This window comes from Hemitrygon akajei, chromosome 7 (assembly GCF_048418815.1).
Source record: "Hemitrygon akajei chromosome 7, sHemAka1.3, whole genome shotgun sequence".
NCBI lineage: Eukaryota > Metazoa > Chordata > Chondrichthyes > Myliobatiformes > Dasyatidae > Hemitrygon > Hemitrygon akajei.
Window position 1 is genome coordinate 84,053,894 of NC_133130.1, and position 72,089 is coordinate 84,125,982.

At 40.3% G+C, this 72,089-nt stretch overlaps 1 protein-coding gene and 1 long non-coding RNA gene across 2 annotated transcripts; one reads left to right on the forward strand and one right to left on the reverse strand.

Moving 5' to 3' along the window:
* The first annotated feature begins 21,325 nt into the window (after positions 1-21,325).
* LOC140730134 (uncharacterized) lies at positions 21,326-26,304 on the forward strand. Its single transcript, XM_073050267.1, has 3 exons — positions 21,326-22,394; positions 22,454-24,304; positions 26,260-26,304. The coding sequence occupies exons 1-3, from the start codon at positions 21,354-21,356 to the stop codon at positions 26,302-26,304; spliced, it is 2,937 nt and encodes a 978-aa protein (XP_072906368.1). The 5' UTR covers positions 21,326-21,353.
* A 17,069-nt stretch (positions 26,305-43,373) lies between these two features.
* LOC140730013 (uncharacterized) lies at positions 43,374-52,454 on the reverse strand. Its single transcript, XR_012099478.1, has 3 exons — positions 52,417-52,454; positions 46,781-46,856; positions 43,374-43,630 (listed from the first exon to the last, which is right to left on the reverse strand). It is a non-coding gene; the product is annotated as an uncharacterized lncRNA (long non-coding RNA).
* Positions 52,455-72,089: the final 19,635 nt, after the last annotated feature.

The following is a 72,089-nucleotide window of genomic DNA, read 5'->3' on the forward strand; positions in this document are numbered from 1 at the left end:
TCAAGTGGCTGTGACCTCTACACCACATTATGGAATGTTCTCAGATTTGAGTTTGATTTTCTTCAGCAAGTCTGAAAAAGGGTGATGTAACAGAGAGATCTAGGGGTACAAGGTAATGGTTCCTTGGTTCCTTGTGTTCCTTTGCCACACAGTCTATCATAGGTAGACTGTGTGGCAAAGAAGGTTTTAGGCACACTGGCTTTCATTCAGTACAGAAGCTGGAAAGTTATGTTGCAATTGCACAGGATATTGTTTGAGGCTATGTATGGAATATTGTATTCAGCTTTGTTCAGACTGCTGTAGGAAAAATTCCATTAGACTGAAAGAATGCAGAGAATACTTACAAGATGTTGCTGGGACTTGAAGGACTAAATTATGGAATGACCTTGAGTAGTTGGGACCTCTTTTGCTGAAGAGAAAGAAAATGAGGGGTGACACTAAAGAGGTGTATAACATTTTGAGAGGCATAGATAAAGTGTATGTGCACTGTTGTTTCCTTAGGGCTGGGGAATAAAAGGAACTGGTTGCCATGGCTTTTGGGTGAGAGGGGAAAGATTTAATAGGAACCTGAAAGGCATCGTTTTCAGCAAGAAGATAGTCCATAAATTGAATTAGCTGCTAGAAGAAATGGTTGAGGCAGTGACATTAGGATAATCTAAAAGGCACTTGGACATGTATATGAATAGGAAAGATATGGGATATGGATCAAATGCAGACAAATGAGACTGGCTTAGATGGGAATCTTGGTTGGCATGGATCAGTTGGACCAAAGGGCCTGTTTCCATGGTGTACAACTGAGGCTTTGACACTGTCACGGTATATGAAGTGAAGGTAATAAATGCACTGTATTACAAAACAGCTGTGATGTAATAGAATGGAAAAAAATGGACTTGAGCTGATTGACTTTCTGCTTTTCTTAGGGCATGTACTTTTAATGTCAGGGAGTGGTTAGGTTAATAAGTATATTTCTTAAAGCTCTTTCAAAGGCTGTATGCTGCATTGTACTGAATCCAACCTACCAGGAAAGCTCCATGGTCCTCTGCTCAGACCTTATTACAGCTCGAGCTGACAGGATTAAATGAGAGAGGCAAATTGGAGAGATTTCTTACTTTAGCTCTTTGTATGATAATTCCTGCTGGAGGTACTCTGGTTTAGATGTCAGATAAAGAAAACAATAGCAAGACATGTTGAAAAATGTCCAGATGCCAACAAGGATGAGTGACTATCTGCAGTCACACTGGGGAGCTATCTGTTGCCTGCAAATGCTAAACCACACATGAATCACCTCATCACCTCCTTCAGCAAAGAAACAGAGAAAACTCAACTTCTAAAAGCCATTACAAAGTACAAAAAGAACAATACTTATGTTTTAAGTTGAGCTTAAACATCACTCCATTGTATGTTTTTATTTTTAAACTTAGTAACAAGAGTGGAAGAAGGAAACTGTGGTAGAAGTAATTTCAATTTAGTATTTTTATTGAGTATTCAAAGTTCCAAGAATAACAGTGTAATTGCCTTATTATAATTATTAATTTGTCATTACTCTTATTCCCTTGGAACTGCTCCACAATGTAATTCAATGTAACAAATTCCCAGTGTCTTGTAAAGTATACACAATGTAACTTGTCATTTCATCGGTGATCCTTTCCTCATTCCGAACCTCTGGCATCTCTCCCTCTCTCTCTCTTTTACAACCTTTCTTGTACCTCATTGTTTCTGTAATGTTATAGCAAATCTCCCCTTTCATTTTCCTCTTGGGTCTCGGGTACACCACCTTCAATGATTTCCTCTTCTGTACATTCTCATTGCATTAAAGTCATGAATTACCTAACTGTTGTCTTAGTGTGTCAGAGATTCTTGTCGTGCCAAGTCCTTTCTTTCGTGTTGTAGGGCAGAACTATGTACCAGAGTCCTGGCTCAGCAGTGCATAGATGTTGGTAGGAAAAGGACACCTACCAGCTTCCCAGCCTAACAGTTTTGCCAGTATTGGATATCTCTGCACAAATGTCAAAGTCAAGTCAATTTATTCTCAAAATTCATTTATGTTACCATGCACAACTTGGAGATTCATTTTCTTGCAGGCATTCACTGTAGAGCAAGGAATTTATGCAAAATTAATGAAAAATGTACACAAAAAGACGGACAAGCAAACGATGTTCAAAAGAAGACAATCGGTGTAAATATAATAATAAAAAAGAATGAATAAATAAACAAACAAATAAATAAATAAATGGATGAATATATAATACTGAGAAGTGAGTAGATACCCACATTGGCTTAGGAGCCTGATAGTTGAAGGGTAATAATTTTATGGATTGTATATATTGCAATATGCACCCCTTTTAATGAAGATTCCATCAGCATCATAAACACTACATGATACATCATGCATATGCATTCAGTGACTACATGATGGAATCCTTGATATAATTGGGTGCCAATTTCACAAAACACCTCTGTTCCATCCACATGGCTAACTCTTGATTAGTGGTTGCCTGCCACTTTAAGTTTCACCCTATTCCCACTCTGACCTCTCTACATCCAGCCTCCTACAATGAAGCCTAGTATAAACGAGGAACAGCATCGCATCCGGTAAGGTGGTGGCACGCTTGGACACAGCGGTTTCTACAGGGTTAACCAAAGGTGTTATTTTTTTCTTTTTAAACATACATTTTATGATTGCAAGATCTGCTGGGCATTAGGAACATAAAACACTCCAGGCCCACCCCATCAGAGAGTTGCTTGTTGGCAGAGAAGCTGAAGAAGCTGAACGGTGCGGAGCGTGCTGTTGCCTGTGTCAGAGAGGTTTGGATCTGTGAAGGAGGTGTGCAGTCTAACAGCAAGTGATTTTCTTAGTCGCTTTTCTTGTGATTTCAAGACCCTGTTGGACATTGGTCGTGTGGAATGCTGCAAGTCCAATTCATTTGTTTATTGGTGAACGGTGTGGGTGTAAGGCAGAGGAGCTGCATGATTTCAGTCGTAGCGAGAACTAGGTTTCAAATCAAGGTGTCGCCTGTTTGCAGATGTCTGGGGTAGGCATCAGAGTCAGGCACACCACCAGAGTTCTGGAGGTGTTGAGGCGTGGTGTCCATGCTGGAGTCAGTGCTGCCCCCTAGCGTTCACTCGGCAGAAGATAGGTTGTATTGTGTTTGAATGCAGACTGCTACAAAATACATGGACTCAGGGACTTGGACTATTTTTTTTGTGTGACTATGTTTACTGCTATCTTATATGTGCTATATATGCCTTGTGCTGTGTATGAGTATTGGTACTGTGTTTTGCACTTTTGCCCCAGAGTAACGTGGTTTCCTTTGACTGTATTTGTGGGTATTCATGTATGGTTGAATGACAATTAAACTTGAACTTCATTTTCTAGGAACATTACAGGCTTCAGGACATAGAAGTAAATTTTACCATTTCAGGTAATCAGCTATTCTAGTCATGGATTATTTTTATAGTCTCCTCTTTACACCACTTTCCAGACAGTTCTTTTGTTATTCATTAGTATTTACTACCCTTGTTCCGCCAGCATCACTACCACTTGTGTTATTCAATTTCTCCTGGTCTTTGTTTTTTCATTAACCTTTCACTCTTTATTCCTCCAACTGTAACTTTTAGATTCTTTGTTCTGACAATTCCCATTTCTGATGAAAGGTTTTCTTAAATGCATCTTAAAGAAGAATTTAAACAGATACAAGAACAGGCAGGCAATGGAAGGACATAGATTGTGTCCTGGCATTTGGGATCAATTTAAATTAACGTAATAGCTGACTCAGACATCATGGGCTGAGGGGCCTTCCTTGCACTGTACAGCTCTATGTTCCTGAAACATTAACTCTGTTTCTATCTTCATTGATGCTGCCTGACCTGCAGAGTGTTTCCAAAATCCTATTTTAATTTTGTACTTCAAGAAAATGCAGTGTTTTGCTTTTGGATATAAGTGATTCAGTCTGTTGTGTCATTAAAATATAATCCAGTCATTAACATAGTATTAACTCATCATTAATCTCAACTTTCTTAGATACTTTTGGACCCTACTAATCTTCTGCAACATAAATCATGAACTATTTAAGAAATAAAGTATTTAAATGCATTTAATTGCTGTTGATGTGATCAACACTAATTTTAAATTATGTTTAAATTAAAATGCACTAGTGACAACTTTCTAGGAATATTACTATTGGATTTTATAATGCAGAGGTACATTATTGCAGAGTAAACTAATGCATGTTAAATGGATATACAGTACAATTGCACCATGGATGTGTGTACATCAACACACATCAAATTAAAGCAATACTGTTTTTGCTGATCACTATCCATTTTCCAAATGATCCTTAGAGAAAGGTTTTGTTGAGTTCAGCATTATTCTTCATTACAACGGGCAAATGATAGAAATAGTCCAATAAAAATTGTTGTAAATTTGTTCAGGATAAGCAAGTAAATTTAGCTTATGAAAATTTGTACGTTCAGTTCTTGCTCTGTGATAAGTTGGTTAATTTTGCACAGTATATTAGCAGGGCAAACAATATTTGAAAACAACACAGACCTCTATTCCTAGTCTTAATTTCTCAGTCTGCTATTATCAGAACACATTAAAACTGCTTCGTTGTCTCTAAAGTGGCTTTGGTTCAGCTGAGATTCTGAAAGGTACTATATAAATACGAATTATACTTTCTTTAATTATTAATTCCTAACCTCATTTGAAAGTGCACATGCATGGATATTGATGAGAAGAACTGGGAGTAATTCTGACTTGCATAAAGAGAGCAATTTAAGATCATCCATTTGTCTAATTTCATTCCTGATTCTAAACTTTTCTTCTGATTCTTCCATTTGGAGACTTGGGTAACAGATGGTTGAAACATTTCATTATTACTGTCCTCATTGGCTGAAGTCACTCTCCAATGAGCCATCTTCTTACAATGTCTTCCACGGGAATTATCCCACATATAGTTTATATTTCATTTGTCACTGAATCAAAAGAATACTTTGCAAATTTTCAGTATGATTTCTTCATGCTCTTCTTTTCCATTTCAAGCATTGTTGCAAATACAATTTGTGTTCCACTAATTTTCTTCAGGAGGTTACATGTAATTGTGAATATCTTTAACAGAATTAAAGATTGGCATGTACTTCAATGTTGTATGAAATAACTGAGTTTGATTTTTTAACAAGTTTCTCTATGAGATGTATAATTCTATTATGATTACAGGTCAAATAGGATGATTATATAGGCTTTATTCAGTTGAGTGAAGGTCACTGCTTCACTCCATTGGAGTGTAAAATAATCCCCGGCTTGATGTAAAAGTAATTTTAAAAAGGACTTTAAATTAAATTTAGCTTCAGTTGCTTAGTACTGCAGAAGGGAAATATTGAAAGACAATTGGTAGAGTTCTTAGCCTAATTTAATTAGTGAACTTCAGTCATTATCTACTGAAGCTGCACAGTTTAACGTTGTGGGTTGTCTGCCGAACCTTCTGTGTCTCTGTTCTTGACCATATGTCCTATGTATATTGCATTGCCAGGCCACCAGAAGAGTAAATCTTATTGAAAGCAAAGACCATTGTAATATTATATCCTCTCTGTTTCCTGTCCCTGCATTGTAATGTAATGCTTCTTTTACTGAAATACACAGGAGTGAGTTCAGAATATGCTTCCTGCTGCTCAAACATGCTTGGAATTCATCCTACATGTTCTAAGGTTTATAATAATGAATATAAGTTATTATTTACATGTTCATAAAAGAGTGGAATTAATATGAAATGCATATCACTGTTAGAATAATAGCCACTAGAGTTTTTTTTAAAACAGTATGAGAGAGGACATTGAAAAAGAGGCACAATAAATTGATAAGATTAGTGCTTTTAAACTTTACTGTCATTCAGAGTTTATATGTTAGTGTCTCTGGCAAGACCATCGTTTATTGCCTGTTACTAAGTGCCTGTAAGAAGGTGTTTCCATCGCCTTTTTGAGCCATCTTGAACCACCATCGTTCTCCCTGCAAATGCATCCCCACAATATTGTTGGATATGGAGATTTAGATCCAGTGAACCTATAGTGAAGCAGATTGAGTAGCTAGTATATTTTGTGATTTAAAAGTGCTGACCTCAGTTCAAAGTGAGTTGATATTAATGAAGGAGGCATGCTGGTGCCTCTCAGGTTAGTGCTGCTGCCTTTTAGCTCCAGAAATATGGGCTCAACCCTGCCCTTAGTTGCAGTCTGTATAGAGTTTGCTCATTCTGCCTGAGGCAAGCAGTATGGTTTTCCGCCAGGTGCTCCGGTTTCCTCCAAAATCCCGTAGACCCATTAATTGTATAAATTACAGCTAATGCATGCTTTTGGTAGCAGAATTAGGGTGCCCTGGATGTGTGTGTGTGAGAAAATTGATTAATGGGAAATAGGTGGGGAATAGGATTGATAGGATTGTTCTGAGAGCTTGCATAGAAATAATGGGCCGAATGGTCTCCTATGTATAAGAAAACATGAAAAATGAGAAGACTGGAGATGCTGGGCATCTAAAGTAGAAGCATAAGTAGCTGCAAATGCCAGCAGGTCACATGGCATCTGAGGAAAAGGTTAACATTTGAGGTTGAATGCACTTTATTCGAACTGAGAAAGGGAGAAAACACATTACTGTAGTTTTTAAGATGCAAATAAGGTGGAGAAGTGTTGGAAGGATAAAGGGTATATCTCAGGCAGGGTGTGGCCAGAGTTTCTTTGGAGAAACTCTCATGAATGCTCCTTGACCTTGAATGCTAACTCTGTATCTGTTTCCACAGAAGTTGCCTAATTGCTGAGTGTTTCCTGTATTTGCTGTTCTCAGTGTACATTTCATCCCCAAAAGAAGCCCGGACTCAGCCTATAAAACTTACACCCTTTCTTCTATGTCACCCCTCTAGTTTCTCTGAAATTTATATTCTCCCTTCCCTGGTTCCAATGAAGGATCTTCGATCTGAAACATTCCCTGCTTTTCTTTAATCAGATGCCTGATCCAATGCCGGACGCTTTCATCATTTTCTATTTATGCTTCCAACTTAGAGATGTAATTTCTTTCAGGGCCACTCTCTCCCCACTCTCAACACTAAGTATGTAAACACGAGGAAATCTGCAGATTCTGGAATTACAAGCAACACACACAAAATGCTGGTGGAATGGAGCAAGTCCAGGCAGCATCTATAGGAAAAAGTACAGTCGACGTTTCGGGCCGAGACCCTTTGTCAGGACTAAGTATGTACAGAGGTTTCATCTGGTACACCTCCTCTCTTAATATTTCTGCTTTCATGCTCTAGTCTCCTCCTCCACTCCAGCATTCCCTCCTGACCCTCTTGTAATGGCCAATGTTCCGAAGCATTGAGTTGTTACAGTGAAAGTTAAAATGGATGACAACTTGATCCATATTCCCTGATTGCTTCTTCTTATCCAATTCATCCAAAAGGTTCTGAATCAAGGTCTCTGAGTCAACTGTTTATCAGCAGCCTTTCCATCGGCTCAACATTTTCAGACAGCTTTCGCAACACCAGCACTGAATGAGCAGAACTTTCCTCTGGGTGCGTATGAGGCACTGATTCCATCTATCTGGCTGCCAACATCCTGTTCGGTACCTTGGCACTATATTTGACCCTGCCACTCAATCCCAACCAATTATCTGTGCCGACATCAATAATGCCTACTTTCACCACCATGATGTCACGTGACCCCATCCTTACTTGCTGAAGATCTTTTCCTTTGTTTTATTGTTCCAACCCCACTTTAGGTAAACATTCCATCTTTCACTTCACATAACCTGGAACCCAATCGGAAGTCAATTAACATGCACAAAATGCTGAAGGAACTCAGCAGGCCAGGCAGCATCTCAGGAAAAGAGTACAGTTGACATTTCAGACCGAAAGCCTTAAGCAGGACTGGAGAAAAAGCTGAGGCATAGATTTAAAAGGAGGGGGGAGGGGAGAGAGAGAAACCCCCATCTTTTAATTCTACACTTCAGCTTTTTTCTCCAATCCTGCCAGGGTTTCAGCCCGAAACGTCGACTGTACTCTTTTCCTGGATGCTGCCTGGCCTGCTGAGTTCCTCCAGCATTTTCTGTGTGTTGCTCGGATTTCCAGCATCTGCAGATTTTTTCTTGTTTGCGAAAGTCAATCAAACTCATTTCCAAATGCCCAATGGCATATGCAGGTTCTCAGTTCAGTAATAGTTCCATTTTAATAATTTTATCATTACTTTGAAATTCCTTCATAGTGATATTCTGTCCTAACCTTTTTACCTCAGAGTCACAAGAGTCCACAGATGCAGGAATCTGGAGCAACACCCAATAAGCTGGAGGAACTCAATAGGTCGGGCAGCATCTATGGAGGGAAATAGACAGTTGATACTTTAGGCTGAGGCTCTTCATCTGGATGCAAAGAAAGAGGGAGATAACTCATATACAAAGATGGAGAGAAGGGGAGGAGCAAGAAGCGGCAGGTGATTTGTGGATCCAGGTGAGGGAGGGTGATGGGCCCTTGTGGGGGGGGGGGGGCAGGGAATGGAAATGTTGTCAGAAGCTGGGACCTGATAAGTGGAAACAACAAAGGGCTGAAGATGATCATAGGAGAGCATGGTGAAGCATGGAATAATGTGAGGGAGGTGTGGAGGGAAACTGGTGGAACAAGCTCATCTAGTTTTTTAATGCTCTAAGCTTGCAATTCCAGTTTCAATCACTTCACCATTTAAGTTCATTCTTTTTTACCCTTCAGACACTTAAGTCTATAAATACCCACCTTAAGACTCTCTGTTTCTCCTTTCTCCTTCCTCTCTTCTGATGTTTTTGAATCCTAATAATTTGACCAAAATTTGGTCTTCTGTCCTCATGTGCTCGAAGAATTTTTGTATAATAAAAGTCTGGCATAGTGCCTTGAAACATTGAATAATATTATTGGAACTGTACAAAGGATAGTTGTTTCTATACTGGAAAGGGACGGATACATTAGACAATTTATGCACAATGGTTCAACAGCAATTGAACCCCACTTAGAACCAGTGAGAATAAATCAGCTTGATATCATATATTACAACAGCATTGTATTTCCTTATGTATTTAAGACCAATGGAATTATAATGTGGAATTCTTTATGAGGGATATTTCAGTTATAGTAATTGAATAGAAGTACCAATTATTTTTGAGTTTATGGATTTTGAAAATATATTTATATATGACTGATCTATAAATGCTGAAGACCATTTAAAATAATATTAGAGACATGATTTTGTTCAATAGAATACATTTGAACATTAGAGTCACAGAGAAGTACAGCACAGAGTAGGTCCTTCAGTCCATCTAGTCCATGCCAAAACCATTTAAATTGCCTACTCCCAACGACTCGATCCGGGACCATAGTCCTCCATATCTACCCATGTACCTATCCAAACTTCTCTTAAACGTTGAAATCGAGCTTGCATGGAGCACTTGTGCTGGCAGTTCATTCCATACTCTCATGACCCTCTGAGTGAAGAAATTTCCACTTATGTTCGGCTTAAACTTCTCACTTTTCGCCCTTAAGCCATGACCTCTGGTTGTAGCACCACCCAACCTCAGTGGAAAAAGCCTGCTTGCATTTTCCCTAGCTATACCTCTCATAATCTTGTATACCTCTTTCAAATCCCTTCTCAATCTTCTACATTCTAAAGAATACAGTCATAACTTATTCAATTTTTCCTCAAAACTCAGATCTTTCAGACCCAGAAACATCCTTGTAAGTGTTCTCTGCACACGTTCAACCTTGTTTACATCTTTCCTGTAGGTAGGTGACCAAAACTGCACACAATACTCCAAATTAGGCCTCACCAATGTCTTAAACAACTTCAACATAACATCCCATCTTCTTTACTCAATACATTGATTTATGAAGGCCAATGTGCCAACGACTTTTTTATAACCCTATCCACCTATGACGCCACTTTCAAAGAATTATGTACCTGTATTCCCAGATCCCTTTGTTCTACCACACTCCTCAGCACCCTACTGTTCACTGTGTAAGGCCTATTCCGGATGGTCCTACCAAAGTGCAAAAGCTTGCACTTGTCTACATTAAATTCCATCTGCTATTTTTCCAGCTGATGTTGATCCCTCTCATGATAGCCTTCCTCACCATCCACTACATCTCCAAACTTGGCGTCAACTGCAAACTTGCTAATCCAGCTCACCACGTTATCATTCAGATCATTGATATAGATGATAAGCAACAAAGCCCCCAGTACCGATCTCTGTGTCACATCACTAGTCACAGGCCTCTAGTCAGAGGGGAACCCTCTATGACTACAGTCTGGCTTTTCCCACAGAGCCAATGTCTAATCCAATTTACTACCTCATCCTGAATGCCGAGCGACTGAACCTTCTTGAACAGCCTCTCATGGGGGACCTTGTCCATGTAGACAACATCCACTGTCTTGCCTTCATCCACTTTCCTGGTAACTTCCTCAAAAAACTTTATAATATTTGTTAGACAAAACCATGTTGACTATCCTTGATCAGTACATATCTATCCAAATATTGATATATCTGGTCCCTAAGAATACCTTTCAATAACTCTCCCACAAATGATATCAGACTCACCAGCCTATAATTTTCTGGTTTCTGTTTAGAGCCTATTTTAAACAGCGGAACAACATTGGCTATCCTCTAATCCTCTGGTGTCTCTGCTAGGCCCCAGCAATTTCTGCACTCTCCTCTCAAAGGGTCTAAGGGAACACTTTGTCAGGCCTTGAGGAATTATCCACCCTGGTTTATCTCAAGGTAGCTAACACCTCCTCCTCTGTATAGGGTCCATGAAGTTGATGCTGCTTTCCCTCAACTCTAAAGACTCCCGAGTAAAGCCAGATGCAACAAATGCATTTAAGATCTCCCCCATCTGTTTTGGCTTCACACATGGATTACCATTCTGATCTTCCAGTGGACCAATTTTGTCCCTTGCAATCCTTTTGCTCTTCGCATCCCTGTAGAATCCCTTAGGATTCTCTTTCATCTCGGCTGCTAGAGCAACTTCATGCCTTCCTTTAGTCTTCCTGATTTCTTTCTTTAGTGTTGTCTTGCATTTCTTGTACTCCATAAGTTCCTAATTTGTTCCTACTTGCCTATACCTGCTGTACACCTTTTTTTCTTCTCTTAACCTCAATATCTCTTGAGAACCAAGGTTCCTTACATTCTTCATTTTATCAGAAATCTTAGCAGTTTTTGAATCAACTGCTCAGGCACATTGACTCAAAGGTGAAGTAGATACTTTTAGTATGAGAATGTTTACAAGTTAGAATTGTACATCACCATTTAACTCAACATGATTTCACTTTGTAGAGCTCACATTTACCATGTGTCAGAACTGTGGTTTGAGGATAGCGTGTATGATTGGAAATATGTCAACTAACATATTGAACTCAGCAATCTGGGTGTTGTTGAGATGCAGCAAAAGGAAAAAAAATTAACTTCACTTTAAACTATGGAACTTACAGGGTATAAAATGATTGGCTTAGAACCTAGTACGTACATATCAGAGTGGAACATGCATAAAAAACTGAATAAGTTTGGTATAGCAGTGTTCAGAGGCAAGATTTTCTCTTCCAATTTGAGATACAAAGTTATAAGTGTCTTAATGAATCTTCTACATTTACTTGTTCAAGGGTCAGTATTTAATGCCCATCTCTAATTTACCCATGAATTAGAAGGCTCGCTAAGCAATTCTGAAGGCTGTAGGAGTTAACCATATTACTGTGGGTCTGGTCACAATGGGTTAATTGGCACATTCCCTTCCTGAAAGAACTTTAGTGAACCATTTGGTTCTGTGCAATAATCCAGTGGTTTCATGATCACCACTGTAATTTCCATACTTTCCAAACGTGAGTTGGCTGTGTCTATGTATCATAAGTACAGCTTCTGGACTGAATCACTATACTGTCCCATCCCAGAGCTGATGGATGCAGGGGGAGATCTTTCTCAAAACATGCCAAGAAAGCATGTAAATGAGTCATTAAAACAGTACTGTTGAATATTCAAGAAAATTTAAATTATTAATATTGTATTAACAATATTCTGTTCTGGAAAATGAGAATAAAAGCATGCAGCTTTAGTTGATTTCTTTCCTTATTTCTTTTAATATAAAAAAAACTGAGGTGGTCCTAGTTGTTCTTCTTGAGTGCCATCGAGTCACTGTCGACTCATGGCAGCCCTATGGATAGTGCAAGTTGTCCACAGGGTTTTCATGGCAAGATACGGAAGCAGATTGCCAGGTTTTCTTTCACACAGATACTGCTGCTGCCCAGGTTTGGACCCGGCTGGATTTGAACTCAGGACTATCTACCTCGAAGTCCAGTGCTGATGCCACTACCCCACCTCTACACTAGCCTTTCTTTACTTCATGTTCTTCCTTCTCCTCAAATGATTCTTGCAGTTAATGAAGCAAGTTGTTACTTTGATTTTTTTCTTGTTGCTCATATATTTTTTTTCAATTCTTTCCACTTTCTTCTCTTATTGACCTTTATTCTGTCAGTGCTGTTACCAGCTGCATTAAATTAGCTTGTGAGTTTGAGAGCTGACTCTGTGTCACATGACAGAGCTGTAAAAGCCTCCCTAGTTTTATGGGCTGTGACTAAGATCAGACAGTACATAAGCATTTAAGTTACTGAGCTGACAAGTTAATGCTCATAGATAGAAACACGGCATGGAAATAAATGATGAAGGAATTTAAAAAAAACAGCAAAATATGTTGAACAAAAACATTGTAAAACACGTGGATATCTGCACTTTGGAACATTAAAGACATTTAACACTCTACATAAATGGGATTGTAGCCTGGGTTTTCATCCCATTAGGATTGCAGTACCAGTACTTACAATAAACTTTATTCTGGTGATGATAGGCAACAGATTTCTTTCCTGGATCCACCTCCCAATACCCTTTAATAATGGTTCTCCAGTTTATCTCCAGGAAACAGGAGTTTTCCCAATTGTATTCCTCATAGGAAGTGGTTATATCTTTTGAGTGAGTCAATAGCTGCCTGCCATGTTGATCTTTCCGCCATCTCTGTCGCCAAAGTAGAATCCTGCACATGGCTGAACATTCATTCCAAACCTGTTTACCAATGGCAAATAACGTCTCAAACTGAAACATGGACTTTTGATTTCCCTCCATAGATGCCGCCTGACCAGCTGAGTCCTTCCAGCCCCTTTGTACAGTACAACGGTACGGTAGGGTAGTGGTTAGTAACACTGTTACAGCACTAGATCGGTTTAGGAAGTCCAACAGCCAGTTGCAGAATGGAGTATTTAGGAGTAGAAGCTTGCTCAGCAATGTCTGTGGGACAATAGTGTTGAATGCTGAACTGAAATCCAGAAACAACATTCTGAGATAGGTGTCCTTGTTTTCTAGGCGTGTCAGGGCCAGATGCATGATGATACTATGGCATCTGTCATAGAGCGGTTCTGTTGGTAAGCATATTGGTGAGTGTCCAATGAAGCAGGAACTGAGTTTTTGATAAGTGCCATTACCAGCCATTCAAAGCACTTCATGATGATTGGTGTCAGTGCCACCAGATGGTAGTCGTTTAGTTCTAAAGGTATAGAGTTCTTTTGTACAGGGATGATGGTGGCTGATTTAAAACATGTGGGGACAGCAGCCTGGATGAGTGATGTTTTGGAAGTGTCCATGAAGACTTCACTGGGCTGGTGTGTACACTCCCTTATAATCAGTCTGGGATGCTATCTGGGCCAGCCACCTTACAGGGACTAACTCTCTACAGAGTCCCTCTCACACCTGCTGCTGTTACAGTATCTGCTCACCTGAGAGGAGGGTAGCTTTCATGGCCTGCGTTGTGTTGCATGCCTTGAAGCATGCACAAAGGTTTTAGAGTGTCAAGGAGGAAGGAATCACAGGTACAATTGACACTGTTTTTCCTTACGTAGTCAGTAATGCCCTTGATGCCGAGCTACAAACGCCAGGGATTGTTATCAGACAGGTGTTCCTGAATGTTTTTATGAAGAGGCAGGCCTTTGCCTAAGTTGAGGTATCTCTTGGTTTAGAGAGATTCTCTTACAAATCATTGTAAAGTAGTGGTCCCAAGAAGACCTTTAGTGAGAATGGAATGGAGGTTGGCTTCTATGTCTAATAACATGCTAGCGTTCATTACTGACCTTCACAAAAGAAAGTGATAAAAAAGTTATTATAAAACCATTCAAGTGAACAAAAATCAGCAATTTAAGAAGGATGATAAGGAGGATAATGAAAAATGAATATTAAATAAACTTTAATATTGTTTTATATAGAATAATCTATTTTAGAGACAAATACTACCATACTGGTAATACTAAGTTTTGACTGCTTTAGGATACGTCAAATGATCTGTAGTTTAGTTTGCTGGATACTATGAACAACACACTCAAAATTAGTGCCATTATTTCTAATAGAAACAGGAGTGAGCCACTGATCCCCTCGGGCTTGTTCCGTCACTCAATTAAATCATGAATAATTTGTACCTCAACACCATTTACCTGCTTTTGCTTTAGATCCCTTGATACCTAACCCTAACACAAACCAATCTTGGAAAATTTCAATCGGTCTCATATTTGCAGTCTTTTGTGAAGTCAATCCAGCTCTCTACCACCTTTGTATGAAAAGCTGCTGCCCGATGGTGATAGTTTTAACCAAATAATTCTTGGTACTTCACTGTAAAAAACGATTTAAAATCTGGTGTTTAAAGGCTGCAAGTTAACATAAAATGGCCTAATTTATTAGTGATAGGTTCCATGGAAGCCTGATGGGGTCCAGAAGGAACTGTCCAAATTGAATTAAAAGTCATGTGGATATATTGTAAATCAAAACCTAGTTACTCAAGGATTGAGTGTTCCATCCACTGGGAAAGCAAAAGTGATTTTGTCTATTTTCTGTTAGTCAAAATAATCTTTCATCGGCAAAAATCACAGCTATTAAAATAAATGTTTGAGTGTCGGGAAGTGATGTTTGATTTAGTTGAAGGTTAGAGGTGTCTCCTAACAAGCACAGAGATATCGAGCTGGGAATAGAAATCTGAGATGTGGAGGATATATGAAGGGGAAGAAACATGTGGTACTTGAAGTGAGGTGTCAAAGTTTATGCAATCTGGAGCCTGAAGGAATAGTAGTAACGTTTGGAAGAAATATTGTTACTGAAGCAAGGCCAAGGATATTAGAGTTCCTGTCATATAATTAAACTTTGGAACATAAGCAGTTTGTGTACTGCCATTGTTTTATAGCATTTGAGCGAATACACTTGACTTATTGCATAATGCCTATTACTATTAATCTTTCCTTTGTCAAATTAGTTTTGCAATTTTTGCATGGAAACTATATAGTTTACTTGTATGAATAGTTCAAAGCCTTTATTCAGTTTATTGGCATGAGATCTGGTGTTAAAAATGTTGTAGATTATCTGCTGAATTCTACTTTGAAAGTCATTCAAAAGAACAAATTACTAATTCATTACCAAAATATTGCAACTGCGTAAGTACACAGATGCTTATCTAAAGGAACCATTATATTGTGGGATAAAATTTTTTACAGAAAACTATTTTTCTTGCTGCTGGAAGTTATAAACACCCACAGGCACAGAGATAAATTAACACATACAAACATGTACCCAACAATTACAAATTAACATGTAAACATATAAATGATCATATGAGCTCCTACTCCCATTCACACACAGAAACATATATATATATAGATACATACAAACAGAAAAGAAGAAGTGGACATACAAACACAGAAACACAAAGAGGTTGATGGATTCTTGATTGGTCAGGGCATGAAGGGATACGGGGAGAAGACAGGAGATTGGGGCTGAGGAAAAATGGATCAGCCATGATGAAATGGCAGAGCAGACTCGATGGGCCAAATGGCCTAATTCTGCTCCTATATCATATGGTCTAAAAGCACATCTATTGGGTAAAAGTATTTTGAAATACAGGTGAAATGTACTGTAAATTTGTAACAAGAATCTCCTTAGGCTTTGTGATCAAATGTTGGTCCTGGAAAAGAAGATGTTTCTGCATTTTGATGATATATCAGTTGTGAAAATACCTGCTGGCTTACTACTTACTGCTTGTTATGCTGCTGGTGTTTAGAGCAGCAAAGGGAGTCCTCCATCTCTGACTTCTTTCATCATGTCAGTAGCTTCCTCTCGGTTTTCACTGCTGTCAGTCATGTAAGTCCCAAGTGGGAGATTCAGGAATACAGATTCACTCAGATGTAGAAGGATTCTTCATTGCTGTTTCTGTAACAATTTTGGTTTACCATTCAGGGTTGTTATCCCTGAGCTGAACCCCCAAACCTGGAGGACTGGTGGACCTCCCTTAGTCTGTCCACTACCCATTGACCTGTTTGGCATGGGTGACACTACAAAGAGCCAAAGCATAAAGCCCTGACTCCAGCCAACTCTCGGTCTTTGAGGCATGCAAGCCTCGAAAACACAGCAAGGTTAAGGTCCTCTTGGAGATACTGGCTAACTGTGCCTCCATTAACAGAGCTTGGTGGCTGAAAGAATTTGCTGCACAGTTTGCTTTCCAGGACAGTTCATGGTTCACAGCACCAGAAAATGGCCAAAAGCATATTCCAGTGAGCTCAGAGAGAACCAAAACACTCTGGCTGCAGAGTGATACAGCTAGTGGGGTTGTTCCCTCTCAGATCCAGTGACATGATTTCAATTTTGCTGTCTGTGTGGTGTTTGCATGTTCTCCCTGTGCCTGTGTAGGTTTCTTCCGGGTGCCAGACAACACATCATCAATCAGTCTCACAGGATCTTGCCAGCAAGTTCTTCTTTTATGATGGCCATAACACGTGGGACAATGGGCATCTGGGGGATGACTGCATGCTGTATGCTCCACTGATCAAAATCTGGAAAGTACATGCATCGGACAAGTGAAGAGAATGTCTGCTGGTTCTCCTGAACTTCTCTGCTCAAACAATGCAACCTCTTTTCTTTTTATCTTTTTGAAAGACTATAGTCTCTTGTTCTGGTGGTAAAGAAGATCATGTGGCTGAATTGAAGATTATTATATTATAATCTTTGGTAAGAAAGCTGCACAAGTTTTCTGAAATTCCAAGATTCAGTAATAGTTGAATTTACACTATCCTACTATATCAGGAAATGGGTTAAAATCCAGTTTGGTTTGCCGATGAGTGTAGTGCTCCTTGTGTGAAGCAAGTTTGTCTTAATTCAGCTTCCAACAGGTGTCACGCAGCAGACTAAAGACATTGAAGGGTCCCAGACTTGAAATGTTAACTGTTTCACTCTCCACAGATGCTTCCCACTTCAATGAGCTTTTCAAGTATTGTCTGCTTTAAGTTATGCATTTTTGTGATTTAAATGTAATATAATTCATATTACTTGTGCCCTTATGAATTTTGTATTTGTATTCATGCAATTTATATAATATTAATAAAAATATTGAAAGAGAAGTTATGCATTTTCTTTGGTTTGATTTTCATTCATCAGATTTACACTGGCAGGAATTCTGTGCAAGGTCCAGGAAATTGGTTGATTTTCAAAAATGGAGGTAAAAGGCAGTCTTCTGATTGGTACCATGGGCCAGCACACTAGAACCCTGGGTTTGGTTCTTTCCCTTGTCTGTCGGCATATGAATTCGAAATAGAGCAAGTTATTTTCCGACTAAGTAATTGCAGAACTGAGACACAAGAGCCTAAAGAAGTTTAAATTTGGTTGGGTAAGGCTATTTTACAAGATGGCCTTGGGAAAATATGGTTAAGATCTTAATATGATTATAGTGAGACTGGTAAGAACTAGGTCTGGAGAAAATTTAAATCAACAAATGGCAATAGTAAATCAAATGGTATGTCATTTTTGACAGGCAAGATTTAGTCATTCAGTAACTATAGAACATGTAGAGGGAATTACTTTGCCTGTGCTGACTAGTTGAATAAACACAAGAGATTCTACAGATGCTGGAAATCCAGAATAACACACACAAAATGCTGGAGCAATATTAGCATGCAACGAATATGTCTCTTATTTTGACATAAAATAGGGCTAATGATAAACTGTCTTATAAGAAATCTGTATGCTTTACCTAAAGTCAAGGACATTTCTTGAAATTCTAATGAAGTAGAAGAGTACGTTTTTAGAGGTGCAGATGATTGTACAGTTCTAGTTCCTTTATTTAAGAAAGAATATGTGTGTGTGTGTGAGAGAGAGAGAGAGAGAGAAAAGGAGAGGCAGAGGAAGAGAGGGGGTAAGGTGGAAATAGATAGAGAGAGGGAAAGAGAGAGAGAGGGGAGAGAGAGAGAGTGAGAGAGAAGGAGGGATCTAACTTAAAGGTTTTATAAGAGTTATCACAAAAAGGATTTTTTTTAAAGCATAATATCTCCACTGTGGAACACATTGAGTGAAGTATATTCTGCCTTCACTTCCCAAAATACTTTAATATTACTTCAAACTTTTGATGGACTTCTTGTATAAGGTCTGGGATGCACAAAGTACTTCTACCAGTGATTATATGGACAAGCATTTATAACATACTGGACATTGGTCTCTCTTACGGATATCAAAGTTGTCCATCTCAAGCTTGCCTTTTCTTCTTTTCAACGTTATTCCAATCCCTCACAGATAATTTCTCAGACGCTCCCAGAGAATGTGTGTGCCAGGATAGAAAGCTTAGTAGCCTGGAGAACACCACTGCAGAACCTAATCATCTGACCACAACAAATTATGGAGGAGTCAATGAATGGTTATAGAGAGCAAACAAAAATAGTATTCCCTGTTCTTATGCACAGTTTTATGGACAAAAGTCATGTTCACTGGCTGGAATGAACTGGCTTTTGACATATATTCACTGTTTTAGATTACCACATTGTTTGCCCTTACCATTTAGGAGAATTCAAGATTGTTGAATCATAGAAATGTACATCATAAACAAAGGCCATTCAGTCCAGCGCACTGTACACATGAAATGTGCACGGTATTCCCCACTTTATCAACTGAGAAACCAAAAGTGGAAAGAAGCTTGATAATATACTTTGACCTAACAAAGGACCACAGAAACAATTGATATAATTTCCCATTATGCGCCAAAAAATATCCAGCCAGTGCAAATCTTTCTAAACAAGATCAACATGGATCTGAGATGCATCTCAGGTAAATTCAACTCTCAATCAAGAGAGTTATTGTCAACAATTTAAAACTTAATTAATGCCATATTTAGAATATCATGTGCAATTTTTTGTTATTCATGCTTCTGCGAACTCTTAAATTGAAGGTGGTTCAGCATATGATGACACAAAATGATTTAATCCGATTGGATATTGCAACCAAAACCTACACTTCTCACTTCTTCTGATCTCCTGGCATCCTACAGTGTATCATATTAAGTATTTAGAACATAGAGGTGATGCACTGTCAATAACTCCAAAAGACTGGAAGTAGAGTAATTACTGAAAGGCTTTTATTAGCAGTAAAACAGAATATGTCCATGCTGGATGACTGTGGGAGGAGCAGTGACACAATCACCTTTATCCAGGGGTCTGTGGGAGGAGCCACATGAGCAGTCAGCAGAGGGGCGTGTCCAGACAGGTATACATGGTTTACCACAAGAGGCACTTTGTTGCTGCATCTAGGAGGGAGATTTGAACCTGCAATTTTTCCTAGTGGACAGAGTGCCACTAGTCAGCTAAAAGGCATACTGAGTAGTCTATTTAAACATATGGTACTGCAGGAATTAGTAAACTTTATGTAAGTATAGAAATGGAAAATGTGTTGTTATTTTTAACTGTGTTGTCACATGTACTTAAAAAAGAACTGGGCACCACAGTAGCATTGCAGTTGGTGCAACACTGTTACAGCTCGAGGTGTCAGAGTTCAGAATTCAACTCTATTGTCCTCTGAAAGGAGTTTGTCCCTCCTCCCTGTGAAATGTGTGGTTTCCTCCACAATACAAAAACACAGCGATTAGTAGGTTCCTTGATAGATTCCCTGTTCCTAAGATATAGGAGCAGAGTTAGGCCAATTGGCTCATCCAATCTGCTCCAGCATTCCATTGTGGCTGATTTATTATTCCTCTCAACCCTATTTTCCTGTCTTCTGCCCATGACTTCTGGTTCCCTGACTGATCGAAAACCACCTCTTTAAATACACTCAGTGATTTGGCCTCCACAGCTATCCATAGCAATAAATTCTATAGATTCACCACCCTCCGGCTGAACAAAATCCTCCTCATCTCAGTTCTAAATGTGTGGCCCTCTATTCTGAGGCTGTGACCTCTGGTCCTAGATTCCCCTACTATAGGAAACATCCACTCTGTTGTGCATTTAATACACAACAGATGGAGATGGAAGGAGAATCTAATTTTTTTCTCACCATATTTACTCACAAAGGGCTGTACCATTATAATAGGCTTATTTCCTGGGGTGTTATAAGGCTGCCCAGGCACTCAGTATTACCTGGATGACATTATTGTTACCAGTAAGAATGACAAGGAGCATCTCCGAAATCTCAGGGCAGTGTTAAAAAGATTATAAGATTATGGGCTCAGAACACAATGCAACAAGTGTGAATTCTTCAAACCAAGCATTCCTTACACCTTCGACACACAAGGATTACACATTTGCCCATTGCTACCTCTTCAACGTCATTTTTCACAGTCCAATATCCACTCTTGCATCTCATTTACACATTATATATCTAAAAAGAACTTTTGATATCCTTTTTTATATTACTGGTTAGTTTACCTTCATACTTCAGCTTTTCTCTCCTATGGTTTTTTAGTTACCTTCTGTTGGTTTCTAAAAGCTTCTCAATCCTCCCAACTTCCCACTAATGTTTGCTATATGTCCTTTCTTTTGCTTTTATGCTGTCTTGGATTCTCTTGTCAGCCATAGGTGCCTCATTGTCCTTTGGAATATTTCTTCACCTTTGGGATTCATCTATCCTCACGCTGGGGCTATACGGCGTTGAAGCGTGTCCCCTGGGTGGTGGATGGGGGATCCCTCGTGCGAGGGGTGCACCGGATAATATGGAAGAAGGTGCTGCGAACCAACATAGCCTAGAAGAAGGAACTCCAATTCCAAACCCGGGTAGATAGGACTCGTTAGCCTTGGATGGCAGCCTATCTAGGAGAGGGTAAACTCTGATTTCAAACCTGGGCAGGTGGAGCTTGTTAGCATGGAAATGCCATCGCCTAGGGGAAGGTGACCCCGACAGAAAACCCCTGGTCCTCCAGGTTGGGGGTTGTGCAATGGGCTAACAACCCGTTCATGTAAAACAAGCAATTGTTACAGAAACCGTCAACAGATTGTCAACCACTAACCCAGATCTCGGGAAAAGCAGGGCCCCATTCAGGAGGCTGATGACGCGCTGCAACCAAACCCATCAGGAAGCTGCAGGGCTGACAACCCTCCTTCACCCGAGGAAAACCATAATGGAGGTTCCAAAGCTGCTCTCACAGAAGAAATCTATCCTAATTGGAACATGGAATGTGAGATCGCTTTGGGAGACAGGTAGGTGTGCACAGGTAGTGAAGGAAATGAACCGATACCACCTCACACTCCTGGGCATGTGTGAAGCAAGGTGGAATACTTTTGGTGAGACCAAACTGCAGACGGGAGAAACTCTGCTCTATTCTGGCAAAGAAAAAGAGGAAGACCCGCATGAGGCTGGTGTGGCCCTGATGTTGTCCAAAGAAGCAGCCAGAAGTTTGATAGAATGGGAACCAGTGTCCGACCGTATCATCACAGCCAGGTTCAAGTCCAGATTCCAGAAGGTATCCATTATCCTGTGCTATACCCCAACTAACAACACAGAGGAAGAAGAAAAAGATCTCTTCTACACCCAGCTTCAAGCAGTAGTTGGAAAGGTACCTAAGCAAGATATGTTGATCGTCATGGGAGATCTGAATGCCAAAGTAGGCAGCGATAACACTGGCAGGGAGAGAGAGATGGGCCAGAATAGTTTGGGGAATATGAATGAAAATGGAGAACTCCTTACCGACTTCTGTGCCTTCAACAAACTGACCATTGGAGGTACCCTCTTTCCCCACCGACGCTGCCACAAGATAACCTGGGTATCGCCTGACCATCAATCAGAGAACCAGATTGATCATGTCATAGTCCGCCAGTACTGGAGAAGTTCATTGCAAGATGTGAGAGCCAAAAGAGGAGCAGATATTGGATCTGACCACCATTTGGTTGTTGCAAAGCTGAAGATGAAGCTGTCGGCCAAGAAGAAGCAACAGAATACGCAAATAAAGTTTGATGTTAGAAAACTACAGACGGAAGAGAACAAGAAAGATTTCCACATCGCCTTGCAAAACCGCTTTGGGGCTCTTCAAATAGAGGAACAAGATGAGAGGACAGCAGAACACGCCTGGATTACCTTCAAGCAGGCCACTGTAGGAGCATGCGAAGAAGTACTGGGAAGACCACCAGTCAACAGTAAACCTTGGATCAGGGACAAGACATGGCAGAAGGTGGAGGAGAGGAAAAGCTCAAACAGGAGTTGAATCAGGCCAGAACCTGGCAACAGAAACAAGTCACTGCCAACAGGTACAGCGTGATGGCCAAGGAGGTGAAGAAACAGCTCAGAAAGGACAAGAGGTCATACTTCAATGAAATGGCAGAGCAAGCAGAAACAGCGGCCAGTAAAGGGGACCTCAAGGCACTCTACATGACAACTAAACTTTTGAGAGGGAAGAAAAGCAATTTCAACAGACCTGTTAGAGACAAGACAGGCCATCTGCTCACTTCGGTTGAAGGTCAGCTGGCGAGATGGAAGGAACACTTCCAGGAAGTATTGAATAGACCACCACCACAGAACCCACCTGACCTGGAGCCTGGAGACCCACTCAACATCAATATAGGTGAAATCACCAAGCAAGAAATTCGAAAAGCCCTGAAAAACCTGAAGAACGGCAAGGCTGCTGGAGAAGACAACATTCCTGCAGAAGCATTGAAAGAGGGTGGAGAGGTTATGGTGGACCATTTGCATATACTGTTGAATTTGATATGGAGAACAGGAGAGATCCCATCAGATTGGAAGAAGGACCTCCTTGTGAAGCTGCCAAAATCTGGAGATCTTTCGCTGTGTGGCAAGTGGAGGGGGATCACCTTGTTGTCCATTCCTAGCAAAGTTCTCACCAGGGTCATCTTGGAGCGGATGAAAGATGCCATTGACCAGAGACTTAGAGATGAGCAGGCGGGGTTCAGGAAAGAGAGATCATGCATTGTCCAGATAGCTACACTTAGAGTCATTGTGGAGCAGACAACAGAATGGCAAACTCCACTATATGTGTGTTTTATTGATTTTGAGAAGGCATTTGACAGCCTGGACAGAAAGTCAATGTGGAGCATCTTACGACACTATGGTGTACCGGAAGAGATGGTGAATATCATCAAGCAGCTTTATGATGGCTTCTCATGCAGGGTCATCCACGATGGGAGACTGTCCGAAGAGTTCTTGGTCACTACTGGAGTCAGACAGGGATGCCTGCTGTCGCCTCTACTTTTTCTTGTGGTACTCGACTGGGTTACAAGAACAGCCTATGCTGGCTCAGAGAGAGGCATCCAGTGGACGTTAACAGGGAAATTGGAAGACCTGGCATTTGCAGATGATCCCGCTCTTCTCTCACACCGGCTTCAAGATATGCAGAAGAAAGTAGATTCCTTGGGAGAGACCTCACAGCGAGTAGGCCTTAAGATCAGTCAGGAGAAGACCAAAGTGCTACGCATTAATAACAAACAAGAGGAGCCATTACGGATTGAAGGACAAATACTTGAAGATGTAGACAAATTCACCTACCTCGGAAGCAAAATCAGTAAATCAGGAGGTACAGATGAGGACATCAGAGCAAGGATCGGAAAAGCCCAACATGCCTTCACAACCCTGCGACCTGTTTGGAGATCTACGGCCATCTCTGTCAAAACTAAGCTCCGTATATTCAGCTCCAATGTGAAAGCCATCCTGCTATATGGATCCGAAACATGGAGAATCACTAACACCAGCTGCAACAAGATCCAGACCTTTCTCAACAAATGCCTCTGGCAGATCCTCTTCCTCAAGTGGTACGACAGAGTGTCAAACCTAGACCTATGGAAGAGAGCAAACCAAGAGCCCATTGTATTCCAGATAAGGAGGAGGAAGTGGAGATGGGTCGGCCACACCTTGAGGAAGAGCCAGTCGAATGTCACTCGACAATCACTCGAATGGAATCCACAAGGGAAGAGAAGAAGAGGTCGCCCAAAGCAAACCTGGAGGCATAGGCTTTTGGATGAACTGATAGCCGCCGGCCAAACTTGGGAGACGGCAAAAACATCTTCTAGAGATCGCAGGAAGTGGAGGACTTTTGTTGAGGCCCTATGCTCCATAAGGAGCGAAAAGGATTAAAGAAGGGATTCATCTATCCCGTGTCTTCCGAATTGCCCCCAGAAACTCCAGCTATTGTGGTTCTACCATCATCCCATAAACCGATCATTGGCTACTGTAAAACACGATACACTGGCCAAACAAATTCCTGTTGATAACCCGTTCAGCCTTGCTAATAATGGTCCAACGTCTGCATTTTGGACATGGAAATGCTCAGCTACCCCCTCTGTTCAGTTCAATGTCTTCCTGGTCAGCAACCCATTGTCTGTCAACTCTAGACATCAGCTCATTACAAACTGCTTCCTGTCCCGACCATCAAGTCCTTTGTTGACACTGGCTTATTTTGATGTAGGAGGGAGCCAAGCGCCAATGACTCACATTTAAAATTCTTCTGATAAAGTTGGTGCATTCACCCTTCTCAATCATTACTTTTACCTTCAAGCCATACTAAAATGTACCCACTCAACTTCAAACAGACAAAGATTCTGCAGATGTTGGAAATCTAGAGCAAAGTACTGTATACTAAGCAGGGAGGAACCCAACAGGTCAGGCAGCATTCTTGGAAGAAAATAAACAGACGACATTTCGGATCAAAACCCTTCATCAGAACTGGAAAGGAAGGGGGCTAAAGCCAGAATAAAATGGTGGGGGAGGGGTAGGAGCAAGAGATGGCAGGTAATGGGTGAATCCAAGTGAGAAAGGGAAGGAAGAAGAGGGCAATACTTCACTGTGACAGTATATTACTGGACTTCCTTCAGCAAATCCAAGTTTCCTTCACAGATAAAGGCTGCAGTCTGTTCGTCAGAATGCAGAAGACCAAGCACTGATCTCTAATGGTTCTGAGCATAATATCTTCACCTGAGGTACTGTGCTGTCTTCAAGAGACCATACAGTAGCTTCATGTATAAGTCCTGACACTAGCTACAGTTTTAGTCCAGTGCAGCATTAATATCTCTGTCTCAAATTGCTAATCCCAAAGACTTATTTCTCGATCAACCAAAAAAAATTATCTGGAGACACAAGAGGCTACTGATGCTGGAACCTGAAGCCAAAAGAAACAAGCTTCTGTTATACTATGATTAGGAATGCCTACCGTTCCATCCCCGGTCCACATTTCGGGAAACCTGATCAGCTGCCTGTCGTCCTCTACCTGCAGACAGGCAGAGGCTAGAAAGCAGGGTTCCAGGAATAAGAACAACAAAGAGGTGGTTGTGGGTAGCAGAGGGGTGACTACAGGATTGCTTCAAGTCAGTGGGCTGGGCCGTGTTCAAGGATCCATCAGTTGATCTGAACGAATATACCACGGTTGTCACGGTCTTTATAAAAACATGCGTACAACAAAAAATCAGAGGAATTAATTTTGGACTTCTATTCCATGATTTTATATTTAATTTCCTTAGGGACGGAGCAGGAATTTCACAGAGTGTTCTGTTCTTGAAGTTATGTGCTTACATAAGAAATGAAACATGTTAGCGTACAATATAAGACAGCAAAAATTGGAATCATTTGATTGAAAAGGCAAACAAATTAGACCATTTAGTCTTTCTTTAAAAAATCCTCAAATTCCTCACTATGTAAGAATATTTTTCACTACTGGCACACATAGCAACATTTTAGATCTTAGTCCAACTTAAAGCCTTCACTGGCAGTTAGAGGAAACTTCATCATCAAATTAACAGTTCTGTTAATAGCAAGTCTCTCAAGAGTTGTAAAAGAACGAAGAATCCTATTGCACATACTTAAACATTTTGCTTCCTATTTTCTTGACTTCCTGATTTCTAAACCTCCACTCCTTGGCCCTGCTTACCAAATGTTTAGAAGAAAATCACTGAACAGTGCAATAATGCCAAAAAGATTAATTGGAATCATTTGATAAAATTTCTTTCTTTCTTCAGAGAAAAATCGAGAAAATATTCCCAGTTCTGTTGAAGGGTCTTTGACTTGAAAATTTTAATCCTGTTTCCCTCTTCATTCAATGGCATCTGTGCTGCTGAGTGCTTCGGGCATATTTTTTGGTTTTATTTGTTTACTTCCATTTCTGCTGTTGTTGTCTTTCATTGTTGATGATGACAAAATGTATGGATAGATCTCTGGCCGTAGCCACCAGTTCCATAACAGTTATCAAAGGAAAAAAAACAACATGAATAAGTACACAATATTAAAACATTAAAGAAATAAATGGAAGGTCAGAAGATTAGACTGATGTAATGCAAGATAAAGATTTAGAGTTACTGACACATTAGCTGTGGAAGAAAAAAGAAAGGAAAAATATGTCCTAATTAACAAGTATTTCCAATTTTTCCACTTAAGGATTGTAAAAGTTAATGCAATCCATGGTAAAAAAAAAATAGTAGATTTGCAGTCAGCATTAGCTTAAGAATAATAAAGATGCCAGCTTGTGATTAAATAATATTCTACTTAAGACTCTATACATGGTGCTAGCAAGTTCTCTGAGTTCATTTTAGCCACATACAGATTTTTTGTCTTTAACAGCAGAATTTGACTTATTGACTATGAAGGCAATTTAGCCAGATAACAGAGTTGGTCTGGTTAAAATGTTGCATCAGTTTTTCATGTGGCATGGTAGGATTGAAAATTAGAATGTTGATCAGTTAGCTTTTTACGTCTAACAGCTGGGTGTAAAGTCTGACCCAGACTAATGTATAAAATGATATGGTTACCGGCCACTTGAAAAGAGTCTGGCATTTCTCAGTCCAATTCCAAGTGACCAGGATCCAGGGCTAAGCCTAGTTCACAGTTAACCGATAATCTCACATAAGAGAGCTCATTGAAGATGATGAATAAACTATCAAAACACAGCAAAAGTGGATGCTTATTGAGATCAAACCATGGAAGAATGAAGATTTTTTGAGACTAACTTTATTTTTCACATGTACATCAAAACATCAAAATATACAGTGAAGTAAGTCATCTTTGCATTAACAGCCAATGCGGTCTAAGGATTGCGCTGAGGGCAGCCTGCAAGCCACACTTCTGGCACAAACATGGCGCACCTGCAACTCACTAACCCTAACTGTATGTCTCTGGTACGTGGGAGGAAGCCCACATGGTCACATGGAAAACGTACAAATCTTTACAGACAATGGTAGGAATCAAAGCCGATAGGTGAACACAGGCACTGTAAAGTGACTGTGCTAGCCTGAAAAGATAAAATTTAATCAGCAACTAGGTGTTTTCAATGGGAGAGCATAGTAGTGTAAAAACCATATTTTTAACGCTGTTACTTTGTTGGAAACAGTATATATTATAGGCCTCTTCCCTGAACAAAACCTCTGGAAAATTTATTTGCTTCTCCAGAGGCAAGCTATACCAATGTAGTGGTGGTCCTGGCCACTTATATCGATAAGCTTAATGGCAGATACTTGGATTGTCTTACCACATATCAACAGCAATTGGACAATGCTCTCATCATCATGACCAGACACTAATTGTATGGTTTTCCAAGATTCATCATAGTGTATATGTATACCAAACATCTGGAAAACCCATACTCTGGATCTCTCAGGTGAGTGCTAGAAATATGAGTTTAGCAGATGCTTGTAATATATAGACAGGCATCAAAAGGTTGATCTCCGGGGGAGATTGAAAAATTTCTCTCTGGTGTGGCATGTAGTATTACAATAAATTGGACTGATACAAAGTTCTGTATATATTTCCTGAACAATCAGGTGAGTTACAGAAAAAAGTTGTGGTCCATGTTATAATTCTATTGAATATAATGCAGAAGTTTGACCAAGTGTGGTACTGGGCCCTATCATGGGAGCTTGGTCTTCCAGGTAGTACCAGCATTTGTCACCTATCATTAAAAAAAAACTTGAGAAAACACTGGTGAATTACCTTGTTGAAATTTGGGAGATCATGTTTTTGGATACTTCATATAATTTACTAGGCTACTTCAGAAGGGCAAGTAAATGTCAACCACATGGCTAGAGGTCCAGAACATATAAAAATAGAGCTGTCCTAAAGGACATGTAAACCACATGTGTTTTCATGAGAGACCAATGGTTTCCTGGCTATCATTACCTACTCTGGTTTTTAATTCCGGATATATTTAATTATTTAATTGCCCAGTTGCTATGTTGAATTTTGAACTCATGACTCCAGGTCTGGGCATTTGGATTACTTGTCCAGTAACATTACTGTTATTTTACAAATTAACAAATTGCCATAGGCATTTATGTACATTCCTTCTTTATTTTCAAGGCATCTATTCTGACATCTATTGTCCCATGCACAGAATAATCCCAGGGATTATTCCCAAACTCATTATGCTCTTCTTCATCAACTGTTCCCACTTTATCCAGCACTTTTAATGAATTGGGAGCCATTCAGCCACTAGGTTTGCCTCTGCCATTCAACAAAATTAAAGCTGATTTAATGGTACTTTCTACATTCCTCCTATGCCTCTTGCTTACCATGAGTCCCTTTATCTTAAAAATATTCAATAGTTCAACTTCAATTCCCCTTTGATGAGGAAAGATGAAATATTTACAACTCTCTGAGTTAGAACAAAAGTCATTTTAGCTCTGTTCTAAATTGGCAAACCCCTTATTATAAGCAGTGACCCCTAGTTCTGGATTCTCTCTCAAAAGGAAACATCCTCAACACCCCTTGGAATCTTATATGTTAAAGTCCATTCTCACTCTTCTAAACATTAGCAGATACAAGCCTAGCACGTTTAACCATTCCTTGTAAGATAACCCACCCATTCCAGACATCAGTCAAGCAAACCTTTTGGAGTTACATTCAATGCTTTTACATCCCTCCTGTACACCAGATGTGATTTCATCAATGCCCTGTGTTTACTGAAACATAACCTCCCTGCTTTCAACCTCCCTAGAAATAAACAATAACACTAAGTGAGCTTTCCTAATTACTTGCTGATTGGCCATTTGCGAATCATGCAGGAGGACGCTTCCATGTGCATCCCAGATCTCTGCAGTCTCTCACTGTTCAGATAATACATTCCACTTCATTTTTCATACCAAAATGGATTATTTAATATTTCTTATCAGATCTTTTCCCATTCACTTAGTCTGTTGATATCGCCTTGTAGACAACTTACATTCTAACTGCAACTTACTTTCCTACCTGTCTTTCTGTTCTCCGCAAACTTTCCAATCATAACTTCATCCAAATAATTTGTAATTCCCCAGTCCTGATCTATTTGGCACTCTACCTATTACAAACATGTACGTATCCATTTCTGCCTACTCTCTCTCTCTCTCTCTCTCTGTTAGCTATGCATTCTTCTATCTGATTCAATATGCTACCTTCTACAGTCTGAATGATTACCTTCCGCAGTGATCTTTAATTTGACACCTTACCTTACGCCTTCTGGTGCAGATTCCTTCTCCTGACCCCCTTGGTTGTCTCCATCATTGATTAAATGCATAGGATGAAGCTAATGCTAAGTACCTCAGTACTTGAACAGAAGTGTTTTGCTGCATTCCATCAGGCATACTCAAATTGAGTTTTTAGCTTTCCATTCTTGCTCTGTACCTCTACTTCCATCAGCTATCTTAAACCCAACATACTGGAATTTAATAGGCAGATTTAATAGTTTAATAGGCAGATTTCTGTGAAAGCATGCCCTGAATGGATCTGTGCTAAATATGAAGGTAGCTAAGCTCCAGGAAGCCCTTTGCAACAGTTCCCGCTAGGCAGCAGTGGTTAATGGAAAGGAAAATTGGCTTGTGTGTTAAATGGGCAGCTAATCTAATGCTCCAATTTTGCAGTTGGCAAGTAATGTTAAAGCTGGCCTCTAGAATGCCTCTAGAATGCAGCTGAGGTTAACTGCACTGGTTTGGATCTAAATATGCCATTGCATGAATCTGTAATTGATTATCTTTAATAAGGACTTTGCCAAGTTAAGCAGCCTCCTTTTGGTTTTTATTTCTCTAGCCTTTTGAATACTTTGCAGAGGGGTGCTTTATAAGGGTAAAACATGCTCCATTGTTAATTTTCAACGTTCTTCAGAGCCGGTATGTTATTTCGTGAATTCTACTAAAATATAATGATAATCAGTTTAATGTTAAAAAAAACAAATAAAAATAAATGAAACAGAATTGAAATTGCACTAGAATGTCAAAAGCTATTGTTTTGCCATTCTTCACCTACTAATGGATTCAGTTAAAGTCCTCCCATTTGTGCTTTATGTTCCTGGTGCTTTTTGTATATCCAGCAAAAGCAAACAGTAGGGTACATATCAAGACACACAGCATGATTGCCCCTTACACTGCTACTGATCTCCTTGTGCTAATTCTGAATTTCTGCAGACCTTGAACTCAGAGGGATTGTTTTTTCTATGTTGGCCTTGGTTAATCTGTGAAAGTTTGCCCTGCAAACTTAAAACAATACAATGTAAGATTTGAAGATGTCTGAAGGCTCCAGTGTGAATGGGAGTCTTAAAATTTCTTTGGAAGAGATAGTTGTGAAGACATCTGGAGGTTACGTACATTATGTAATAAAATGTAATTTTAACATTTTACGTACTCAGTGCAGCATTTTGCCCGCCTTTGATGTCTAACAATAAAGATACAAATAATCACCTGTATTGTGTGTAACTTACCTTGAATGTTCTTCAGAAAAATTATAAAATAGGAGGATGCTGAAATTAGAAATTAATGAGACACAAAGGGGAAAGCATATTATAAGCATAAAATGGGGCTCTGCTAAAGTGGGTACTTTTGAATCATCTTAAATTCTGGACAATAGTTATTTATTAACAGGTGTCATGCTAGCAGTCAAGTGGCTCAAGGTGCAAACAATACTGCTTCTGATCGCTCTCCTCACAATATACTGGAAGTCTCTCTTATTGGATACTGTAAGTCTGTCTGTTTTAGATCTGTGGGAGAGGGAGATAAGTGACACTGATATGTTAAACAGTTTTCTCTCTAAATCACTGCCAATTTGCTGCAAGTATGACATTAAACATAGTTTGAAGAACATATTAATACAGTGCACAGAAGAATGTCTACAGATGTCATTTATGAGGAATTACAGAAGACATGTGATAAAGTCTCCCTTAAGATCATGGAGCTGAGAGCAAATTGGTGACCTAGTTAGGAAATTGGATGAACAGCAGGATAGAGGAAGTAGTGATGGTGGGCTGGAAATCTCATTGGCAGGATGTGACTAGTGGTGTCTCATAGGAATCTCTTCTAGAGGTCCAATTAATCACTGTATTTATCAAGGACTTTGATGATGGAATAGAAAACCACTACCAAAGTCTGCAAATGTCACAAAATTATGTGATCATCACATGCTGTCTTAATAGAAGCATTAAATAATAAATATGCCATTGGATGTGTTATGGAAAACTGAAAACAAATGGATTGCATTAGAGGCAAATGTGAGGTCATTCCCTTAGGCCCTGAAAAAGATATATCAAGATAGTTTTAAATTGTGAAAAACTAGAAGCTATGGAAATCCATAGAGACTAGACATGCACATAGATCACGAAAATGTCATGGGCAGGTACAAGATCTAATTTAAAAGAGGCTAATGATATGGTAGCCTTTATATCCATGCACCAGAATGCAAGAGGTTAGAAATTATACTGTAGTTTCATAAGGCCATAGTTGTATTGCAACTAGTACGGTGCATGTGGTTCTGGGACATCACACCTCAAGAAAAGTATATAGCCTATTGAAAGGAATGCAGTGTCAAATTACAAAAAAAATGATACCAGTACTGCAAGAGTTAAATTATGAGGCACCATATGCAAACTGGAGTTTCATTTGACAGTAATTAGTAGATTAGGAGTGGTTTTATCAAAAAAAAAATTAAAGGAAAGTTAGCTAATAATAAGTCAGTTATCAGTTGGGACATTTAGACTAAGGGAGTATACTGTATACTTAGTGGCCACTTTATTATGTACAAGAGGTATGTAATAAAGTGGCCACTGAGTGTATTACTATATGTTCATGGTCTTCTGCGGCTATTGCCCAACCAATTCATGGTTCAATGTGTTGTTCATTCACAAGTGCTCTTCCGCACACCACTGTTGTAATGTGTTGTTATTTGAGTTACGGTCGCCTACCTGTCACTTTGAGCCAGTCTGGCCATTCTCCTCTGACCTCTCTCATTGACAAGGAATAAGAAACCAGATTTGAGAGTTTTCCAAAAACTGTACCATTGGCTTTGATCTGTGTCTGCTTCAGATAATTGGTAAATTAATAGGATCTTTTTCTGGGTCAATTAAAACGGGTATTAGATCTTTTAATGATGAGGTGGATATTTTGTGGATATTTCATTGCTTGCTCTAAATGACGAAATGTGAAATGATTTCATGGCCAAATGATCAGTAGAAAAGGCCAGGGATCTATGAAGTTTGGTTCTAGAACTAGGGGAAACATGAGAAAAACATGTTATTACATAGACCAGTGTTACAATATAGAAATCTGCAAAGGTAGTAGAAGCACCTTCAGCGATAATTTGTAACTAATTATTTCATATTCTTATAGCATTTATAATAGTGGCCACTTTATTAGGTATATCTGTACACCTGCTCATTAATGCAAATATCTCATTAGCCAATCATGTGGCAGCAACTCAATGCATAAAAGCATGCAGAGTGGTCAAGAGGTTCAGCTGTTGTTCAGACCAGACTTCAGGATGGGAAGAAATGTGATCTGAGTGACATTGACTGTGGAATGATTGTTGAAGTTGCTCCAAAACCTCTGACCTAGGAAAAATATCCAGTGAACAGTAGTTCTATGGGTGAAAATGGCTTATTAATAAGAGAGGTTAGAGGAGAATGGCCAGACAGGTACAGGATGACAGGAAGGCGACATAAACTCAAATAACTGTGGAGTGCTGAAAGCACAACACATCGAACCTTGAAGTGGATGGGCTACAGCAGTAGAAGACCATGAACATACACAGAGTGACCACTTTATTAGGTATAGGTCATACCTAATAAAGTGGCCATTGAATGTTCTTTCATATCAGCAGATAACATACTTGATGGTCGCTCAGCACGTCTGTCATTTCAGGACCATAATAGTAAACTGTAAAGATTACTATTACTGAGAAATATTTGCTCTAGACTCTCACATATTTCTTGATTACCTTATTTTCCCCAATACCAATGTATTCTCAGTTGTTTCAAGGCAATTTTTGAAGGGGAAGAATAAGTAAGATTATTTATTTTCCGTACTCAGATATGCATAATTTCCCACAGTTTATATAAGAATGAAAAAAACCCTCCAAATTATAATTATTTTTGATTGTTTGAGGAGGACGTAATTATCTGATTACAAAGGAGCTCTACAGATAACATGTAAAAGGCTTTGTATAATTTATATAACTGTGATCTAACTATTATTGTGTAGCTTATTTAAACTATGATGAATAATGCAAATACTATTATTTATTCAAACTTATTTTTGATTTCATTTTACTGAGCACTACCTCATGGAAATTTGATCGTTTCAAAAATCTCATCACTGTCTTTAACTCCTATTTATAAATATCTATGAGGTAAAGATAAGATATCTTTAGCAAAAGAGTTAATGAAGTGTACTTCAAACTACATCAATTTGACAGGTGATTACTCTGTCCTCTACATATTGACCTCATGTTTACATACTCTACATTCTTATCAAAATTCAAAAATATTTTACTCTAATTATCAAAAATCTGCTATAAGAAATGCAGCCGCAGAGTTACTAATTATTCGATGTTTGGTCTACATTAGCTTAATTTGAGTACTGTTTACAGGATTTCTGGTTAAGTGGCCAGTAGTCTATTTTGGCTTAGGGATGGGAACCGATCTGATTGTGCTGTAACTAGCTTACATTTATTCTGATTGTTTTCCCATACTTTGCTATCACGTACAAATAAAGATAACATAGAAACAAAAATGCGTATTGTTCTACAATAGCTATATCAGTGTGCATGGGTATATGCAATTGGGCTAAGCCTTTTATCTACTATTGTACACATGAGCAACATGTATCAGAAATCCCCCTGCTGCTTGAAGGCAAGAATGGAAGTGCAACTGAACTCTAGAAATGTAGTCAGAGCTAAATCCTTTAGTGGTAAACTAAGGACTGGCAGTATTTCATCAAGTACTTTAGAATAAATGTTGCTGCTACAGCAGTTCACTCCCAATGATTTTGTTCTATTGTTAAGGTTTGGCATGTCCTATCAAATATACAACACATTGGAAGTATCACATGATTAATATAAAGAAGAAAATCACAATAAAATATCACAGAAGGGTCACAGACACCAAAGCACATAAAGAGCTACTATGATAAGTGACTGGATTGTTGGTTGCAATAAACAATTTGATGGCGGAACTCAGCTGGTTGAGCGGCATCTCTAACCCAATTGTAACAAGACCTAAGTCACTAAAGCTCCAAAATGTGTTCTGGCTATGGGAAAGGAAAGTGGTTGGGTTGTAGAATAGTGACCTAGCACACACAGCAGCAGGTGTTTGTTGGGACAGTCCTAAATGTCCACCTTCCAGTGAAAGAGTGGCACTCCTCATCTCGGTCCTCACCTTCTACGGACACCAAACTGCTGTATCGTTATTTACTGTGACTACCAAAGACAGGGAAAAAGAGGGATAGGAGAAGGTTCATCAGTTTTGCATCCTTGAACCCACTGATCAAGTGCCTTTGGACCTCAAGAAGAATACGGGTAAGGTCTAGTTAGTCCCAATCCCAATCCCAATCTCAAACAATAATGAGGTGGCCTACAGGGAAGAAGTAATCTCTCTGACACAGTGGTGTCAAGAGAACAACCTTTCCCTCAATGTTGCAAAAACAAAGGAGCTGATTGTGGATTACAGGAAGAATGGAGACGGGCTAACCCACATTGACATCAATGAATCTAGGGTTGAGAGGGTAAACAACTTTAAATTCCTTGGCATCCACATCACCGAGGACCTCACATGGTCTGTACACACCAGCTGTGTGGTGAAAAAAGCACAACAGCTCCTCTTTCACCTCAGATGGTTGAGGAAGTTTGGAATGGGCCCCCAAATCCTAAGAAATATCTACAGAGGTACAATTGAGAGCATCACTGCCTGGTATGGGAACTGCACCTTCCTTAATCGCGGGACTCTGCAGAGAGTGATGCGGACAGCCCAGCGCATCTGTAGATGTGAACTTCTCATGATTCAGGACATTTACAAAGACAGCTGTGTAAAAAGGGCCCGTAGGATCATTGGGGACCCATTAAGGAGTCGCTCCAACTACAATCTATTCCAGCTGCTACCATCCGGGAAACGGTACCGCTGCATAAAAGCCAGGACCAATAGGCTCCAGGACAGCTTCTTCCACCAGGCCATCAGACTGATTAACTCACACTAATCTGAGTGTACTCTATGTTACATTGACTGCTCTATTTATTATAAATTATTATAAATTACTATGATTGCACACTGCACATTTAGATGGAAACGTAATGTAAAGATTTTTACTCCTCATGTATGTGAAGGATGTAAGAAATAAAGTCAATTCAATTCAATCAATTTCTTGTTCACGCATGACAAAGGAGGTAGTGGAATCAATTACTACATTAAGGATGCATTTCCACAAACTCGTAAATAGACAAGGCACAGAAGGATACGGTCCTAATATCGATGAGTAGGATTAGCATAGATAATCAAAGAGGTTGACATAGATATGATATGCTGAAGGGCACATTTCTGTGTGGTATAACTCCACGACTCTCTGATTCCTTGTATACATAACTCTTTTCCTGTCCTGAATTAAGGCACCACATTGCCTTAATTCTCCACTTCCTTTGTTTGTCTCCTTCATTTTCTGCAGATCATTTGCAGCAGATAAATGTTAGAGCCAGAGAGATGGTGATATGACAGGACAAGAGGCAACAGGTAATAGACAAATTGTCACCTTTGGCAACAATAATGATAGCAAGGAGAACGGGGGCAAAGGAAGGAAGTAACCACAATCTGTCGTCCAACCATTGATTTCTTTCAGCTTAATATTCTTCTGGCCCAGTGATGGAAAGGGTACATACAGCTTAGAGTGAGGCTATTAAGCCCTTCAATTCCATGCTGACTCAATGCAAGAGCGATACACCTGGCCCTAGTTCCCTGACTACTCAGTGTTTTTTCTCTTTCCAGTACTTTAAAGTTTACTTTTCAATGCCATGATAAAATCTCAGGTAATGTCAAGTCAGAACAACAACTTACTTTTATACTACTTTTTATGTTGTAGAACAAAACTGGGCAAGATTAAGGAGCAAAAGTTTAACTAAAGGTAGGCTTTAAGTAGTCTCTTAAAGGAGAAGAGAAATGTAGAAAGGCACAGAGGTTGGATGAGAAAATTTTAAATCTTTGGGACTTTGTGAATGGGGGAACAAACAAGAGTTATCCTTTATATTTATTTTGTTCTGGTGAAGTTTATTCTATTATACGCTAAGCTTTGGGATTTGTGCGCAAATGCTGTGGGGCATGGGGTGATACGTTGTGCAATATTTGCATGTGCCCCCTGACTCATGCTGTACGAATTTAAACAAACACTTCTAGGTGCTGAAACAGTTCTACACTTTATGCATTATTTAAATCAGTAAGGAAAGGAGAAGTATAATATAAAATAATTACAAACATTCTTCAGCCCTTTCTTTACCTCTTCCGCTTAACACCTCCCAGCTCCTCACCTCATCACCCCTTCCCCCACACATCCACCTCCCCCCTTGACTCACCTAGCACCTGGCAGCTTGTACTCTTCCCCTTCCCCACACCATCATATTCTGGCTTCTGACTGCTTCTGATGAAGGGTCTCGGCCAAAAATGTCAACTATTTTTTTTTCCCCTTCGTAGTTCCTCTCTGACCTGCTGAGTTCCTCCAGCATTTTGTGCAGTGTAGTTCAAGATTTCTAAAATCTGCAGAATCTTTTAGGTCTGTGATCCTGCGTTCTCTATCTGTTAACACAAGAGATTCTGCAGATGCTGGGAAATCCAAAGCAACACAACCTGATGTGGCCTCCTCTACATTGATAACATCCAACGTAAACTGGGGACTGCTTTGTCGAGCACCTCCACTCCATCCCACAAAAAAGCAGTGTTTCCTGGTGGCCAACCATTCTAATGCTTATCCCTATTCCTGTTGCAATATGTATGCATCTCCAAAGCCTCCTCTTCTGCCACGATGAGGCCACTCTCAGGTTGGAGAAGCAACACCTCGTATTCTGCCTGAATAGCCTTTTACCTGATAGATTGAGCATTAATTTTCCCTTGTGGCATTTTTCCCTCCTCTGTCTGGTATTTTTTCTCTTCTTCTATTCCCCAGTCTGGCCTCTTACCTCTTCTCCTCACCTGCCTATCACAATCTCCTGCTGCACATCCTCCTTCTCTTTCTTCCATAATCTACTCTCCTTTCTTATCAGATTCCTTCTTCTCCAGCCCTTTGCCTTTTCCAACTGTCACCTCCCAGCTTCTTACTTCAACCACTCTTTCCTCCAACCACTTGGCTTCACCTATCACCTTTTAGCTTGGCCTCCTTCCCCTACCTGCATCTATTTATTCCAGCATCTTCCCCCTTCCTTTGCAGACCTGATGAAAGGTCTTGGCCTGAAATGTCAACTGTTTATTTATTTCCATAGATGCTTGCTGCCTGACCCTTCATTTTGTGGGTGTTGCTCTATATATGTTAAACCTTGCAACATAAATAGCACAAGCAGTATAAACATATACAACAGAAGCTGAAATTAATAAATAGGATAAAAAGATGCCCCATAACCTCCAGCAATAATTAGAGTAACTTTTAATCAAAGATTAAAATTTAGTTAATTATTAAAGGTGAGCGCACTGAAACAAATATCTCCACCAGATGGCAGGACATTTCCAAGGCAAAGGGGATACATGCAGTGCACTGCATGGGAGTTCTGTAAAAGGGGAAGAATTCTTCACAGTTCTCAAGATGAAAACTGAGACAATAAATTGAAGGATCAGTGCAGGTGGGTTTAGTAAAAGTTGGCTTGTGCTACACAGATCTCCTGCTGCTAAGCCCACAGAGCAACATATTAAAATTGGACTTGCACGTTTTTCCACAGCATAATAAATTATGACCAGTTGATAGGGTTTTTCCAGAATATTTCTAAAATACTTCTAAGCCATTGGTAGTGTAGTGGTTAGCACGACAATATTACAGCTCTTGAGTCCATTTCTGACACCGACTATAAGGCGGCTGTATGCTCTCCCCATACAATGGGTTTACTCCAGGTTTTCCAGTTTCCTCCCAGAGTGCAAAGACATACCATTTAGTAAGTTAATTGGTCGTCGTAAATTGTCCTGTGATTAGACTAAGTTTAAAAACGCGGATTTCTGGGCGGCATGAGTTAATTGGGCCGGAAGGGCCTGTTCTGTTTTGTATCTCTAAATAAATATATTAGATGTTGTCTGTATTTTACATCTAATTGTTTGTATTTTTTCCTCAAAAGCAAGTATTTAACTGAGGTATTCAGAATGGTTCAGGTTCCAAGTGTGCCATTGCCTTGAAAAATATATTTTGTGTTGATTTGAATTCACAATTATTTGTATACCTTTCTTTTGGTTGCATCATACACTATTTGAAGATTGATTTGACTTGACAGACAGGATGTGTCTAACATATAAAGCAACAGGATACGCTTGGTCAATGCTAGAAATTCTTTAACTGTTATAGTTGGCAGCGCATTTAATTTATTTCCCATTTTCTGTATTTATTACAGCTTTCAGTTACAAATGTAAAAACAATGAATTACAAGGCAGCAAGGTCATTCTCTGTGCTTCCTAACAAGATAACACAGTCCATTTTGTCTTACACCCTGTAATGCTGAATGCTTCTTGTGTCCTGTAGTTTTAAGCATATCAGTTTCCCATCAACCTTAATTAATGGATTTTGTGCCAATAAATCAACAAATGGTGACCTTTTAGAGGTAAATCTGTAATGTTCGACACTGTCTTGTAAAATTGAAAGATTATTACATGGTTCTCTGACTTTCGAGGGAGTCAACCTCCCCAAATGCCTCAGTGTTCAGGGGAGTACATAGCTAATTGCCTTATCTCTGACCAAATAAAGTGTGGGAGGTTGGACTAAACAGCCAAAGCTTTGCCTATCTGACTGGAAAAATTAACTGATAAAGTTGAACACCCAGCATCTTTCAGTGACTAGAGATTCCTAGACTATTTTTATGTTATTGCCTCCCCATTACTAATCTTTGATTTAGGTGCTTAAAAAAAATGAGCGTAGCAATAAAATAGATATCATGCAAGTTAATTCATGGCATTACTGCACCTATAGAAACATACAGTATACTTTAATGATTTAATTTGTTGCTATCTACACAAAACTTTGACACATTTGTTTAAAAGCAATATTTTCTGTGTCTCTTTAACATAATATCAATGTACTGAGAAAGAAAACCTGAGTGCCTCTCTCAATGGCAGGTTGTCCAAAATGCTTTACTGGCAGTGAAGTACTTTTGAAGTGTATTCCCTGCTGGAATGTAGATAATGCACCAGCCAAATTTGTGTCCAGCAAGTTTCTTGTGAGCAGTGATGTGATGATGACCAGATAATCTGGTTCTTTGCTGATGAATTAAAGATCAACATTAATCAGGATAGGGGAAGAAATTCTGTTCTCTCCGCTTCAAAGGGGACTTGTGCTTAAGCCTGAGTAACAGAAGGCCAGCCGGACTTTAAAATTATGTGTAAGATTATGAGGGAACTCAATAAGGAGGATGCAAACAATCTTTTCGCCAGGGTAGAGGAGTCCAGAACTAGGGAACATAGGTTAGGATGAGGCGGGAGATGTTCAAAAGGAACCTGAGTTGCAACTTTTTTATGCCAAGGGCGGTGAGTATATAGAGTGAAATGCTGGAGGAAGTGTTTGAGGCAGGTATCACACAAGAAGTACTTGGAATAGTACATAGAAGGGCAGGGATTAGAGGGATATGTCCATGGTGGTTGGCATAGACTTGTTGGGCTGTACGATCTGTATCTGTGCTGAATTACTCTCTGGCTTGTAAGTCTGATCCCATAGCTTACCCCAGGTTGCTGGCTACTCTGTCTGAGGCCTGTTGCTATGGCGAGATGCCAGTTGTGAGGGGAAAAGGGTGCTCCAGATGAGGAGGGTTGGTTGTGATTCGTTCTAATTCTGGTGCCCTAATCTTATAGAAAGGTTGACAGCCATCTCAACACACCACCTGGGATGAACCAAAATACCTAGCAGGAAACATTAAGTAGCAGGGTTTGCAAATAATTTAAAAAAAGTTCAGTGGCTTTTCTGATGAAAGCACATTGACTTGAAATATTAATTCTGTTTCTCTTCTTACAGATGCTGCCTAACCCATTAAGCATCTCCAGCACTTTTGGTGTTTTAGTCCAGATTCCAGCATCTGCAGCTTTCTGCCATTCAATTCAAATTCATTCCTGATATTGAAATACTGGCAGATTTTCATATCTCAACTTGTAGTCCAGTATCAGAAATTTTGCTCAAAGTGATTCAATAGGCTGCTGGTGAAATGCATTAAGCATCCTTTGGAGTAAGGGAATTGTAGGTGAAATCTCGGTTCTCTGCTGATACTGATCTGGTAACCGTGGGTGTGGATCAGTATATCCATGCCTCAGATATCCTGAATATTGTTACCTCAGACTTTTCCTTCTGATTGCTATCTATAGATTCCCACTAAAAGACACAATTACTGATGCCTGGCAAGTACAGAAGCAGTCTTGTGTGAAGTGTCCGTTAGCTAGCCAATTGGATGAAAAGTGGCTCGGTAGGTTTGCTTGTTTCCGAGTCAGAGGCTGTGCGATCTAGGCTGACACTCCAGTACAGTAATGAGAGTCCTGCATTGTTTCAAAGTCTGCCTTTTAGGTGGAATGCACATAAAATATCCTATTTTGAAAAAGAGCAAGAGTGGCATCAATTTTTTGCTGCTAATGTAATATATCCACCCCCCCCCCCCAAAAAAAAATACAGTTTATCTGGTCCTCATCAAACTGCTGTTTCTGGGAATTGCTATTTGTGGCTTTTGCAACTCTGATCATGAAAGCAGGCCCTTTGGCCCACTGAATCGGAGCTGATCATCTGCCAAAGGTTAGTTTTATATGTCACATGTACATGGAAGCATACAGTAAATACGTCGTTTGCTTTGAATCCCAGGAATGTATTGGGCAGCCTACAAGTGTTGCACGTTTCCGACGCCAACGTAGCATGCCCACAACTCACTAACTCTAACCATACATCTGTGAAATGTGGGGGCAGATTGGAGGAAACCCAGGTGGTCACAGGGAGATCTTACAAACTCCTTGCAGGCATCAGGGGGAATTGAATCGCAATCGGTAATCACTGGTACTGAAATAGCCTTACGCTAACTGCCGCCCTACTTATTTGCATTAACTGACGGACTCCATTTATTTAATTTTCCCCACAATTTCATCAATTGTGTCCAGGTTCTACCGCTCAGCCAGGTTTTAGAGGCAGTTTACCGTGATTAACAGCCTACCAACCTGCGTACGTTTGGAGGGAAACTAGAGCCTCCAATCACAGGGAGAATATGCACGTTCCACACAGGTAGCATCTGAGGCCGTGATTGAACCTGGGCTTCTGGCACTTCGAGGTAGAGGCTCTGCTAGCTGAACATCCATGCCAGCCCACTGTGCCTGTTTCAATAATACTTACTTGGCTTTGCAAGAAACGAGAGACTGCAGATGATGGAAACTGGAGCAGCAAACACGATGCTGAAGGATCTCAACGCATCAGGCAGCATCTGTGGAGGAAAGTGGATGGTCAACCTTTCAGGCAGAGAGCTGCCATCTGGAGAAAGGGCTTTAGAAAATTGTGAAAGGGGCATGAAATTGTGAAGGGTGCAATATTCATCCAAATATTTTATTTCCTCTTTGCAGGTTTATACCACTTAGAATAAGGGGATTAAAGGGCTGTTGATACTGTTGTAATTGTTGTTTGGTTTGAACCTTGATGCAGAGAAAGCAGAGACTGTGGATTAGGGGCAGAACATGTTTGAATCCAGTTCATACTATTAGAAAGCAGAGACCAGAGAACTCATAAATATTATTTGTTGCTTAATGGTCATACACAGAGAAGTTACCCTCAGGGTACAGGAAAAGCCAACAGTCGTGCACCCTGCAGATGGATTTCACATTTTTTGTTTCCTGTTCCTCCTCTCTTCCTAGTTCAATACAATGAAACCTTGTGTGTGTGTTGAACTGTATTTAAAATGCTTTTAAAATAACAAACAGTATAAATATACTGAGTTGTCTCCTCGTGCCAAGCCTCTCTTCCTCCATCCGCACACACACACACATATTATGGTGCTTCTCTGTGCAAACCAACTTGTGCAGCATAAAGGCAGGACTGGTGGTCAAAGCTACATTATGTATTACATTTATAATAGCCACTTATATTCCCTTTTTGGAAGCTGTAATTACTGATATAAAACCTGATAAAAGCTGATACTTTTCAAAGCAGACTGGACCCGAACAATTTTTAAGTTAACCACAATTATGATAATAATTATAATATTTGGCTGTTTTCCCTTTTTTGGAGCAATCTTTCTGACATTTGTAATATAATATCATGGCATTGGATTTCAAGCACATCTGAGAGTGGCAGAGCAAGAGGTGCAGTTATTAATCATTTCTAATCAGATATTGGAGTAGCAATGTTTTGTGCAATATTTACATTCACATGAAGAAAGGTTTTGTTCTGGGTAAAATAACCTGGCTGTGGGGTGCACTTGCACTATGCAAAGAATACTATTAGACAGTTGACCATGAACTCTCCAGAATAGATGTCACCCAATAGAATGAACATGGCCATAATTGCTTCAGGAATCCATCAGAATAATAATACTGAGCCCTAAAAAAACACAGAAGTGTTCGAAAAAGTGCAATACAGTGGCTTGCTCCTGTGTAAAGATCATATGGCAAAATGACTTCCAGCAGGCAAAATACAACAGAGACTTGGTCCAAGCAGAGCTTTAATGAGCAAAATGTGTCGGAGCGTATTTCATATCATTAAAAGTCAGAACACTGGCCACCATCTGTTATTGTGCAACTTCCAATAAACTCTGGGGATTTTTTTGAATGCACATTGTAAACATTTTTAATAAAGATGCTTTAGACACCAGTTGAGCAATGATGGAAAATTGTGCTTTATTCACCAGCGATGTGTCCTCAGAGTCCATTATCACTGTGATGTGAAGCCGTGGGCCATCCAACATCAGGTTTTGGTTTAATCATAGTGTATAGTCAGCTTACTGAAAAAAAAAAGGACAGGAAACTGGCTGTAATTTGATATAATGCTGCATGAATAATAACTTAAAGATTCGCTTTCCTTTCTCATTGGTTCTAAACATTTCTATCTAGCCTTCCATCAATGGACGTTACTGTCTTATTCTGTCTTGGTAGAAAGAGGTGGATTGTTTTCTTGTAAGATATCCATTTGTAGAACCTCCTCATCCTTTTTCTTGAAGGACCAAACCCTAAATGAGAAGGTCAGGCTTCCGACTCAATCCTGAGCTGCTTAGGAAATGCATAAAGATAGCCTAAGGCTATTAGGATCTCCGGTCTTTGCCCATTCCTCCTAACGAGTAGAACAACTGGAACTAGGAGTCCATTGGTGGCATGTTTCGGATTTAAGGCTTCCATATAGGCTCTCTAAAGCTGTTTTTAAAGGATAAAAAGAATGCAAAATTCACTGGACTTGGGTGACAAACAGGATTTGGTGTCTCTATATTGTGTCAGAAATAGTAGACATTGCTAGGGGCATTTCCAAATGCTGCCAGAGCTTAGACACACAGCTCATCAGCTAGACCATTTGGATCTAGGCGTCAATGCTATCAGCCTTCTTCCAGATGCTGCAGATAGTTGTTCACTTCACCATTCACGCTCTCGCAATTTCCAAGGGCAGGGGCAATCTTCCCAAGATTATATGGCCCTGAGAGGCTGGAGGACCACAAAACCTGCAGGAGGGATGTCCTCTGCTCAAGGCGGGGGTTATGAGAGGAGAAAGGGTGCGGGTCAGCTTTCAAGATTGTAACTCAAAGATAAAGGGCAGGAAATGGAATTTGTTTTAGGGCAGACAATTTTCCACCGGAGCATGGAAATCCTGTCAAGTACAGCACCCGGTAGCAGTTCTGGTTCCCAGTCTCCAGGGACTCAATATGGTGCATCTATCAGTAAGTTACCAGAGGAGTGACTTTAATGACAAATAAGCAATCTCTGAATGCCTGCAAGTGTCCAATTCTACCCTGCCTGCTCCTGTACTTTGTCACAGAGTCACAGAGAAAACAGCACAGAACCAGGGCCTTCAGCCCTCCTTGCACACTCCAAGCAGGATGTCCATCTAACCAGGTCCCACTCTGACCCATAGCCCTCTAAATCTTTCCTAACCATGTACCCGTTTCAGTGTCTCTTACATGTTGTTACTGCACCTGCCCCAACCACTTCCTCGTGGAGCTCATTCACTGTACACACAAACCCTGTGCGTGAAGAAATTGCCGTCGGACGGGGAAGTGCCTGAAGTCGGGTCTGGTGAAACACCAATGAGTTCCCTAGAGCAACTGATTAATTAACTGTGGGATTGTGGAATATAATGGCTGATTCAGGCTGGAATAATCCCATGACTGAGAGGCAGAGAACTGAGGTGATTTGAACCCCTTGGATGCCTGTGTTATCTGGGACACTCCTACCGCATGCCCACTTAACCCATGAAGAGGAATTTTAGGTACAGGGTGTATTTTGAAATGGTCATTGGAAGGCAGGGTTTTTATTGCAGCGAAGTGTTGGGATATTCCAGGAAGGGTCAGGGTTGAGTGTGAGCAGTGTGCAGGGTAAGCTATGAGCGTGTGGAGTGCTGTGCTGCACGGGGACTGTGAATGCAGGGCGAATGTGATTAGCCCATTAAATAGATTGCCCTGTGGAGGCCCTTCCGCATCTGCGGGTGTGTGAGTGAGCAGCGCCACTGTGCTTGAAAAGATGACTGGGGGTGAGTTGTAGGCATTGCACTACTGCTTAATGGAGTAGAAACAGGACTCCATCGAACTAGTGCAAGGAAACAGGGAAATCCTGCACCTAAATCGGCATGCCTTTGTTAGAGCAAGCAGGAAATTGGGCATTGTTGGCTAACGCTGCATTAGTGTGATGCCCAGTTGTGTAATGTTTGCTCCTCACTACACAGATGCCTTTCTAATTTCCTCAGCATTCCCCATCATGGCAATTCTGGGTTTGGGAATGTGCCGTGTGGTTTAGGGTGGGCACTTTTAGAAAGCTTGCAGAGGGTATTGATGTAGTTAGAGCTGGTGAGGATGGAGTGCCACAACTGCTGATCTAGGGACCTCCAACCCACCACACTGTTGCATCACACTGTACTGACAGGTAAAGACAATTGAAGGCTTAATCCATCTATTCCATTCTGTTTTTTTGTGTCATTCCTTATTCAGCATTCTTTTTTATTAGAGTTTATATTTCTAGTAGTGTTAGTGTGTGGCAAAGTGGTTAAGGCATTGGTCTAGTGATCTGAAGGATGCTAGTGTGAACCTCAGCTAAGGCAACATGTTGTGTCCTTGAGCAAGGCACTTAACCACACATTGCTCTGCGACGACACGGGTGCCAAGCTGTATCAGCCCTTGTCCTTCCCTTGGACAACATCAGTGGCGTGGAGAGGGGAGACTTGCAGCATGGGCAGCTGCTGGTCTCCCATACAACCTTGACCAGGCCTGTGCCCTGGAAACTTTCCAAGGCGCAAATCCATGGTCTCTCGAGACTAACAGATGCCTATTTTTTAATTGTATTTCTAGTATAATTTAGTTTTGATACATCCATCCCAGCACCTGCAAAGTGTTGATGTTCTGCATCTGTGTCTGCAGAATTGATGCATTAAAGTATTACTTGATTTAGCTAGTAAAGATGATGGGCTATAACTTCAGTCACATAACCCATGTTTCTTTATTATGTGCATTTTGATTTAATCATAGAGCGAAAGTCAATCAAATGTACAGAATGCTGGACATTTGAAATATAAACAGAAACTATAAAATAACTAAGCACGTTCCCTTCCATGTTATCTGTGGAAAGAAAAGGAAACAAAGTTTTGGATCTACAACTCTTTGTCAGCACTAACAGCATAGTGGTTAGCACAATGCTTTTTCAGTAGAGGCGACTGCGGATCAATTCCCACCCCTGCCTGTAAACAGTTTGTGCCTTCTCCCCGTGACCATATGGATTTCCTCCGGGTGCTCCGCTTTCCTCTCACAGTCCAAAGGCGTACTAGTTGGTAGGTTAATTGGTAATGGTAAATTGTCCCATGATTAATCTGGGATTAAATTGGTGGGGGGCAGGGGGTTGCTGGGCAGCATGGCTCAAAGGGCTGGAAAGGCCTAGTCTGCTCTATCTCAATAAATAAATACCTTAGAGTTACTGAAGGTTCGGACAAAGCATCTTCCTCCAGAAGCTTCAACTCCATTTCCGTGGATGCTGCTTGACCTGCAGAGTACATAACGTCATTTTAGAATACTGCTTCTGAGCATCGTACTGCCTCAGTATGAGGCGGTGAGGCAGTGCTTGCTGATCATTGTGCAATGTCTGTTCGATGTTATTTCTACAACAATGGAATGCAAGAATGCAATAAAGACACGATGTGGGTCGGAGGCTGAAAAACAGGCCCCAGCAGAAAGAAGCAAGCCTGTCTGACTGTAGCTTGGAATGATAAACCTAACCATCATTCTGGGGGCTACCACTGGAGATGATATCAATAGATTCCGATTCCATATAGCAATGCAGGAAGGGTACTTTGTTTCACGTGAGTAAACCAGACTTTTTTGATGGGTGACTTTGGGATTAACCGGATCAGACAGGATGTACCTCTTAGAATTCAGCATGGAGAAGGAGAGAGCAATCAGGATATTTCAAATTTTTATTACACTTATATTTATTTGGACATTAGGTTGATGGGGCCTGCTGGATTTTCGTTGGAGTTGACCCCATCCCGATTGCCATACCTGGCATCAGAGGAGCACATCCTGAGAACAGCATGGCCCACCTTACCAAATCCCAGCTCAAGCTGGCACACTAGGAAGGGCAGCCATTCTCGATGAGAACTGCTGCTTTAAGCTTTCCAGCTGTTGTGCATGTTAGTTCAGTCTGTATAAACAGGAGGGAGCTAACACTGCAATAGTAGTGAAAACGGTATGCATGTCAACTTTAAGGAGATGGAGATTTCTAAAATATATCCCCAAAAGCTGTGGGAAAAGAGTTACAAGTCTTCTCCAGAGCCAGAGTTGTGAAACATGCTTATTTGAGGTCAAAGTTCAAGACTTCCAGTGGCAGCAGTGGATTGGCAAATATATTGGGAAAGCACAAATCAAAGCTGTTAACAATGCTTGCCATTTAATTTATTGAGTAACCTTTTTTGTGCACACTGGGAGGATATTGTTCAAAATTCCAGGCTGACAGGAACCAAATGGACGAAGCCTTTGGTGGGATTGGCAATGACAAGGCATTGACTGAAGTCTGGCTTCTTTCAGACTAGGAGCAGGACAAGTCAGAACATCAATGATTTTAATTACACGGTCAATCACTGGCTCGTATGCTTTCAGCAGCCTGGACCTGGTGTTCCAAAACACATGATTCTCCACCTCTACACCTTTCCCCCCCCCCTTCTATTTAGATACTTATTACAACCAACAGCTTGAGTAAGCATTTGCTCACTCTACAAAGTATGGTTAGATACTGCTTGCCCACCTCTTTTATGTCACACCCTGAGCAGTTTAGCTCTGTTATTAGTGATAAATAAATGTGGGCTTTGAAATATTCTGATTGCTGTCTCCTTCAACTGAAGAGAATATGCTAAGTTCCAGATCCTGGTCTGTTTAATACCAGATCACACATAACCACCCATCAAAACAGCCTTGCTTACCCATCTGAAATAATGCACAACTTACACATTATAATTGCGGGGGCAATAAATCACGAGGCTGGTTTCCTAACACAGCACATCGTCAACAATCATATTATGTTTTCTTAGGAATATAAATGAAATAGTTAACAGAAGAAAATTCTCTTTTAAGGGGAAATATTCTCCCAATATGCATATACTTTAGATAGATAGATAGATAGATAGATAGATACTTTATTCATCCCCATGGGGAAATTCAACTTTTTTCCAATGTCCCATACACTTGTTGTAGCAAAACTAATTACATACAATACTTAACTCAGTAAAAAAATATGATATGCATCTAAATCACTATCTCAAAAAGCATTAATAATAGCTTTTAAAAAGTTCTTAAGTCCTGGCGGTAGAATTGTAAAGCCTAATGGCATTGGGGAGTATTGACCTCTTCATCCTGTCTGAGGAGCATTGCATCGATAGTAACCTGTCGCTGAAACTGCTTCTCTGTCTCTGGATGGTGCTATGTAGAGGATGTTCAGAGTTTTCCATAATTGACCGTAGCCTACTCAGCGCCCTTCGCTCAGCTACCGATGTTAAACTCTCCAGTACTTTGCCCACGACAGAGCCCGCCTTCCTTACCAGCTTATTAAGATGTGAGGCGTCCCTCTTCTTAATGCTTCCTCCCCAACACGCCACCACAAAGAAGAGGGCGCTCTCCACAACTGACCTATAGAACATCTTCAGCATCTCACTACAGACATTGAATGACGCCAACCTTCTTAGGAAGGTTTGTACTCCTAAACGCAAAATGTCAACTTGCACACGGTAAGTCTGTGTGTGATAATGCGGTCTATAAGCCCATTCACTTTGTGCATTGCAATAAACTAGAAGATAGAAAGCCGGCAGAGCTTCATCAAGATGGGAACTGCCTCAACCAATACAAGCAAAGGGTTCTCTGGCTTCCAGTGAGACCAATTTAAAGGATGTTATCAGGAAATTGATGGAACAATGAGGGGATTCGTGGTTGTTATTGATTGACTACAAGACAGTGGCCAGCCAGTGGGGCCATTCCTTCATGGCTCCGATCACCTGTATTTGGTCCTGCTCTCTGGAGTTTTTCATGTTATACCCGTGATCGTGGAATTTCCTCCGAGTGCTCTGTTCTTCTCCACATCGCAAAGGTGTGACGGTTAGTAGGCTGACCAGCCACAGTAAATTGCCCCGAGTGTGTAGGTGAGAGGAGTGAGGGGCAATAGAGGAGAATAAAATCAGATTGGCATTGGATTATTGCAAAATGAATTTTTGATTGTTAGTCCAGACATTGTGGGCCAAAGGATCTATTTCTTGCTAGATATTATAAACAACCCATGTTTCTTTGCTTTTTCTTTTTTTTTAGTTAGTGGTTAGTTTGTTAGATTAGTTCTTTTTTTGGGGTAAATTTTTTTCCCTTCTTTTTCTGCTTTTTTTTCATATTGTTATACCTAGTTTGTTTTTTTTTGTCTTGTTCATATTATGTTCGTATCATGTATGATTTTGGGAGACTTAATTTTATTGTACTTATTGTTTATGTACCCTTCTATGTTCATTTTAATTTTGTAATCCCACTAATTATGTATTAATTTTTGTTATCTCAAGATGTTGATATTAATAAAAACATTGAAAAAGAAAGGATCTATTTCTTGTTGTATAATTCCACGATGGCATTGATTTGAGGGTCATATCATTTGGCAGGTCCTGTCTGAATAGGCAGACAGAGGCGGACACCTTAATTTAGGCAAGACAATGTATAGGATTCAGAATCTGTCCTTCAATACAGTTCTGGAGTGAGGTGGGAATATACGGATTTTTCACAGGAAGAAACTATGTCTTCAAGGGGCTTGGATATGTTACTGTTCCACTTTCTCCATTTCCTGAGCCTGCTGACATTATTGCCTGGTATTTACTTAGTGGTTCTAAAGACCCATCAGATAGATGGTTAGTGGTGAATGTTTTACTAGTGAGCGTGTGGCTGATGGATTTAGTAGCACGGTAAGAACTGAGGCGATGTACTCCTAAACTGGCAGAGGATATGAAGTAAATCAAATAAGAATGGTGCCAGGACTAGATTCACTCTTTTTGCTTTTGATATCTCTACCATGGGCAAAAGAGTCTGAGCATCTAACCTCTCTATGCCAAAGGAAAGGCTGGGTTCATCTTCACCGGAACATGGGACACTGCGAGGGTGACTTGATAGAGGTTTACAGAATAACCTCTGAGGGGCGTGTGGGTCCAAAGACATACCAGTCGGCAGGTTAATTGGTCACTGTCAGCTGTCCCATGATTATGCTAGGATTAAATAGGAGGATTGCTAGGTGGCATGGCTATTCCGGGCTGTATCTCCCTAAATAAAAATGAAAATGGTAGTTCACACAAAGAGTGCTGAATCCCTGGAACTAGCTGTCAGTGGAAGTGGTAGAGGCAGACATAACTGTAATGTTTAAAAAGCACTTTAACAAGGGCATAAACTGATGTGGACCTAATGGGGTTGGTATAGATAGGTATCACACAACATGGCTGAGGTGAGTCGAAGGACCTGTTTCTGTGTGGTACAATTTTATACCACCATCAGATCCTCAGTTCTTGTTCATAATAGGGAAAGCATATCCAGTCTATCTAATCTCTTGCAGTCTCAAAAGACTGCAGTCCAAGCAGCATCCCATTGACTCTTCTCTGTATTCTCTTCAGTGCAATCACGCCCTCCGAGTGAGGCCTAACTTGTATTTCATAAAGTAGCAATTTAACATCCCAACATTTATATTCTGTTCCCTGACCTACGTGTTGGTGAGAGTTTTAGAGGAGGGCTGAATTGCTTAATTCACTGGGCTGAACATAGCAGCAAACACTTCAGTCTTTTCTCTGGCACTCACGTTATCAGTGAGGAGCCTCTTCCTTCCATTAGCTGGTAAATTGCCCACCACTAAATGTGGCAGGAAAGCAGAGCTTTGATCCGATCTGCTCATTGTGGAATTGCTTATCTTACTCTATTGCATATTCTTTGTGCTACTTAGCCTGGATGTAGTCGGTACCTCATTTTCATGTATGCCTGGTGCAGCTCCTGCTATGCCCTGTTACACTCATCACAAAGAAGTGTTGCTTAATTGTATTGGTGGAGTGCACGATATTTTAGACTTTGAGGTCACAGATTCTGCCATTGCACATATCTGCTGTTGCTGATGGCCCACAGAAACATAGATGTTTTTAGATGCCAAATCCGTTCTGAGTCTATCTTTATTGATCCATTCAACAGGATGCCAACTCAAATCACTGCTGAAAGAGCACACCTATTGGCTAACAACTATAACTTATCTGGCCTCTTAAAATATATTTTTGTTCACCACTTCTATATTTAGAATGATCTCTGGATCATTTGTACCAATTACTATTTCCAACTGAGTTTCTGCTTTGTCATTCTGTTTTGTCTTGGCGTACATATGTATGGACGAATGGTTAACTATATGGACCATTCGGCTTATTATTTGCTTCTAAACAAATCTAGCTATAAAATCCACTTCATAGCTTTCGTTGGGATAAAATCACTTGGTCATCTTGTTGGAAACCGAGCAGCACGAACAGACAGGAGAAATGTTACCTCTGCTACCTGCACAAATTATACGTAAGATTTAATTTCAGCCAGCTTCATTAGAATTACAAATTCTTAGCTTGCTGCACTGCTTCCACTCACCCCTGGTTCTTCTTATTCAACATGGACTGAAATGAAAGTACACAATTTACTTAGAGTCTTAGAGTAATTCAGCATGGAAACAGGCCCTTTGGCCCAACTTGTCTGCACCATCTAAGCTAGGCCTGTTCTTCTAGGCTTCGGCCGATATCCCTCTTAACCTTTCCTGTCTATGAACTGTAGTTACTGAAATCAAAGAGCTGAGCCGGCTGGGAAGGAGACTGCTCACGTGGAGAACTGTAGACTACAGTAAGGCCCATGGAACACTGTGTGGACAGTTTTCTTATCTGGAGTCTTCGTGAGTTTTGTTCTCTGTTAACGTCACCCCTTAAGTACCAGATATCTAAACAGCTACCAAGATTACAATCACCATTTTCTTTTTGTGCTTACTCCCTGCTGCATAGCACAATACATTGTAAAGAGTTAATACTTACCTGAAGTGTCAAAGTGTGAAATCACAGCAATCTTAAAGTATTTTGTACTGCAGCTCTCTGGCACAGTAACACAAAAGTTTTACAAATTGTTTTAATCTATCGTTGTCGGATAAGCAACTGCAGTGGAATGCTTTAATCTACTTTTACAGGATAAGTAAGTGTTATAGACCACAGTGATCCCTAAGAGAAGATCAGTAGAATCATTAGCTTCTACAATGTGACCATAACCTAGAAACAAAGCAAAATTCCAGTCAGTTGCAAAATAGTCTGTACTAAATTAAGCAATTGTGAAAACAATTAAAGATTCAGATTGCCATTAATAGTTATTCTCCCTTTTTTGATTTTGTTCAAATTATACTTCAAAACATTTTTGATTTAATCCCACATACTGTGCATAATTTATAAAGTTTCCATTAGTATATAGAAATATAACTGGAGACGCAAGAAGCCACTCCCTACACACAATATTTACCCATATTGTGATTTTGTGATATTGTGACAAAGCATTAGCTACTTTGTCTTACTAAGATTTTAATTCTGGCAAGTGCAGAATGTCCTACAAAACTAATTAAATTGAGCTTATGGAAGGAATCCAATAACTAAGCACTTAACAAAATGTGCTTGAAATTGGGAAGCTTGCTTGAGGCAAATTCGGGATTGGTTCCAAATTTGCATCATCTGAGAGCTAGAAACACCAGAAGATGAAGACTGTTGAAACCATGCAGCTGAATAGGCTAACCAGTAACTGGGGACATTGATATTCAAGACCTCTATCCCTAGAATAATTAAATATATTGTGGATTCTGGTTAATTTAGCTATTGGCTAATCAGGGCAGCTGGTTACTTTGGAAAACTCTTAAAGAACAAGATAGAAAGAGGCCAGGATTATTGTCATTTATTTGGGACACTATGCTGCTCAATTGGGACTGGGGATTGTTGCCAAACAGTTTATAACTAGTGTCAGACATGTACACTTGTGTGGCCGTTAGACACTACATCTTGCTGCGAGCAAATAGTTTTAAAATGTTGTCAATTGTGTGTGCTTGTGCTTAAAAAGCAGTGCTTTCTCTCCTCGAAAGTTGGCGAGAAATAACCAGTAAGGCAATTCTGAATGGATTTGCTTACTGCAGTTGCTTGGAGATGCCAGAAACGGCTGGGAGTGAAAAATGAAATGATTTTACTACTTCAACAAGTTATGACCTACGAAGAATTTGAAGGTATTGATAATCATCTTGAATGTTACAATGAAACTAAAGATTTTGGGATGCAATCATCGATAGCATTCTATGAAGGCAATCCATTATCTACACTAGGTGTCTGCACTAATTTTGTTCATTTACAGTCAATCAAAAATATGTGGCAGCATTCAGGTACACTAGATGAATTCCTCTGTCGATAACAATCAGGAACTGATACAGTTTTCTAGTACTGTAGTAGTACTGGCAATGTTCTAATTTGTTCTGTATTTCATTTAATTACATAATTTGTAACTCAGTTAAACTGTAGTTTGTGTTTTTTATATCTTTTTTACTATTTCCTTGAAACTTTGGCAGCTGCTTAATTGGGGCAAAGTGTATTGGTCCCGATGTGTCCCAATTAACTGGAATCTGCTGTAATTGTACCAGTATTGAATAAAGGATTTAAGAGACCATCTTAATAACAAGTGACTACATTTTCAAAGTGGCTCATTGATTGCAAAGCACTTTAAGATTTCATGAAGCTGTGGAAAGAGCTATAAAAATACAAGTATTTTGATTATGCAATAAACTGAATTCAGTATTTTGAGTAGGAATTTGCTCCTTAGTTACAGGAGGCGCAAAACAGGAAATGACTGTTAAAAGTACTTTTGGGGGACTTAACATATTTGACTAGCATGCCACTATTAGCAGCCAGCAGAAGAATATCACTGGAATACATATAACTGTGTGCCCACCAACAATGATAACGGAAATTTTCAGCTGACATCTTTTTCAGTCATTTGATTTTAACTAAGGTCCTACTTCAAAAACAATATAAAATGCAACCCATATTTCTTCATGACCTGAGCATTAAGCAGGCTTCTGAAGAGACAACATTTGGAAAGGAGATTCTGAAGAACTTACAATAAATCCAGCCATTAGCTCTTTTTAAAAAAAAAAGATTTTGGCAAGCTCCCGTGGTAAAAGTAGTTACTATTACAGAAATGTGTGGACCAATATTTGCTAAATATAGCTGGTTTAAAGCAGTAATAATTTTAATGTTAAGAGCTTATTTGGATCTCGGCTTGAGTTGATATCAAAATTTTAATTTTTAATATCCAGTAAAAGACTGGTGGATAAAATGTGAGAGAATTGTTCACCTCATGAAATCATAGCTTACAATTATTCCCTTGATAATATTTTTTATTTGCAGTCTACTGAATTCCAATCCTAAACTCAATTTAGAATGAAAACATCAGAATTCTCTGGAGAACAAATGTCATGGGCTTCATCATTCTTTGGATCACACTCAAGACCTACTGCCTCGACAAACACCCCTAATTTAATTATTTCCTTCCACCTATGAACACAGACAGTTGCAATGGGCAGTCTGTGACTGTACCGTTAACGTATAGATTAAAACTCAGATAATCTGGCATGCTTGAGTCTACAAAATGTTGGACTAGATATTTTCCTGGACTACACAATTTTACTTCTAATAATACCCAAACAAAATTTTATTTTGTGATTTTTCATTACATATTATGCGATAGTGGAATAAATTTCCCAATAAACCCGGTGAGTTTAGGGACAGCAGAAAGTAGAACATAATGAGTTTCAAGTTGCAATCTTTAGCTTGCACATTTCAGATGACCCCGCCTCAGTGTTTCTGACTCTAACCTTGGCCCTGGCCATATACCCATGGTACTGTACCTGAATTCAGCAGAACTCTGCACTTCTGGCTCCACCCAGTTCACAGTCTGCGCTATGAGTGAATCAAATGCGAAACCATCAGAATTTCTGAACAATCGGATGCTAGATTATCAGAGTTTTAGTTTATTATTTCCAGAATACTTTAAAAAAATTATATTGCTGCACTGTCTGCAACTAAGCCACATAGAACTGAACCATTCCCAGTTCCTTCAAACCTCTGCAGAACATAGAAAATCTACAGCACATTATAGGCCCTTCGGCCCACAATATTGGGCTGACCATGTAACCTAATCTAGAAGCTGCCTAGAACAAGTAACCTACTCTAGAAGCTGCCTAGAATTTATCTTCCACATAGTACTCTATTTTTCTAAGCTTGGTGTACCTATCTAAGAGTCTCTTAAATGACCCTATCGCATCCACCTCTACCATCTTCGCTAGCAGTGCATTCCACGCACCCACCACTCTCCGTGTGAAAAACTTACCTTTGACTTCCCCCTTGTACCTACTTCCACGCACCTTAAAACTATGCCCCCTTGTGCTAGCCATTTCAGCCCTGGGAAAAAGCCTCTGGCTATCCACACAATCAATGCCTTTCATCATCTTATATACCTCTATCAGGTCACCTCTCATTCCCTGTCACTCAAAGGAGAAAAAGCCAAGTTCACTCAACCTGTTCCCATAAGGCATGCTCTCCAATCCAGGCAACATCCTTGTAAATCTCTTCCACACTCTCTCTATAGCATTCACATCCTTCCTGTAAAGAGGTGACCAGAATTGAACACTGTACTCTTCCAAGAGGGGTCTAACTAAGGTCTTATATAGCTGTAACATTACTTCACAGCTCTTGAACTCAATCCCACAATTGAAGGCCAACACACCATACAATTTCTTAACAACACTGCCAAGCTGCACAGCAGCTTTGAGTGTCCTATGGACATGGACCCCAAGATCCCTCTGATCCTCCACACTGCCAAGTCTTATCATTAATATTATATTCTGACTTCAAATTTGACCTACTGAAATGAACCACTTCATACTTCTCTGGGTTGAATTTCATCTACTACTACTCAGCCCAATTTTGCATCCTATCAATGTCCCGCTGTAACCTCTGACAGCCTTCCACACTATCCACAACACCCCCAACCTTTGTGTCATCAGCAAATTTACCAACCCATCCCTCCACTTCCTCATCCAGGTCATTTATGAAAAACACGGAGGGGTCCTAGAACAGATCCCTGAAGCACACCACTGGTCACCGACCTCCATGCAGAATATGACCTGTCTACAACCACTCTTTGCCTTCTGTGGGCAAGCCAGTTCTGGATCCACAAAGCAAGGTCTCCTTGGATCCCATGCCTCCTTACTTTATCAATAAGCCTTGCATGGGGTACCTTGTCAAATGCCTTGCTGAAATCCATATACACTACATCTACTGCTCTACCTTCATCAACGTGTTTAGTCATATCCTCAAAAAATTCAATTAGGCTCGTAAGGCACAACCTGCCTTTGACAAAGCCATGCTGACTACTCCTAATCGTATTATGCCTCTCCAAATGTTCATAAATCCTGGCTCTCAGGATCTTCTCCATCAACTTACCAACCACTGAAGTAAGACTCACTGGTCTATAATTTCCTGGGCTATCTCTACTCCCTTTCGTGAATAAGGGAACAACATCTGCAGCCCTCCAATCCTCTGGAGCCTTTCCCGTCCCCATTGATGATGCAAAGATCCTCACCAGAAGCTCAGCAATCTCCTCAATTAAACACAGCCCTGGGAAAAAGTCTCTGGCTATCCACATGGTCACGATCAATGCCCCTCCTCTTCTTATACACCTCTAGCAGGTCACCTCTCATCCTCCGTCGCTCCAAGGAGAAAAGGCCAAGTTCACTCAATCTATTCTCGTAAGGCATGTTCCCTAATCCAGGCAACGTCCTTGTAAATCTCTGCACCCCTTCTATAGTTTCCACATCCTTTCTGTAGTGAAATGACCAGATCTGAGCACAGTACTCCAAGTGGGGTTTGACCAGGGTCCTATATAGCTGTAACATTACCTCTCAGCTCTTAAACTCAATCTCACGATTGATGAAGGCCAATGCACCGTATGCCTTCTTAACCACACAGTCAACCTGTGCAGCAACTTTGAGTGTCTTATGGACATGGATCCCAAGCTCCCTCTGATCCTTCACACCGCCAAGAGTCTTACCATTAATACTATATTCTGCCATCATATTTGACCTACCAAAATGAACCACCTCACACTTATCTGGGTTGAATTCCATCTACCACTTCTCAGCCCAGTTTTGCATCCTATCAATTTCCCGTGGTTACCTCTGACAACCCTCCAGACTAGCCACGACATCCCCAACTTTTGTATCATCAGCAAACTTACTAACCAACCCTTCTACTTCTTTATCCAGGTCATTTATAAAAAGCACAAAGATGAGGGTTCCCAGAACAGATCCCTGTGGAACACCACTGGTCTCCGACCTCCGTGCAGAATATGAACCATCCACAGCCACTCTTTGCATTCTGTGCTCAAGCCTATTCTGGATCCTCAAAGCATGGTCTCCTTGGATCCCATGCCTCCTTACTTTCTGAATGAGTATCGCATGGGGAAACCTTATCAAATGCCTTACTGAAATCTATATACATTACATCCACTACTCTACCTTCATCAATGTGTTTTGTTACATTCTCAAAGAACTCAATCAGGATTTTAAGGCATGACCTGCCCTTAACAAAGCCATGCTGACTATCCGTAAGCAGATTATATCTCTCCAAATGCTCATAAATCCAGCCTTTCAGGATCTTCTCCAACAACTTGCCCACCACTGAAGTAAGACTCACTGGTATATAATTTCCTAGGTTATCTCTACTCCCTTTCTTGAAAAACATTTGCAACTTTCCAATTCTCTGGTACTTCTCCCGTCCCTATTGATGATTCCAAAGGTTCAGCAATCTCCTTGCTCACCTCCCACTGTAGCCCGGGGTATATCTTGTCCGGTCCCGGTGACCTATCTAACTTAATACCTTTCAAAAGCTCCAGCTTAATGTCTTAACACTTTTTACTTTTTTCCTCTTTCTTAATGTCTATATACTCAAGCGTTTCAGTCCACTTTGAGTTATCCCCACAATTTTCAAGGTCCTTTTCACTGGTGAATACTGTAGCAAAGTATTCATTAAGTTCCTTTGCTACCTCCTCTGGCTCCACACGCATGTTTCCACTCTCACACCTGATTGGTCCTATTCTCACATGGCTCATTTTCTTGCTCTTCACATACTTGTAGAATAACTTGGGGTTTTCCTTAATCCTGCTCACCAAGGCCTTTTCATGGCCCCTTCTAGCTCTCCTAATTTCATTCTTGAGCTCCTTCCTGGCACCCTTGTAATCTCCTAGAGTTCTAACAATACCTCTAACAGGACAGGTGATGCCCTGCTTCAGAGGGCAAGGTTACACATGGGACTTTGTCCTGGCTAAATTGCCTAGACCTCTGCATGTTGCAGAGTTAGTTGATTTTAAAACCTGTTGGCTCATGGATGCCAAAGACTTTGGGTCGTGACCCTGCTTCTCCAGTAAGTCCCCGACAATGACACTGTCAAGAGCATGCACCACCACGAGTGTGTTTACTCAACTGCTGGGCAAATTCCCAGACCTCACCAAGCACTCATTCTCCACTGCAGTCACAAAACATGGGGTTGAGCACCACATTCCTACAACTGACCTGCCAGTCCGTGCCCGTGCACGTAGATTGGACCCTAAAAAGCTGGCAACCACAAGCGCTGAGTTTGCCAACATGGAAAGATGCGGAGTTGTATGCTGGTCAAATAGCCCCTGGGTTTCACCCCTCTCTATGGTCCCAGGCCTGATGGGGGCTGCCACCCAAAAGTCCGAACTCCAGACAGGCTCACAATGCTGGTCTTAGTGAATTCTGGGCGGGGGCATGCAATAAAAGCTTACATAATTTACAACCACCGACATTGAGTTGGGCTTCACTTTAACAGGTGGATCTGACATGATTACATAATTATTGCATTTCAGGTTCAGCTTTTTGGAGTTCAATAATGAGTTGCTGTGGTTTTTTCTTAAACATAGGATGCCTCGTTCCATTTTATTTGTGAAACCTACACCTCCACCACTTCCAATTTAGATCACTTTGCTTCATTCAATGATCATCCAAGGGTAAACTAGATTTGGTGTCACATCTTTCTATCTCAATGTCATTTATACCTAATGCTGTTGCCTCCTGAGATCGCCATAAGATGGGATTACAACATCTATGGATTAGAACAGTTCAAAGGGAATGAATTTATTTGCATAACACAAATAAGGTAAAATTGAGGAGAGGAGAAATTACAGAAAATATTGCAGAAGAATACTTACTTTGTTTGGGTCTCAAAGCTACAGCAGGCAGACCCATAACTGTGCCCATGTTATCTATTTAATAGGCATTCACTGTAATGGTCCCATTGAGAAAAGGGGAAGTGCAGATACTGACCATCATATTGCATTTGGTAAAATTCAAGTCACGTTTGTTCCCAGGTTCCATTTCCAGCTGCATTTACATTAATGTAGGCACATTAGGATACATGGGTACATGGCAGGATACTTGGAAATGTGGAGGAGCAGTGGGATCTGGGGGTACATGTCCACAGATCCCTGAAAGTTGCCTCACAGTTAGATAGGATAGTTAAGAAAGCTTATGGAGTGTTAGCTTTCATGAGTCGAGGGATAGAGTTTAAGAACTGCGGGGTAACGATGCAGCTCTATAAAACGCTGGTTAGGCCACACTTGGAGTACTGTGTCCAGTTCTGGTCGTCTCACTATAGGAAGGATGTGGAAGCATTGGAAAGGGTATAGAGGAGATTTACCAGGATGCTGCCTAGTTTGATCAGGGATAAAGGGAGGTAGGGCTTTACTCTCTGGAGAGGAGGAGGATGAGAGGAGACATTATCATGAGAGGAATAGATAGAGTGGACAGCCAGCGCCTCTTCCCCAGGGCACCACTGCTCAACACAAGAAGACATGGCTTTAAGGTAAGAGGTGGAAAGTTCAAGGGGGAAATTAGAGGAAGGTTTTTCACTCAGAGAGTGGTTGGTACGTGGAATGCACTGCCTGAGTCAGTGGTGGAGGCAGATACACGAGTGAAATTTAAGAGACTACTAGACAGGTTTATGGAGGAATTTAAGGTGGAGGGTTATATGGGAAGCAGGGTTATATGGCACAGCATTGGGGCCGAAGGGCCTGTACTGTGCTGTATTGTTCTATGTTCTTCACATGTATGTCTATGTATAGTCACATGTTCTTCTTTAAAAGGAAAACAGGAGGAACCTAAGAATAACTAGGAACCCGTGGCTTAATTAAAGATGTCCCCATGTAAAATTATTCAAACTAATTTTGGCAATGGTGCAAGAACAAATCTCAATCTGCTCTAAGCAACACACACAAAATGCTAGGGGAGCTCAGCAGGTCAGGAAGTGTCTGTGAAAAAGTGTAAATAGTCGACTTTTCGAGCTCAGACCCTTCATCAGGACTGAATCTACTCTAATTTTGCTTAAAGAGGAACTAGATGTGACAGAAATTGTGCAAATAAATAGCAATTTTCATGGTACTTTCAATTGTCTGCAAGTATTCTGCCTCAAAATGAGGAACTTTTGAAGTGTAGTCATTGTAATTACATGGGAATCTGGTAACCATTTTGTGCACAACAAGCCCTCACAAACAGGAAAGTCATGATGACCAAGTCCATAAGACAAAAGAGCATATGATTATCATGGTAATCTCGAGTGATAATTTAAATAAGAGCCAGGAAACCAGAGCAGAAACATCCTTGTTAGTTTTTGCTCAAACAATTGCCCTTTAATTGTCTCTCATCCACCTGAGAGAGCAGAAATGACCTGGGTTTAATATTTCCTCTGGAAGACATTACCTTCTACTGGCAGTTCTTTTCCATGGTGGATATCAGATCATTCTGCATTTTAATGCTCAAATTTTGAGGGGAGGACTTAGACTCAAAAACTCTGAGTCTCAGAAGTGAGAGTGTTACCAAATGAGGGAAGGTGACACTAGAAAAGGAAGAAAATAATGTGTAAATATTTCAGCAAGGTCAAGAGTTTGAAAAAGCAGAATAATATTTTAACAGGGAATGAATTTAGCATATGTGGATCAAGAAAATCCTTTCCCACGCAAGCCAGCCAAGAGTGACCCAGCCACTTAGAAAGCACAATATAACCATTTACCACCTGGCATCCAATAGAACGTCTTGTAAAAACATCATGAACTGGAGTCTTGGAGTACCACAGGAGAATTCCCAAAGGATCTCAGTACTCTTGATCTTTACCAAATTTCCCCAACTACATTTTACTCCATAATCTATCAAATAAAAAATTCACTTTGGCTAGAAAATAGTAGGGACAAGAAAATACCAACTAGATTGCAAAAAGAAAGAATTTTAGTTTAATATTTTTACAAGGCTTTGGAGCAGTCATTGAAATATTTTCTTAACAATGTGCAAAGTTTATGGAACAAAAGATTCCAATCCAACTGAGATCTCAGCCTACAGAATGCAGGTATTCTTTTTATAACATTAAACAGAATCTTTTAAATAGGAAAAATCATTTTTTGGTCAAGTGATTGCATTGTCTATGTGTGTGCCATGGAATGCACCACAAATGGCCATCACATATGCTATGAAATCCTAATAATGAACTTATAAATATAGCACAATTTAGAAACAAAGTTGATGGATCAAAGCTCAAATCAGAGTAGAACCAAGGCTAAAAAAGATGGAGAAAAGAAAGGTAGGCCAGTTAAATTATTTACTCTTTTCATTCCTTTTATTAATAAAGCCCTGAATATGGCCTGTATCATTTCAATTACTGCTATTTTATAGAAAATGTTAACTCATTGAAAATAATTGGTTCTGCCTCTACTAAAATATTAAAGAGTGATATTAAATAGGCTCATTTAAAAGCATCACAGCGGTTGCTTCCATATAAACCACACAATTATTTTTATACTCTCAGTGGCCACTTTATTATGTATAGGAATGTGTCCACAGGAGTAGAGTCAGGTGAGGTCTTCTGCTGCTGTTGTCCATCCACTTAAAAGGTCAACATTTTGTGTATTCAGAGATTCTCTTCTGCATATCACTTTTGTACTGCATGGTTATTTGAGTTACTGTCATCTCCCTCTCAGCTTGAATTAGTCTGGCCTTTCCCCTCTGACTTCTCTCATTAACAAGGCATTTTCACCCACAGAACTTCCGCTCACTGGGTGTTTATTGTTTCTCGCATCATTCACTGTAAACTCGTAAAACTGTTGTTTGTGAAAATCCCAGGAGATCAGCATTTTCTGAGATACTCAAACCACCCCATCTGGCACCAACAATCATTACACAGTCAAAGTAATTTCTTCCCCATTATGACGTTTGGTTTGAACAACAACTGAACCTCTTGACCATGTCCACATGCTTTTATGCATTGATTTGCTGCCACATGATTGGCTGAGTAGATATTTGCAATAACGAGTAGCTGTACAGGTGCGCCTAATAAAGTGGCCACTGATGTAATCTTAATAGAAAAGATTAATTAAATATGTTGTTCCTGCAATGACAAAAGTGAATATTGTTTTAACTCAATCATGGATTCATTACTCTCTTTCAGAACAATGTTCTACAGGGAGCTATCTGAATTCCTTACCTAAGAAGGAAACAGAGGATTCATTTACCATAATACTTCATAAGCCCATATAGATACATGGTTTACAAAGTAATACTGAAGGTTGCAAAATCCCACATGAGAAAGAAATAATTCCATCACTTTCATACGTGTGTTTACTTTTGTAATATGGGCCCTCTAGTCCAGACAGTATCTTCATAAATCTCTTCTGTTCCTTCTCCAGCTTGACAATGAATTTCCTATAAAAGGGTGACCAAAACTGTATGCAATACTCCAAGTGTGATCTCATCTACAAATTCAGTTTTTTTTTCTATCCTGGAGGGCTATGGGTTTTATAATAGATAGAAATCATCAACATCTTGGTCCATGTCCCTCAAAGTTGCCACGCAAGTTTATAGTCTGATTAAGAAGGTGCATGGTGGTTTGGCCATCGTTAGTCAAGGGACTGATTTCAAGAGCCATGAGGGAATGCTGCAGCTCTGTAAAGCTCCAGCTAAATCACACTTGGAATACTCATTATTTTGCATCCAGTTTCTCCACAAGCAATACATTTCACCCAAGTGGCAGCGGGCATCAAAGCAAAAATGAATGCTTTGACTCAAATGATTATGGCTGTCCATCATGTCCAACGATGACAGGAAACGTGCGGGAGAGCTTTTAAAGTGGAAAAACCATTACATTTGGGGCTGTTCCACTCAAACTCGGAAGTTCACATCCAGTGGTATGAACAAGCATCACAACAGGGAACTTCCTTGGCTACAGTGGATGACTGTGACTTCTCCTCTGCCTCGTTACACCGTTTGCTCTCCACAAAGCATTACAAAACCACCTTACTGGTCATTGGATCTAACTGTAGATCTCATCCAGCCAGCATGCTAGGATAGGCATGTCCCTTTCTCACTGGGATATGAGGTCACCGACTGCACTCAGCTGTTTTAGCCTGCTTGTCAAAGTGGTTTACCGGGCTGCTGTCATATGCATTCGGTTGCTTAGAGCCACAGGTGAGAGCTGAGTGTCTGGTGGAGACAAAGTTGAGTGAACTGCCCTGGAATGGACAAGACAAGCCCATTCACCAGAGGAGCTACCCCTCCCTGGACACCCCATACACCCCAAATTTGAATCCAATATAAATATATTAAACTTCATTTAAAGCAACTGAGGCTTCATTTACAAACAGACTTTGCAGAAACAAGATTATTTTATCAGGGCGGTAGTGAGGATAATCTTCCAATGTAAAATTAAGCTACTAAAACCACAGAACAGCTGGTCAATATCATATTTCAACCCCTGAGGTCAGTTCCATCAGCTATTCTTGTCCGGAGAGCCGCTAAATAAATCCAGATCCTTTCTTTGTGGTTGCCTTCTGTTGCCAAACAGGTTGTTTTATTTATTTATTTTATTGAACTACAGCGTGGAATAAGCCCCTCCACCCCTTCAAGATGCATTGTCCAGCAACCCCTAAATTAATCCTAGCCTAATCACAGGAAAATTTACAGTGACCAATTAACCTACCAACTGGTACGTCTTCGGACAGTGGGAGGAAACAGGAGCACCTGGAGGAGCCCCACATGGTCAGGGGAAGAATGTACGTGCACCTTACAGATGGTGGTGGGAATTGAACCCAGGTCATGGGTACTGTAAAGCGTTGTGTTAACCACTCTGTTACCGTGCTGTGTAGCAGAGTTTCCAAGGAAAGAAGCTGGATGATAAAACTGATGTCTTTGTGGCCATGTTTTCAGATGATACAGAGATGGGTGGAGGGGCAGGTATGCTGAAGAAGCAGGGAATCTGCAGAAGGACCTAGACAGATCCGAAAAATAGACAAAAAGGTGACAAGGGAATTCAGAAATCTGATTTAGCATTCATTTTGGGAATACAACAACTGTAGTCTTCCTAAACACGAGGAAATCTGCAGATGCTGGAAATTCAAGCAACACACACAAAATGTTGGTGGAATGCAGCAGGCCAGGCAGCATCTATAGGAAGAAGCACTGTCAACATTTTGGGCTGAGACCCTTCGTCAGGACTAACTGAAAGAAATGATAGTAAGAGATTTGAAAGTGGGAGGGGGAGGGGGAAATGCGAAATGATAGGAGAAGACAGGAGGGGGTGGGGTGAAGCTAAGAGCTGGAAAGATGATTGGCAAAAGGGATACAGAGCTGGAGAAGGGAAAGGATCATGGGGCGAGAGGCCTAGGGAGAAAGAAAGGGGGAGGGGGAAGCACCAGAAGGAGATGGAGAACAGGCAGAGTGATGGACAGAGAGAGAGAAAAAAGGAGGGGGGAATAAATAAATAAGGGATGGGGTAAGAAGGGAAGGAGGGGCATTAACGGAAGTTAGAGAAATCAATGTTCATGCCATCAGGTTGGAGACTACCCAGACGGAATATAAGGTGTGGTTCCTCCAACCTGAGTGTGGCTTCATCTTGACAGTAGAGGAGGCCATGGATAGACATATCAGAATGGGAATGAGAATATTCCCATTCTGATATGTCTATCCATAGTATTCCCATTATGATATGTCTACCCATGGCCTCATCTACTGTCAAGATGAAGCCACACTCAGGTTGGAGGAACCACACCTTATATTCCGTCTGGGTAGCTTCCAACCTGATGGCATGAACATTGATTTCTCTAACTTCCGTTAATGCCCCTCCTTCCTTTCTTACCCATCCCTTATTTATTTATTCCCCCCTCCCTTTTTTCTCTTTCTGCCCATCACCCTTTGCCCGTTCTCCATTGCCCTCTGGTGCTCCCCTCCCCCTTTCTTTCTCCCTAGGCCTCTCGCCCCATGATCCTTTCCCTTCTCCATCTCTGTATCCCTTTTGCCAATCATCTTTCCAGCTCTTAGCTTCACCTCACCCCCTCCTGTCTTCTCCTATCATTTCCCCCTCCCCCTCCTACTTTCACATCTCTTACTATCTTTTCTTTCAGTTAGTCCCGACGAAGGGTCTCGGCCCGAAACTTCGACAGTGCTTCTCCCTATAGATGCTGCCTGGCCTGCAGTGTTCCACCAGCATTGTGTGTGTGTGGTCTTCCTAGGTTGCATTGGATGACCATGACTTCTTCTGTGTCTTGTCATGTCTTTCACTCTCCATAAAATGTTGCAGAACTGCCTTCCTGGTCATTGGATCTCACTGTAGATCTCATCCACCCAGTACACCGGAGTTGACTTTGCATGCTAGGACAGGTATGTTCCAATTGCACTGGGGTATAGGGCCACAAGAATATAAAAGAAGGATATAATGCCGAGGCTTTATAAGGCATTGGTAAAACCATACTCAGAGTATTGTGAACAATTCTGGCCCTCTTATCTAGGAAAGGATGTGCTGGTATTGGAGAGGATCCAGAGGAGTTTGACAAAAATGACTCAGAGTTGAAAGGGTCAACATATGATGTTAAGTGTTTGATGGCTCTGGGCCTGTACTCACTGGAGTTTAGAAAAATGAGCAATCTCATTAAAACCTACTAAACATTGAAAGGCCTAGATAGAGTGGATGTGGAGAGGATGTTTCCAGTAGTGGGAGAGTCTAGGACCAGTGGGCACAGCCAAAGAATGTGATAGGTATTTGCTTCTATCCCATGTTTGCAAAGTTTACTTTCTAAACAGCTGCTACTATTTGAAAGGTCACAAACAATTGTAAGTAAACTTGCAGCTATATTGCTTTGTTTAACTTCTGGGCAGAAATGGAAGTCAGTCTTCAGTTCTTGAAATGCAAATGGAAAGCGGCTTAATGTTGAAAAAGCTCTCTGGATAGAACAGCTTTCTAAATAGGCTCTGTATTTTGAAAGTGCTCTGTCTGTGAAGAGTCACTGCACCTGATTATTATTGCTCAAGAGTAGAGTATAAGACAATGGGCTGTTTAACTTGGATTGTTTCAGACAGAGAAGCTGATTCTTGTTGCTTAGTACAAGGCGACTTGCAGAAGCAGATGGATAAACACTCACGAGGAAAACTGCAGATGCTGGAAATTCAAACAACACACATAAAATGCTGGTGGAACACAGCAGGCCAGGCAGCATCTATAGGGAGAAGCACTGTCGATGTTTTGGGCCGAGACTGAAGGGTGTTCCACCAGCATTTTGTGTGTGTTGTTTGGATAAACACTGATGTGTTTATAGTCAGAAGAATTTTTACTCAGAAGTTAGCTTTACATCATTAATGGTAGCTCGCTAAGGTCTATGTCTCTAAAAATGCTTTTAGGCTGTTTGTGTTAAAAGGATAGACCAGAGTGACAAAATTATTTAGTGTTGGTTTAATAAAGGCTATAGGCAATAGCAAATTAAATTAAAACCCAAGAACTCAGTGTGATCCTAGATGATCCAATGGAAATCATCCAGTAACGGCTATCAAAATTAGGGTCCATTGACCATTGGAATCATGGGCAGATGGATTTCAAACTAACTATGCTAGATTTACAGTATCTCTGTGACTCTATAGAGATACATAGTACCTTGATAAACGAAAATGTGAGAATTTATTTAGTTTTCTCACAGGTTCTCTGGATACAGAGCGCATAATTCTAAGGAATTCCATTCTGTATAATGAGGGATATTTACACCATAGAAATAATCGAGGCAGAGAGCATTTATTGGGGTAAGCTTATGAGTGAGAAAGGAGTAGAAGGAAATGGTGATACCACAGTAAGATACCTCACAACTTAGTCATGGTCCATTATATCTCCCTCTTTGTCTTTGAACTTCAAGATTGTTCAATATCATTTCCAGTACACAAGTTAAAAGGAAAACAAAATAATTGTTACTTCATATCCGATGCAGCACCATACACAATATATACAAATACATGAGGTATCTTATGTTCATAGACTGATTCTATGTCCATAAATTGATGCTAGGTATAGGGCTGTAAGTACAAAAGGTGACTGTCAGAAAATGTTAAAGTAGTGGTGAATGTGGGAGTGGAGGTGTGGGTTAGTGGGTGGTGGTGTTTACCAGCCTTACTGCTTGGGGAAATGATCTGTTTCTGAGTCTGGTAGTCCTGCATGTGTGCTATGTAGCCTTTTCCCTGATGGGAGTGGGACAAACAGTCCATGACTAGGGTGAGTGTGATCCTTCATGATGTTACTGGTCCTTTTCTGGTGCCTTTCTGTACATATATCCTTGATTGCGGGTAGGGCTGCTGCTGGTGATGCAATGGGTAGTTCTGACAGCCCACTGTAGAGCCTTCTTGGCTGCCACAGTGCAGTTTCCATACCATACAAAGATGCAACTTGTGAGAATGCTCTCTACTACACAGCTGTAGAAGGATGTGAGGATACATCTGCATGGACCCGCTCTCTTCAGCCTGCTCAGCTTTCCTGATTGTGTAGGATGTGTCCCAGGACCACGAGAGGATGTTTGAAACTTCCAGTACATGCTGGATTGAGAGATAGATCAGCTTTATTTGCTACATGTACATCAAAACACCATGAAATACGTCATCGATATCAAATCAGATCAATTGAGGATTGTGCTAGGTAGTCTGCAAGTGCCGCCACTCTTCTGCAGCCAACGCAACATTCCCACAGCTTCCTAATCTTAATCGTATGCCTTTGGAATGTGGGAGGAAACCTATGTAGTCACAGGGAGAATGTACAAACTCCTCACAGACTGCAGCAGGAATTGAACTCTGATCGGCGATTGCTAGGGCTGGGGCTGTACTACTATGCTACCGTGCCACCCTCAAATTGCCCTTGATGCTGCTTGAATTGCTGAGCTTTTCCAGTATCAAATTCATTCTACACTTTTCCTATTTAGCCTGGGTAATGCTTCCTGCAAAATAACAGAGAATGCCTTATTTACCTCGATTTCAAGTGAACATTTATAAAATGTAATAGGTTTCCTGAATGACTAGAACGATTGTATTAATCAGCCCTGAAGGATGTGAATGTTGAATTGGTTGAAAGAAAGAATTCATGTAAATTAATAGCTGCAGAATAATAGAATTGTGATTAGCCATCTTTGAATGCAAAATAGTGCATGTTAATACTACTAGTGCGCCAAATACAAAATATTCACAGGTTAGCTACTTTGCAAAGCTAAATATATCAGCTCTAAAATAAAAATAGTAAAACTGGATATCAATACCATAGATTCTTTCTCTTACACCAAATTACAAAATAATCAAAACACATCACAATTATAATCTATCCCACTCATTAATGAGTAAGCCAGAATGTGTCACTCCCAGTTGTTTCAGTCAGTCGATGCAACATCATCAGGTGAATAAACCTTGAGATCCACCCAAAAACTCTGAGGTAACCCATCCAAACCAATAAATTTCCAAAGCTTGGTATGCACATTAAACAAGAAAGAATGCACACATGGAAGCATGATTAAAAATGTACGCCTCTACTTAAATCCTTTCATAACCAGAAAGTGTGGTCAATCCCTCAAATGGGATAATTGTTTGTGTTTACTTGCTTTCAGTTTATGAAATTCAGTACTTAGCAACCTAAGCATTTAGTACACCAAGCAACTGAAACATTGCTCAGATTGTTTCTACCAATGTAACGGAATGACTAAGCGGGGTGGTTTTTATTTGTGGACAGATGGTGTGCCAGCTTCAGATGGGTGCAGAAGCACATTTAAACATAGATATACAAAACTACTGTAGGGTGAGATGAAGTGTTGCATCGGAGGTGGATTGCTCTGCCATTAATTTTGTGAAATTGGCATCATTTTCCCCAATGCAATACATTGATCCGTGTGAAACGTGCAGAGAGCTATATAACAAATTAAACTGGAGCAGATCTGACTTTTGCCAGTTTTGCCAGTTCATCTACAACTATTGTTAAGTGATTTGTTAACTGCTGCCAGCCAACGTATTACACCAAAATTAATTGTAAAATTACATTAATCAGTTTTTATTGTTAAAGATTTTTTTAAGTTTTTTTAAATAAAAAGAATTCTCCTTTCTGACTTTGTATTCTCTCCTTCGAACAATCTTTTATTTCTCCTGTTTATCAGCCTCCATCTGATAAACAGGTCATGAATTCGTTTATTTCAATTACTTTCATTCTCACTCTTTTGTTGATGTTTCCATCTTTCAATCTGAATGTTTAAGGAAATGAATAACTACTTACTCAGGTCCTACATTTTTCATTTTATCTCAGTACTTCTTGCTACTGTTAGAAAACCTAGGTTCATATAAGTTGCATTATCACCAAAAAGTAAATTATTTCTAGCCACATATACCAATAAATATTTATGAAATTAAACTCCAGTGCCTTTATTTCAATTTTGTCCAAGATGTTCCTGTTTGTGCAACAGAGTAATGTGTCAGCAGAGTAAAGTTCAAGTATTCATGGTCATTGATCAGATGGCGTTGAAAGTGTTCCTAATGAAACTTGGGCCAACACATCTAATGTATTGTATATGGACAGGGCTTCCTGCATGTTCCACTGAATACAGTTGAAGTTATGATTCTTTTCTTTTTCAGTAATATTTCTTGAGGGGTTGAGTGGCCTTTTTCTACCAGAGTCATACAGCATGGAAACAACCCTTTGGCCCAACTCATCCATGCCAACCATACTTCCCATAATCTAGTCCCATTTGACTGTGTTTATCCTATATTCCACAACACCCATCCTATTCATGTGCTTATCCATATGTTAATACGTCTGTATGTTCTGCAGAATTGTCTTCAAAGACATCTTAAGTGCAAGCTTTGCCTTGGGCATTCTCTTTGGATACCAACTCCAATTTTAAATGCCTCTACTTTTCATAAGGGCATTGAAAATATAAAATAATATTTTCAGACTCCTCTCAACCCTTCCAGATGTAGAAGCAGCCTATCCAAACATTTCTCTTTCATGCTTTAGAACTTCAAGCTACACACTACAAGGGTTTCATGTGTCCTTTCTGTACGATTAAACCCCAAGTATGAGACTGATTCAGAGACAGCATGCAAATGCAGAGGTCAATGCTGCAGACTTGTAGCTCCAGGGACCCTGGTTCAATCCTGTCCTTTCGTGTGGATTTTCCACTTTCTCCCACTGACTGCTTTTTTTTGTCCGGATGCTCTGTTTTCTTCCCACATGTTAAAAATGTGCTGAAGGGTTAAATGGCCTAAGTGAAAGTAGACTGTCAGTTCATAAGTACAGAATTAAACCATTTGCTCCATTGACTCTCTTCAGCCATTCATCGCGGCTGATTTTTTTTTCAGCCCCGTTCTCCCAGCTTCTCTCTGTAACCTTTAACCCCTTACCAATTAAGAGCTTCGCAATTCCTTCCTTAAATGCACTCAGGTAACTGACAAAATAAACAAAAGTAAATTGTTGGGTATGCAAAATGACAGGGAAATAAGGAAGGGAGCAAATTGACTCATGGGATTGCTCTCTTTTTGGCTGTTAAGGATCCAAAAGGCTTAAAGGCATCATTCTGTGTCATAAAACGTAGTAGAAAGAGAATGTGGGCTCTATCCTGTACCATTAACTGTACAAAGCCCTGGACAGACCATTTTCCTGTATTATTGACCATACAAAGCCCTGGTCAGAGCATTTTTCTGTACCATTGACTGTACAAAGCCCTGGTCAGAGCATTCTCCTGTACCATTGACAGTAAAAAGCCCTGGTCAGAGCATACTGGTACACTGTGAGCAGTTATAAGGACCGCACCTAAGGAAACAGATATCAACCCTGTTGGGAATCAAGAATGATTTACTCAAATGATACCAAAGGTTAAACTGAGCAGGATTGCACAAATGAGGGTGTATCCCCTGGAATCCAGAAGGTTGAGATGTTGTTTGATTGAACATTTGCAGATACTGGGATTGATCTGGCCTGCCACCTGCACTTGTCCTTCTGTGCTTATCTTGACACAACATATTTTTGTGCTCCAGCTGAGCTGGAGGTCTCATAGGCCATCCTATGAGTCAGACTGTAATGGGAACAGCCCAGCCTGAAACCCTGATTCACTCCTATGCTCACTCTTACCCACCTTTGGCAGATCATGGCCAGCAGTTTAATTTTAAATATCTCTGGTAGTCAAAGACATTATAGTTCAGAGGGTAGAAATGAATTTAAAGATTTAAAAAATATACATAATACACTTTCTTAAAACATTTTAAATCACTGAAAGTTATTTTAAGAGGAAAAAATATCAA

Coding starts and splice junctions, on each gene's coding strand:
- LOC140730134 (XM_073050267.1), top strand. CDS start 21,354: ATGACGCGCTGCAACCAAACCCATCAGGAAGCTGCAGGGCTGACAACC. Junction 22,395..22,453: donor TTACCTTCAAGCAGGCCACT/GTAGGAGCATGC, acceptor ACCTTGGATCAG/GGACAAGACATGGCAGAAGG. Junction 24,305..26,259: donor CCGGCCAAACTTGGGAGACG/GCAAAAACATCT, acceptor TTCTTTCTTCAG/AGAAAAATCGAGAAAATATT.